The sequence below is a fragment of the Paramormyrops kingsleyae genome, chromosome 19 (genome assembly GCF_048594095.1).
Source record: "Paramormyrops kingsleyae isolate MSU_618 chromosome 19, PKINGS_0.4, whole genome shotgun sequence".
In the NCBI taxonomy this organism is placed as follows: Eukaryota; Metazoa; Chordata; class Actinopteri; order Osteoglossiformes; family Mormyridae; genus Paramormyrops; species Paramormyrops kingsleyae.
In genome coordinates this window covers 25918762-25990343 of record NC_132815.1, presented here as the reverse complement: position 1 = coordinate 25990343, position 71582 = coordinate 25918762, and the positions used below count along the sequence as shown (strand labels likewise).

General features: G+C 41.4%; 8 long non-coding RNA genes across 32 annotated transcripts; 2 read left to right on the top strand and 6 right to left on the bottom strand.

The window, feature by feature from the left end:
* The first annotated feature begins 8859 nt into the window (after positions 1-8859).
* Positions 8860-12691, top strand: LOC111851070 (uncharacterized). 2 transcript variants are annotated; one of them, XR_011984135.1, is made up of 5 exons: positions 8863-9516; positions 9963-10118; positions 10238-10327; positions 10709-10832; positions 11922-12691. It is a non-coding gene; the product is annotated as an uncharacterized lncRNA (long non-coding RNA). The 2 variants fall into 2 exon arrangements; XR_011984134.1 differs by having other exon boundaries at positions 8860-9516; positions 9963-10327.
* A 6875-nt stretch (positions 12692-19566) lies between these two features.
* On the bottom strand, positions 19567-23055 carry LOC140581189 (uncharacterized). 3 transcript variants are annotated; one of them, XR_011984268.1, is made up of 5 exons: positions 21479-23055; positions 21135-21258; positions 20102-20155; positions 19831-19927; positions 19567-19642 (listed from the first exon to the last, which is right to left on the bottom strand). It is a non-coding gene; the product is annotated as an uncharacterized lncRNA (long non-coding RNA). The 3 variants fall into 3 exon arrangements; XR_011984267.1 differs by having other exon boundaries at positions 19578-19927; positions 21479-23054; XR_011984266.1 differs by having other exon boundaries at positions 19578-20155; positions 21479-23049.
* Positions 23056-24578: 1523 nt separating this feature from the next.
* LOC140581185 (uncharacterized) lies at positions 24579-28444 on the bottom strand. Of its 4 annotated transcripts, XR_011984262.1 has the most exons (6): positions 26865-28441; positions 26521-26644; positions 25488-25541; positions 25217-25313; positions 24901-25028; positions 24579-24680 (listed from the first exon to the last, which is right to left on the bottom strand). It is a non-coding gene; the product is annotated as an uncharacterized lncRNA (long non-coding RNA). The 4 variants fall into 4 exon arrangements; XR_011984260.1 differs by having other exon boundaries at positions 24901-25313; positions 26865-28442; XR_011984261.1 differs by having other exon boundaries at positions 24876-25541; positions 26865-28444.
* Positions 28445-29964: 1520 nt separating this feature from the next.
* LOC140581184 (uncharacterized) lies at positions 29965-33830 on the bottom strand. Of its 4 annotated transcripts, XR_011984258.1 has the most exons (6): positions 32251-33827; positions 31907-32030; positions 30874-30927; positions 30603-30699; positions 30287-30414; positions 29965-30066 (listed from the first exon to the last, which is right to left on the bottom strand). It is a non-coding gene; the product is annotated as an uncharacterized lncRNA (long non-coding RNA). The 4 variants fall into 4 exon arrangements; XR_011984256.1 differs by having other exon boundaries at positions 30287-30699; positions 32251-33828; XR_011984257.1 differs by having other exon boundaries at positions 30262-30927; positions 32251-33830.
* Positions 33831-35350: 1520 nt separating this feature from the next.
* LOC140581161 (uncharacterized) lies at positions 35351-40360 on the bottom strand. Of its 7 annotated transcripts, none has more exons than XR_011984224.1 (5): positions 38318-40360; positions 37293-37868; positions 36260-36313; positions 35673-36085; positions 35351-35452 (listed from the first exon to the last, which is right to left on the bottom strand). It is a non-coding gene; the product is annotated as an uncharacterized lncRNA (long non-coding RNA). The 7 variants fall into 7 exon arrangements; XR_011984223.1 differs by having other exon boundaries at positions 37293-37416; positions 37709-40358; XR_011984225.1 differs by having other exon boundaries at positions 37293-37416; positions 37731-40358.
* A 1057-nt stretch (positions 40361-41417) lies between these two features.
* Positions 41418-45283, bottom strand: LOC140581183 (uncharacterized). 4 transcript variants are annotated; one of them, XR_011984254.1, is made up of 6 exons: positions 43704-45280; positions 43360-43483; positions 42327-42380; positions 42056-42152; positions 41740-41867; positions 41418-41519 (listed from the first exon to the last, which is right to left on the bottom strand). It is a non-coding gene; the product is annotated as an uncharacterized lncRNA (long non-coding RNA). The 4 variants fall into 4 exon arrangements; XR_011984252.1 differs by having other exon boundaries at positions 41740-42152; positions 43704-45281; XR_011984253.1 differs by having other exon boundaries at positions 41715-42380; positions 43704-45283.
* A 1520-nt stretch (positions 45284-46803) lies between these two features.
* Positions 46804-51813, bottom strand: LOC140581146 (uncharacterized). Of its 7 annotated transcripts, none has more exons than XR_011984193.1 (5): positions 49771-51813; positions 48746-49321; positions 47713-47766; positions 47126-47538; positions 46804-46905 (listed from the first exon to the last, which is right to left on the bottom strand). It is a non-coding gene; the product is annotated as an uncharacterized lncRNA (long non-coding RNA). The 7 variants fall into 7 exon arrangements; XR_011984192.1 differs by having other exon boundaries at positions 48746-48869; positions 49162-51811; XR_011984194.1 differs by having other exon boundaries at positions 48746-48869; positions 49184-51811.
* A 12593-nt stretch (positions 51814-64406) lies between these two features.
* Positions 64407-68484, top strand: LOC140581159 (uncharacterized). Its single transcript, XR_011984215.1, has 5 exons — positions 64407-65577; positions 67566-67579; positions 67766-67860; positions 68060-68187; positions 68406-68484. It is a non-coding gene; the product is annotated as an uncharacterized lncRNA (long non-coding RNA).
* The last annotated feature ends 3098 nt before the right edge of the window (positions 68485-71582 follow it).

Here is a 71582-nt window from a genome sequence, read left to right as displayed (position 1 = left end):
GCCATGACAAATGGACGCCATAATCAAAGCTAAAGGCCATCCAACAAAAAATTCAAATGGCAATTTTTTTTTTTTGGTCAAGCAGTGTATCTCATGGTAGTTAGTATTTCGCAATTAAGCTGCATGGCACTGGAAAGTATCAGTTTCTGCAATAAGTATAGCAGTATTTATGAAGAAGAAATTGTTCAAAATAGAATAAATTTCCCAGAAACACATCTGTTCATGAGTGATTTAAACCACAAGGATGAAAATGAATAGGAATGACTTGAAGAGCGTATGCCGAGCTGTAGCAAAAGTAGCTGCAGTAAACTTAGTTTACATAGTAAAATAATGTTAAAATTATGCTAGATCATCCTGAAAGAAACAGCCATTAAAATTGCACAGCTTGCAACACAGTTTTGTTTCTTATAGCAATATAAATGTTCTAGAGAAACAAAAACCCCACGCTCTCGGCGAATTTTATCACCAAGATTTATAAATATCGGAACTAGGCTATAATGAAAAATAATGTTCCTAATGAAAGTAGGCAAGTAAGAATTTCAAGTTAGAGTTTCACTGTACTTTGTACACACGACACTGCTTTCTTAGAAACTTAAAATGCCATTTAGTTTTGAAGACTGTGTACACAGAGGGACACAATAACCCTTGGAATATATTCTCTCTTGCCTCTGCAAACATTGCCCTGTAAAGAGGCCCTCCAACTTGCAGGGATATTTGGGGGTTGGTGGCAGGACTGGCACTCCAGTCAATGGAAAAAAACTCACTCTGATCCATTTGGACTAGTGTGGTGCTAAGGTATCACTCGGCTGCACTCAGGTTCTCACCTCTGAGGTGGTTTATCGTGTGGTGGGCGCGGCAACGTGCTGTAATCAGCCCACATCCCCTTACCTACCTTCCTACCTCTGAAAACATACCATTCTTCTGGAAACTCATTTTGAGAAAAAAAAATCAGATGCTAATTTGCCATTAAATTTTGAAGATGCTGTTAGTGCTTGTGGTATTTTCTCTCTCATTCTTAAAAAAATCAAATGTTAATTTAATACTAACTACCGTATATAAACACAGATTTCAATGACAAAATGTGACCATACTGCCACCCCCAATTTTTGGTGGTACAGACGCTCCTCTACTTACAATTGAGTTACGTTTTTTAAGGGTATACGCAAGTACTAAGAATAAAGATAAAATACTTTAAATCACATCCGTGTGAAATGTTCTGCACAAATAACCGTATGTTGTCTTTGCTATTTTAGTAGTAAACTTTCAAAGTAAACAGTGACTAAAAATATAAAGATATCTTCCTGTTCATATTACAGTAAAACTGGTCTAAGTCGCCGTCTTGTACAGTAACTCGTCAATGTGCCTACAGTAAGTCGACGCTCAAGCAAAAGTCCCGATTTTTCCTAATGATGTTTCCTTTAAAATTCCTTGTGTAACTCGCCGCTTGTACTGTAAGTCGTCAAATTCCCTTAGTCGTCACCTAAACCCCGGTCCCGAAGAACACAAATGAATGGATTTTCCTACCTGTAAGTCGACACCCCAATCGCTGCATTCCCGCCGCCTGCTTCAAACCGCCTGCTTGTCACCACGGCGATGTAGAAACGGGGAATCCCCACCTATCGCACTAGTCGCTCCCTGGTCTTAAGTCTCGCGTGTATAGTGCGGTGTAGTAGAGGTATGGTGTTATATTTACTAGTCGGCAAAACGGCGAGATAGACATAAGTCGCCGAAGTGTCGATTTTATAAGTCGGCAAAACGGCGAGTTATATTTACTAGTCGACAAAACGGCGAGATAGACATAAGTCGCCAAAGTGTCGACTTAGGTGTATCTCGTCAATTCTCTAAGTCGTCACTTTTAAGCTGGTCCCGCGAGTGTCGACTTAGACCGGTTTTACTGTATTTTAACAGATTTTTTTCCCAATTACAGTCATTGCATTTCATGTTTCACTTTTGTAATATGCGTACGCTTTTATTTTACAGTAAAATACTGTTATACTTATGGACTTCAAGGGACCTGGCAAAACGGTCCGTTACATCCAGTATCACGCCCCAATCGTGCCACTCCTCCTGTGCCACGCCCCCCCCCGTTAACCTCATGTTGATTCCCAGTGTTTTACAGCTGTTTTCAATTGTTCGTCCTAGTTCGATGTATTTAGTCCACGTCAGAGTCTGTTTCCCTAGTTCAGTCATTGCAGTGTCGTGCCTTGTCGTGTAGTGTCTCCCTTCTTATGCCCCTGCGTTTCCCCATTAAATCCTTTTATTTTACCCCTATTCTGATGTCCTTCGCTTGCTTCCCTGGTTCGTGTTCCGCGAGATGTGACATCCAGAGTTGCTGTATGCTCAGAACACAACTACAGGACACCATTTACTCATGCCACACCTCAGCAGACACACTTGTGGTATAGATTATTATATTGCACATGTAGTAATCCAACTTTACCTGACCAGATGCGTGACTATTAATAATCCCGACTACGTACGTATCTGCGCTGGATATCACCTGCACGCTACACGCCTTGTAGGCGGAACTGCATGTCCGTTATAGCCGAACAGAACTACAGCTAAAATCCAGCCCTGGGGACCAAATTGTTTGTCCATTATAAGTGAAATTCCGTTATATGCGAGTATATCTGATGGTTTTTCTGCATGTTCTTAAAGGTGCACGGCCGGGACCAGCAGGCCTCGTCTGTTATAGACGATATTCCGTTATAAGCGAGTCCACTATAACGGGATTTTACTGTAATTATTTTGGAATTAATTGGAATGCTAAGATGTGATTTTATAGGCTTTATTATATTGATGATTATGTAGCAATCTCAGCTCTGTTCACCATATTATGGAAGTATCATGCAGAGCTTTACTTCAGAAAAGATGGTTTTTATTCTCTGCTTTCTCGTCTTGCTTTTACTCATAGCACTGACTACAGGGTTCCATTTTTTATATACGTATATACAAGACTCATCCTCCCGCTAACTCAAACAAAATCATGTCATTTTGGTACACCTTACAGATTAACAAAGAAATTCAATCAGATAATGTAAAATATAATGTCAGATGAGGACATATAATTCAACAGATTACATGACATGAATAGTAAGGTCGCAGAATTTCGTCCGACGGAACGATCTTTTGGGAATCTGTCCCCACACCTCGGACGTTCTTTGAGACAACGCTAAACTAAGTGAGACAGGCCCCTTTTCCATTCCATTGGTGCCAGTGCTGGCACAGGGGCTGGTGCTCGGCTGGTGCTGAAGTTGGGAACCAGCAAGAGCCTGCCTGCATTTCCACAGACTTGAGAGCCCAGTGGGAACCAGGTGACAACACTGCGCCCACGTCACAAACCACTCCCACTTTCCGACATTATCTTTATTTTGTGTTGCCTCGGTTACCTCTTATGACGACACGGGTGCTTCATCCAAACCAGCAAAGGTTTGGTGCCGGTGTTTTGACGAGTTGAGCTAACTATCGAGACGTGCTATCGAGCCTTTCGGCGCATTTGCAGTTCCACCGTCTTGAAATTAGGGTTAGGTTTTAGGGGTTAGGGTTAGAGTTAAGGGGGGCGGCATGGTGTTGCAGTGGTAAGCACTGTTGCCTCACACCTCTGGGATCTGGGTTCAAGTCTCCGCTTGGGTTTCATGTGTGTGGAGTTTGCATGTTCTCCCCATGTCATAGTGGGGTTTTCTCTGGGTACTTCAGTTTCCCCCCCCACAGTCCAAAGACATGCTGAGGCTAATTGGAGTTGCTAAGTTGTCCTTGGGTGTGCATGTGTGAGTGAATGGTGTGTGAGTATACTCTGTGATAGGCTGGCCCCCCATCCAGGGTTGTTCCTTGCCTCATGCCCATTGCTTCCAGGATAGACTCCAGACCCCCCATGACCCAGTAGGATAAGCAGGTTGGACAATGGATGGATGGTTAGAGTTAAGGTAAGGGTTTTCAGGGGTTTGGGGGGTTAGGGTTAGGGCTATCAATTAGCACTACAGTAGCCTAACTGAACAAAGTAGCTCAACACAACAGAACACCAGTTCAGAGCCAATTTTGTGGCACCGGTGCCTTTTTTTTCTCTGTGGAAAAACGTGGCACTGGTTCCAAATTGGGGATCAGCACCGGAACAGCACCAGCACCTTTGCAGTGGAAAAGGGGTAACAGTTAGCCTGGTCTGGACCAGGCTTGTTCTTGGTATAAATTACCATGGTAATTCAGCTGGGATTCATTTAAGACACGTTGATGGAACGGAACTCTCACTTAAGTAAGACAGACTAGTCGAAATAAGTCAGACTTTCCCTTAATCCTGCTTCATGGAATACCCCCCTGCTTCTGGCTAGCTACCTCAGGCTTTTTGCATAGAAAACATGACAGGAAGAAGAAAGTCATTTTTTCTTAATGACAAATATAGATTCATCAAAGCTTATGACTTCTGTCCTTATCGCTTCTATGATAGACCAAAACAGTTACATGAGGCATGCTCTGCTAATTGATTTTAATAAACATAAGGATATTACAAATTTATACAGATTACTAACCTTTGGGCATCACAATATATCTCTTATTGAAATTTTAGGCTTATAGAATTATAGAAGCGTAAGTAAATTGTGATTATTTGTTTTTGTTTGTCTTTTATGTAAGGTGACCTTGGGTTTTAGAAAGGCTCCCACAAATAAAATGTATTATTATTATTATTATTATTATTATTATTATTATTATTATTATAAACGTCTACATAGCGCCGAACTCCGGTGTCCATTATCTGAAGCCCTACAATGACATACAGTATGCTGTTGTCAAAATAAACTTAACTCAAATGAGACGGTCAGTCTGATTTTCTGGAGGAAAAGTATTCGTATAGATTAATTGAACCATCAGTAAAATAGTTGATATTAGTCGAAATTAATCTATAGAAAAATAGTTGTTAGCGGCAGCCCTAAATGCATCGCGTCTATCATTGATATCGCCATATGACACATTTTTATCACATAAAATGTGATGGGCAGTGGTGGCTTGATGGTTAGGGACACGCACTTGTAATCAAAAGATTGCAGGTTCGAATCCCCGACCAGCAAGGCACCACTGCAGTACCCTGAGCATGGTACTGTCCCCGGGTGCTGAATTACCTGCCCCCTGCTATGTCACGAAAGTCACATATGGGTTAAACGCAGAGGACACATTTTGTTGTTGTGTGCTGTGGTGTGTTAACAATGACCACTGATCACCTAATTCTAAAATGTATACTAGTGTTATCATGGATGGTTTGATATGGCACAGCCTTATTGCTAATATTTAAAGTCAACATATTTTGTTTAATGGTAAAATGGAAATGGAATTCTCACTCCAAGACATTAACATGTCATCAGGAGCCACGCTGGGCCGCACTATAGGTGATTACAGTCAGAGCCACACTGGGCCTTGTGTTATGTGATTAACATCTGATTTCATACAGAGACATGAACTGAAGCAGGTTTATGAGTTTTATTATGAAAAACATTAGGTTGATTTCTAATCAGTTACAGCTGGAAGGCTGATATATGTCTTAGTCATTAACACAGATTATTAATATAGTATCATTACCTCTGAGTTATGATTTCTTTCTGAGGCAGTCAGGCTTGTTCACAATAGTGTTCCATTCTGCACATACTCAAGTGCCAACTACCTTCAATAAATAAATCAATCAATCTTTTAAAATTCTGAGACAGTGAAAAGGGGATAACAATACATTAAATGCATTTAAAATAGATCGCAATAGATCTGAACGATTTGGGGAAAATATCTAATCGTGATTTTTCTGACAGATATTGGGATTTGATTTGGAATGTAATGTTCTAAAAGCCATGCTTCAGTTTTAAATATGATCTCCTTTGCTTCAAGTCAGTGATTTATGTGGTTGATTGTATAACGTACATAGCAAGATCTGATAGGCTTCTGAACGAGTTAATCGAATTTCAATGCTTTCTTATGGGAAAAATTGCCTTGGTTCGTGTACAAATTGGTTCACGACCACTTTCCTGGAACGGATTGTGTTCGGGAACCGCAGGCACCATTCCAGACCGTTTCCAAGGAGATGTTGAAATAGTTACGTCAGTTACATAAGCAGTAGCTTACGTATACAAGTTCTGGAATCATAGGAACGTCATTTGCGTTCCTATATAAATGGCAAATTCACCTTCACATTTCAGTTTGAACAAAGGGCAACATAGATGCATGCATATCAAATTTAAAATGGCAGGCATTTTGTTTCAGAAAGCTATAAACTAGCTAAAATCCAAGGAGTTTTGGAAGTACATGAGGAGGTATGTGCATCCAGAGTTTATGTAAAAATCCAACATGTGAAATTTCCTCGTGGATTGCCATCAGTGTATGTGGAGCTTAAACTTTTTGCTGTGTTATAGATGTTACCATAAAGTCACGGCTTACATTAGGGTCCATAATTGCAGAAGTGGTGCTAGTGATCACAGAATTGCACTTCTAATCTTTTTTTGTTTGTTTGCTTGTTTTCTTTGCCTTTCCGTGATCTAAATGTGCCTGTTAGGAAAACCTTCCAAAAAAAGCACGGTAAGAAAGTCACAAATTGATTTTTTTGTTATTGTAGATATAATTTTATGACTACTGTTTAGTAATCTCATACTAATATGTTGTAAGCATCCTCTGGAATTTCTTTACTGGTACTTTCACCCTGCTTGTTACATGTTAGATCAGCTCTGAGTTTGTGTTTTATTGTTTGATTTCAGCACTTCTGGGTACCAGTAATTAACTGGGGGTCTGCCCATTGCGACCATGATGGATATGAAAAAGAGCCCTGACATCAAAAGTGGCCAAATGACCTTCGGTAAGAGGCAGAGGGCTCACCTCCGTCTGTGTGAGCGTCCACGGGGTCAACTGGGACTCCAGAGGGACTTTTTAAAGGAGGTTTTAAGCTTGTTGCTGTGAGCTGTTCGAGTGTCACCTCCCTAGTCTTGCTGTTATTGCAGTGACTTCCTCTCCTTCTTTCCGGCCTCTGACCCCTGCCTGACCTCTGTCTCTCCAGCTATTACCTGCTACTCAATGGTTTTCATGAGGTTCGCATATCAAGTGCAGCCCCGAAACTGGCTCCTATTGGCATGCCACGCTGCAAATGCGACGGCACAGACCATCCAGGGTGCCCAGCTCATGCGACACATTAAGCCCCCACCAGGCTCCCTCTAGTATATTTTAATCATCACCCCTTATCTGTCGATTAATGCCACATTACTGCTTGACATAGCATTTGCAGCCAGCAGCCAGGCAATCATTCAGCCAGCTTTTCTTCCAGTCAGATCCTTCCTTAACAGTGTCACACAGGTACCTTTTATAGGTCTGTGTTCTTCATGAATGCTTTTTTTCTTCCATTTCAGAATAGAGCAGAAAAACACAAAATGAGCCTGTGGAATGCGTGCTCTCAATGGGATCTCCCCTCCTCCTGTCCTTCTAAATATAATATATATATACTTATATATATGTGTGTTCATGTCTTTCATTCTTCTGTTTTATGAATCCACACGTTACTAAGGCCAATTCATTGCCCATGCAAAGTGCGAGGGGAAAACATATAAGAAATTTACAAACAAGAGGAGGCCATTCGGGCCATCAAGCTCGTTTGGGGAGAACTTAACTAATAGCTCAGAGTTGTTAAAATCTTATCTAGCTCTGATTTAAAGGAAGCCAGGATTTTAGCTTGTGCTACACTAGCAGGAAGACTGGTCCTCAGTCTCTGCAGAGGTACAGTACAGGTCAAGGTCTTTACCTCAGTCTAGCAGGTCTACAGAGATTCTTACTTTAGGTATTTATTGCTGTCTGCTGCATTTTTCAGTCAATGCAAAAAGCAGAAGATCACAAAAGAATGGATCAGTGAGGAGTAGGTTTATCCATTTTCTGAAACTGCCTGCATTATTTTGGGTAGTGGGGGTTGCAGGGCACACTCACACATGCACATCTATGGGAAATTTGGTAAAGCCAATTAACCTCAGCATGTTTTTGGACTGTGGGGAGACACCAGAGTAACTAGAGGAAACCCAATGATGACAGGGGAAGAACATGCAAGCTCCACACACATTAGAGTTGCAGCAGAGACTTGAACCTGTGTCCCAAAGGTATGAGGTAACAGTGCTAACCACTGCACCACCATGGCACCCCGAAGAATAGGTTCTGACCCAAAAATCACTTATTTTACTGATTGCTGTTGGTTATTGTGTCTTACACCATTTCCTCCGGTCTTATCACTGCTCTGGCATGTCAAGTCTACCTCTTAAATTATTATCTTTGTAGCTGATGGTTTAGATCAGCGGTCACTAACAGGCGGACCGCGGACCGGTTCCGGACCCAGAAGCTGTCCCATATGGACCCGGACCGACAGCCAAAACATTAAGTTATTATTTAAAACCTGACGGGGTGCTTTTATTTTAACCGGCGCAGCGTTTGTAGTCTTTTTAGTTAGTGGTTTAGTAGTAGAACCGCCGTTTCCCACGCCAATGAACGTCAAACGCCTTTTACCACCAAGCAAGACGTTTATAGTTCGGCGTATGCAGCCCTTTGTCTGCGCTAATGCGCCTTTCCTGTTAATAGCAGCAGCAAAGCTAACACCCGTAACCAAAAAGCGTAATGTTCCTAACAGCGGGGCTGCGCTCTCCTGAAATCGTAAAGCTGAAAAGTTTTCAAATACAATATGTATTATGTAACACGTTTGATAAATAGACGTAGTTTATTGTTGATTTCATGTTTGTTGAAGTTTCTGCTTTTTAACATATGTATAAAGTAATGTTATCAATAATAACTCATATTTATTTCTGAAGGCTGTTGGAGCTGGGGGGACTGAGAGGGCAGGAATAACACCAGACTGCTGGACCAGACCAGGCTGTTTGTAAATGTATAGGCTTATTACTTTTACTAGTATACTGTACTTCTTCTAGGATAATTCCTGGGAGTTATCAAAACCAAAATCTTTTGGATTGGGATAAGGATAATGAGATCTTCTGTTCGAGTGTCACCTCGACAAAGTGACAAAGTGATTCTCATTTTGTTGCATGTCCAGACCATGACCGTGTGTTGCATACATGTTAGTAAACTCCCCTAGTGAATCTTGCACTCTTAACATTGCTTCTGGTGGCGACTATTCATATTGACGCGGTAGCGGACCATAATGGTCATAGAAGTGTTATGAAGGCAGTACCCCCCAATTATGGAGAGGTAATTCGCACTCTGGCCGCATCTATTGCATATATTTATTCATTTGTTTGTTTGTTTATTCATGGGCTAATGTCTTGGTACATCTGAGCAATTTTAATAAAATATATTTTTTATAAGGCCTACATGCTATATTGCCCGACCAGTTTTCTACTCAGCAAAAGAATCCGTGTATGAGGCTGAGAGAACATAATACAAAAGCGCACGTGCGTATACCGTCGCAGCCATCCACGCCCCCCGCGCGCGCCCGCCAACTCTCATCGGACTTTCCCGCCTCTTTCTCTGGCACTTTCCATCACTCGGAATCTGAGGCGAGCCAGTGTGCAACAGGTATAAACTAAAGTATTTTTGGGTTAAAAGTGAAACATTACTTTTACACATATCTGGGTTGTACTTAAATTAATATTCAGTAATAAAGTTGTGTCTAACGGATCGGCTTCCAGGGATTTTCCAAGTTTTAATAAAATCTGTTTAGTTAGCTTTCTTGTCATATTGGAATTTTGCAGGTAACGGTGTTAGTTTGGTAAATTAGCTATACTTGCTATATTTTTAGCTGTACTTCTTGGAGGGAAATCGCTTAGCACAGGGGTGCCCAATACGTCGATCGCGAACGACCGGTAGATCGCGAAGATAGTGCAGGCAGATAGCGCGACATTCAAAAACATTTGGGCGGCCAGTTTGCTGTTGCTTAATTAAAACTTTATTACAATAGGTTACCATAACATCTACTTAGATCCCTTCTCTTCTAACGTATCTTTGATCACATGGGTCACCAGGGAGAAAACGCAAATGTATTGTGAGCTAATGCAAAGGACCAGAAGATACTTGTTACTGGCCACCAGGAAAAGTCAGTATCAGCAAGGCAGCGAAGGAAGACATTTTTCCGAGTACAGACTGGCCACAGTTTAAAGTGCGTGTCTTGGGAAAAGCAGGTAATACTTTAAGTAGTTATAATGATGTGATTACGATTGCTTCTAAATCAAAAACAAACAGGGAACGATAGCATTCCCCTTTTTTATGTATCATCTACCGGAAACTATGCCCATGCAAGAACAAAACTTTTGAAGTCTGAGGGGAACTCAGACCAGCACACAAAGTCAGAATCTGGAGGAGGAATGGTGAAAGGGAAGCGGAGAAGGAGGTAAGACTATATTGCTCAATCATGACACAAAGTACATTGGCGAAAAGTCCTTTTCAAACAGTTTCCTTAAATTATTTTAAAACCACAGATAACATATGCACTGTTTTATTAGAACAAAATATTCAAGTCTTAATAGTTGAGCATATTTACATATTAACAGTACTAACTTTGTCAGTGAACTATGAGGGGGAAAAAATCATTAATCATAATTGAGGTAAAATGATTTATTTTTAATTAATCATGATATTGATTTAAGGTCATATCGCCTAGCTCTAAGCAGAATCTAAATTTTCAGTCATAAGAAAGTGTTCACTTATACACTTAAAAATACTTTGGCAAAATATTAATAGTAATAACATTTTTTTGCTCTGTTATTCACAGGTGGCTTGTAAAAAATGCTCTTACAAGCAACATTACAAGAAAGAACGGTGTCAAAGTAGCTAATTGTTGCCCAGGACAGGGGAGGGAATCGAATTGCGAGGACCCGAGGTGGTGACCAAGATTGGTAAGTGTCAAGCTGAATTTTAAATGAAAACATAAAGTCAAGTCAAGTTTATTTATAAAGCACTTTAAAAACAACAATAACAGCTGACCAAAGTGCTGGACAAGCATGGAAATACGACCTAGTAGACAAATGGAGAGGACGACACAAAATAAAACATGAAACAAAATACAAAAATAAATAAATAAGTAAATAAATGAAATTACTGGTAATTAAATAACACGTTCATGGTGTATTGAATGCCAGGGCATAAAAATGTGTTTTAAGATGAGATTTAAAAACAGCCAAAGAAGGAGCTAGGCGTATGTGCAATGGCAGCTCATTCCAGAGTTTCGGTGCCATCACTGCAAAGGCCCGATCACCTCGGCTTTTTAGCCTAGATGGAGGAATGAGTAGGTGGAGTTGGTCAGCTGACCTAAGAGCCCTGTATGGTGTATGAACTTTTAAAAGACCTGATATGTAGGAGGGAGCCAGACGATGTAAAGCTTTAAAAACGAATAATAGAATTTTAAAATGAATCCTATAATGGACCGGGAGCCAATGAAGGGCTGCGAGCACAGGTGTAATATGCTCACGCCTACGCGTTCTGGTTAGAAGGTGGGCTGCAGCATTTTGAACTAATTGAAGACGGGATATGGAGGAGCAGCTAATGCCCGCATACAGGGCATTGCAGTAGTCTAGGCGAGATGAAACAAAGGCATGTATAACCCTTTCAAAGTTTTTGAATGATAGAAAGGGTTTTACCTTGGATAAAAGCCATAATTGGAAAAAGCAAGACTTAACAACTGTGTTTATTTGTTTCTCCATTTTAAAATTAGAATCAAGAATTATGCCAAGGTTTTTTGCCGTGTCTTTCACATATGGTTCTAGGGGGCCTAGGTCTACATATGCATCACAGGCAGCACTGGGCCGAAATACTAGAACCTCGGTTTTGTTTTCATTAAAGTTTAAAAAATTGAAAGCCATCTAGGCTTTGATGTCCTCTAGACAATCAAGTAAACGTTTAAAAGAGTGGGAGTCATTACGTATTAATGCCATGTAAATTTGCGTATCATCTGCATAGCAATGAAAAGAGATATTATATTTTTTCAGAATAGATCCCAAGGGGAGCATGTAAAGGGAAAAAAGTATCGGCCCCAGAATGGACCCTTGAGGAACCCCACAGGGGAGAGGTGCAGAGGTAGATACCGATCCATTTAGGCAGACAGAAAGACTTCTGTCTGTCAGGTATGATCTAAACCATTCCAGAGCAGTGCCTCTGATACCAACATAATGCTCCAGACGGGAGATTAATATGTCATGATCTATAGTGTCAAATGCAGCGGTGAGATCAAGAAGGATAGCAGAATCTCCAGAGTCAGTTGCTAGTAATAGATCATTAAAAACCTTAAGTAGTGCTGATTCAGTGCTGTGTAGGGCTTTAAAACCTGATTGGAAGGGTGCATATCTAGAAAAAACTGTAATTGTTGTAGCACGAGTTTCTCAAGAACTTTAGATAAAAATGGTAGTTTAGATATGGGTCTGTAGTTAGAGAGGATTGAAGTGTCTAAGTTAGGTTTTTTAATCAACGGCTGAACTACAGCATGCTTAAATTTCCTTGGCACAACACCTGAGGCAAGGCTACAGTTCATAATCTCTAATATACTGGGACCTGTAGTTTCAATTGTCTGTCTAATAAGAAGAGGAGGAACTGTGTCTGCTGGACCAGATGAAATTTTCAATTGACCAATAATTTTACTTAAATTTGAGAATGATATTGGCTCAAACTGACTGAAAGTCCCAGTACAAGTGACAGAAATAGAAGGGTCAAAAGAAGGTGGGATTATAAGAGCTCTAATGCTAGAAATCTTGGACACAAAGTACTGCAGGAATTTTTCACTATTCACTGTGGAGGTGTCTAACTCCACAGGCTGATGGTTATTGAGAGCAGTGTTGATAGTATTGAAAAGAACATGTGGTTTGTCAGAGTTGTGTTGAATAATATCAGAAAAATATTTAGTTTTTTCTGATTTAATAGTTTTTTGATATTTAAACCAGGTTTCTTTCAAAATGTCGAAAGATACATATAACTTATCTTTTTTCCACCTGCGTTCTGCCCTCCTACACTCTTGTCTGATTGAGCGAGATGTATCAGTCAACCATGGCTCTTTTTTGGTTCTAGGGCGCAGTGTTTTAAAAGGTGCAACACTGTCCAGGATGTTACAGCAGGTAGAATAAAAATAAGTGGTAATTTGTTCAATATCATGATAAAGCGGAGTTTGAGCCTCAGTGAAACGAGTAGCAGTGGTAGGGTTAATAATACGGCACCGGCGTGTAGAAGCGCAAGTTTTAGCGGCATGAGCATAGAAAGGGATCTCAAATAATACAGGCATATGATCAGTAAAGACAGTGTCATGAACCTTAAGGTTTTGCACAGGGAGCCCACAGGAAAGCACCAGATCTAACGTGTGCCCCAATATATGAGTAGAGCCAGTCACAGACTGAACAAGATTAAAAGAGTCAATAAGATTTAAAAAGTCCTTTGACAGAGGTTTGGAGGGGCAACAAACATGAATGTTGAAATCTCCAACAATTAAAACACGATCATATTTGGCCATGATCCCAGACAGAAAGTAAGAAAAATCCTGAATAAAGTCCTTATTATATTTCGGGGGACGGTAAATCACAGCACATAATACCCATTGCGGGGAGTCTAGTTCAAACACATTCAAGTCAAAGCTGGAGTATTGGACATCCAGCAACTGTTTGCACTTAATACAATTTTTAAAAAGACGCTAAACCACCACCTCGTCCAGTTGTCCTCGGTGAGTTCAAGTATGTGCAATCAGGCGGTAAAAGTTCTGCGAAGGGGCTCAACTCACCAGCGCTTAGCCAGGTTTCTGTAAGGCACAAAAGATCCAACTTGTGCATTTTGAAGAAGTCATTCAGGATAAATGTCTTATTCCCAAGCGATCGTGCATTCACTAATGCAATCCTGATAGAAGCCGGTTCACTCTCCTTCCGGGGTGCCCGACCAACTGGCCGGAGACTACTCAGGTTCACCCCTCCTCTGCGAAAGCGAGGTGAGCGAACGCGATCGGTATGGAATTCCACCGGGGGAGCGACAATCGGCCTCAGCCAAGTGTACGCAGGTTCCAGGGAGCGCCAGGACACAAAACGGCTGCGATCAGATGGGCAATGCGATGCCAGAGTCCAATGATTAAAACCAGGAGTCAGTGACAGATGGAGCTTCTTCTTCACCAGCAGACCACTGCGCTTACCCCGGCGTTTGCGCCTCCAGTTTGGCCGCGGGACAGGAACGCGGAATATACAAGCAGGTATATCCGATAGAAGTACAGGGGGAGGAATGTTCTTTCCACCAAAACCACGATACGTCAGGTCTTCGTAAGACGAGCGAATGCTGAGGAGTGACTGCCGATCATAGATCCGTAGACAGTTGACTTTGCTCGAAATAAATGTCAGGATTAAGACAAACACAGACAGAGACACCAGCAGGGCTGACAGCAGCGGACGGCAGGCCACACACACCGGCGCCATCACGTTTAGCGAGAAATCACAGCGCGGTGAAATGCGATAAAGCACAAAGGTTTGATAATAATAAATCCTAGGAGCTTTAAATCCCAGACCTGCCAACATGAGCCAGGCAAGCATTGTGACATCATAGTACTCTAGTATGGAGGACAACAGATGTCACTGATAAAGAAGTAGTTTTTTTTTTTTACTAAATTATAACTAAATGCTCAGTTTTAGATGCATTTATAAATAAATTTACTTAGTAAAGCAATTCATTATATTTTAATGGCAAAAACAGAATTTCCTAAAGGATTCATAAATATTTAAAATATTTTTTAAAAAGTTAATAAATGGATTAACAATTAAATTGCATTTAATGAGGCAGTTCATTAATCAATTAATCAGTGTGCTATTAAATACAATAGGTATTTAGGGGTTTTCTGTGAAATGACAAATAGGATGTATCTACTGTAGCCCAAATGAGCGCTACATAAGACCAAGCTGGGTTACCCATATAGGCCTTATATGGAGCCCATTAAGGGCCCATCATTAGCCCATGTGGGCTAACCCATGTGGGGCCACCATGGAAACTGCGGACAAAATTGACTGGGCCCCACTTGGGTTTCCCATGCGGGCCCCACATGAATGTGCTGGCTGGGGAAGTTTAACAATTTTTACCTGTATATACCTTGTTTATAAGTAATTTCTTAAAATGTGGCGCAATGTCTAACCGAATCATGTATGCAGTCTTATCCTTGCCACATGTGAAACTTTTAGCTATATCGGAGTCAGTGTACATGCTTCTGAATAGTTCCCCAATACATAGGGTGACCAGATAATCCATATCAGGGAGGACACCAGTGAAAACACTTCATATAGGACAGGAATTGTAAATTACCATTTCAATTAAAAGGACCCGGATTTTACTTGAGCACTGAGTTCTTGCTGTGTGCTGATTGGTCGGTCTCCTATAATCATGCATGTGTCACTAATGCTAATGTGAAACAGCTGGATGAGTCTTTCAGTCAAGGAAACAAACCAGTCAAAGCACAAGAAGAGCTGAACTATTTAGCCGAGCACAGGAGCCTTTCAGTTTGAAATTAGTTTGTAAAACCTGATGTAGCTCAAAGTGTCCTCCCTGACATGGATTATCTGGTCACCCTAGTTTTGGGAGTCGATGTTGGTGACAGTAAGGTCTGCTGTAGCCATTGTGGTGCTAGTCGCACTAGTTTGCTGCTGAGGTGGTGTGATGGCAATGTTTGTGCTCGTAGCTGACCTTATGTTTGCATTTGCCCCGTGGCCAGTACTACGAAGCGGGGTTACTGGCTTATTGGAGTAACTTGATGACGTGTGGTGTAACTTCGCGATTAACCCGTAGTACGAAAGGTGGGTAGGTTTTACTTGAGGCATGCTGCTATGCCAATTTACGCTAATTCTCAAACCTGCTCCGAGCAGTTTTTGTTCTTGGTTAAGTCAAGGTTTCTGTGTAAGCCAGCCCTATATGAACACCGCCCCTCCAACTACAATTTCCCCGAAGACAATGCCGGCGTACCTGGATGATCCATACGACATTAGCACAAATCGTGAAGGGCTCTCTCTGTCAATATGTATGAAATGGAGCAATGGAATATAATATGCATACAATGTATTAATTAACTGTTTTATTGCTTTATTCTGAAGGGGGTGTGCATTGTTCCCTGTTGTCCACTGATCAAAGCGCACTCCACTGGATGTGTCTTGTCTAGTTTTAAAGTTTTTAACCCATTCATATATTGTCCCATTGCACATTATACGGATACATTTGAACATTCAAAAATTAAAATTCGTACGTAAAGCAATCTGGGAAACAAAGGGGTGTATAACAATCACCATGAGCCCAAAATGCTAAACCACCATGTCATTACAGGTGACAGCACCTCTAATATTAGCTATTAACATGATTTTGCACAAATCATGAAATGGTTTGAAGCGCAAAAATAATTGGTGTGCATCGATGTCTGTGTACTGGACATCATAATTCTGTCATTACAAACGCCCCCATCTTAATTCCATTAAAGGTTATTAAAGCCAGAAAACTGAATATGGAATATGACGCTAACTTAACCGCGGTCTAGGTTCCTAGTCGTTTTCTCACTACACATATGCTTCTGTTTTGTCCTGTTGTAAATCATTTGTTTGTTAAACAATGGCTCACCTTCTATTAAGTGTCATTTTACACTTTTTCTTATTAGCTGTAAAACATAGAAACACGCTATTAAGTGGAGACTAGACACAACAAATCTTTCATAATGAGTAGAAATATAAATACATAGCCCTACCACTTGACAGGATGTTTTTATACACTCACCTAAAGGATTATTAGGAACACCATACTAATACGGTGTTTGACCCCCTTTCGCCTTCAGAACTGCCTTAATTCTACATGGCATTGATTCAACAAGGTGCTGAAAGCATTCTTTAGAAATGTTGGTCCATATTGATAGGATAGCATCTTGCAGTTGATGGAGATTTGTGGGATGCACATCTAGGGCACAAAGCTCCCGTTCTACCACATCCCAAAGATGCTATTGGGTTGAGATCTGGTGACTGTGGGGGCCATTTTAGTACAGTGAACTCATTGTCATGTTCAAGAAACCAATTTGAAATGATTCGAGCTTTGTGACATGGTGCATTATCCTGCTGGAAGTGGCCATCAGAGGATGGGTACATGGTGGTCATAAAAGGATGGACATGGTCAGAAACAATGCTCAGGTAGGCCGTGGCATTTAAACGATGCCCAATTGGCACTAAGGGGCCTAAAGTGTGCCAAGAAAACATCCCCCACACCATTACAACACCACCACCAGCCTGCACAGTGGTAACAAGGCATGATGGATCCATGTTCTCATTCTGTTTACGCCAAATTCTGACTCGACCATTTGAATGTCTCAAGAGAAATCGAGAGTCATCAGACCAGGCAACATTTTTCCAGTCTTCAACTGTCCAATTTTGGTGAGCTCGTGCAAATTGTAGCCTCTTTTTCCTATTTGTAGTGGAGATGAGTGGTACCCGGTGGGGTCTTCTGCTGTTGTAGCCCATCCGCCTCAAGGTTGTGCGTGTTGTGGCTTCACAAATGCTTTGCTGCATACCTCAGTTGTAACGAGTGGTTATTTCAGTCAAAGTTGCTCTTCTATCAGCTTGAATCAGTCGGCCCATTCTCCTGACCTCTAGCATCAACAAGGCATTTTCGCCCACAGGACTGCCGCATACTGGATGTTTTTCCCTTTGCACACCATTCTTTGTAAACCCTAGAAATGGTTGTGTGTGAAAATCCCAGTAACTGAGCAGATCGTGAAATACTCAGACAGGCCCGTCTGGCACCAACAACCATGCCACGTTTAAAATTGCTTAAATCATCTTTCTTTCCCATTCTGACATTCAGTTTGGAGTTCAGGAGATTGTCTTGACCAGGACCACACCCCTAAATGCATTAAAACAACTGCCATGTGATTGGTTGATTAGATAATTGCATTAATGAGAAATTGAACAGGTGTTCCTAATAATCCTTTAGGTGAGTATTTCATCTTGACTTGCTGCCACGTACACTTTCCACTACAATTGCATTTGAAATCGGATCAGTTAAGTTATTAACATTAGGTTTACATTATGAGTAACATCGCAGTAATGGAACTTTAGGGAGCATTACATTACTTAATAGTGAATAATAGGTGACTTCTGAATTGTGTCGCATCTGTGAGCCTCTGTATTTATTAACTGTACTTCAATTATTTTCAGAAAACACTTCATATAGTCTAATACTCGGTCAAGATATTTTATACCACGTTTTATGACCATGAAGATGTACTTATGGATTTACTTGGTCAGCAATACGTTGCCAACAAGCCTGCCTGCAGTGGTATCAGACTTTCTTTGCAGTGTTGATATAAGCTCCTCGTAATCCTGCATAATTAGCATGCAGTCTTCCTCCGTGAAACATGGAGATCGCGCCATGAGTCAAACGGAGACTTGCGCTTCCGAACGTGCTCCATTTATGTGAACGTGCACAAACTCCAATGCAGAACACCAATGTAACAAATCAACTTCTTAACTGGCGTCGTAGTACTGATTAGCACCGATTGAGACAACCTGATTTTGTCAACCCCGCATTCGCAAATGAAATCCCAATTAAATCTTATTTGGTTAAATCCCCTTTGTAGTACAAGCCACCGGTCCGTGAAATATCAGCGAACAACGAAATAGGGAACTGCTCCTCACACACGCGAATCCGCTGCTGATGACTGGTGGATTCTCGATGAGATTTGGACGTGGAAACACCGCTGCAGGTTAGATTTAGAGTTTTTTTGCATATACTGCAGAATGCTTTCCGGTCATTCCCCATGACCGGCTTAAGCCAGTCTTTAATAAATGACGGGTTATCAAGCCAACTTTTAGAAAACTTACATTTCCCCATTTCACCGCGAAGTGGCTACTAGCTAATTTCAGAGGCTCTCCTGATACCAACACGTTAGATCACCCTGGCGCAATTGAGGTAAAAGGCGGAGAAATGGCGTCAGCGTCACTCTGGTAGGCTATTAATTCCGACTCAGGTCCTGTTCGCACGAATATTATATATTTTTAATTAGATGAAGTTAAAACACGTAGACAGATTTGAAACTCATAATATATTGAGGTGGATGATGAAAAATAGAATTTGACTTGGTAGTAAATTTACTACCTTTTAATACCTTTCAAGGGCCTTAATTTTGTCTGATTTCATTTGCTACCTTTTACTACCGTGCGGAAACCCTGTTATATGTTTTCCCCTGGCCCTTTGCATGGGCAGTAAATTGGCCTTGGTAACGTGTGGATTCATAATAAGAATGAAAGACATGAACACACACATATATAAGTATGTATATATATATATATAATTTTTTTCCATAGACAGGGGAGGGGACATTATTCTGCTCCATTCTGAAATGGAAGAAAAAAAGCATTTATGAAGAACACAAACCTATAAAAGGTACCTTTGAGACACTGTTAAGGAAGGATCTGACTGGGAGAAAAGCTGGCTGAATGATTGCCTGGCTGCCAACTGCAAATGCTATGTCAAGCAGTAATGTGGCATTAATCAACAGATGAGGGGTGATGATTAAAATATACCTGAGGGAGCCTGGTGGGGGCTTACTTATGTCTGATGAGCCGGGCACCCTGGATGGTCTGTGCCGTCGCATTCACAGCATGCCATGCCAAGAGGAGGCAGTTCCTTGGCTGCACTTGATATGCGAACCTCATGAACACCAGAGAGTAGCAGGTAACAGCTGGGGAGACAGAGGTCAGAGGCCGGAAAGAAGGAGAGGAAGTCACTGCAATAACAGCAAGACTAGGGAGGTGACACTCGAACAGCTCACAGCAACAAGCTTAAAACCTCCTTTAAAAAGTCCCTCTGGAGTCCCAGTTGACTCCGTGGACGCTCACACAGACGGAAGGTGAGCCCTCTGCCTCTTACCGAAGGTCATTCGGCCACTCATGACGTCAGGGCACTTTTTCATGTCTACCATGGCTGCGATGGGCAGACCCCAGTTAACTACTGGTCTCCAGAAGTGCTGAACTCAAACAATAAAACACAAACTCAGAGCTGATCTAACATGTAGCAGGGTGAAAGTAGCAGTAAAGAAATTCCAGAGGATGCTTACAACATATTAGTATGAGATTACTAAACAGTAGTCATAAAATTATATTTACAATAACAAAAAAAAATCAATGTGTGACTTTCTTACCGTGCTTTTGTTGGAAGGTTTTCCCCAACAGTCACATTTAGATAGTGAACCAATCTGTACACGAACAAGGCAATATTTCCCATAAGAAAGCATTGAAATTCGATTAACTTGTTCAGAAGCATACCATATCCGAGCTAACGTGGATCCTAACACTATTAAATGAATTAACTGTTTCCTTGTTCATAGTAAATTACTTATTTGTTTAAAAAGACATAAGTAACCGGTTGTTTTTTGTTTATAAACTCTTTCAGTAGCTGCATTTGTACTCTGTGGCTTTAGCAGTTTACATCCCATGCGGTCTTTTGAAATCGGCTGAATCTTTTCATCTAAGTTTACGTAATTTCCCAGCCAGCACATTCATGTGGGGCCCGCATGGGATGCACTTGGGCTGACATGTGGACACCACCTGGGAAACCCAAGTGGGGCCCAGTCAATTTTGTCCGCAGTTTCCATGGTGGCCCCACATGGGTTAGCCCACATGGGCTAATGATGGGCTCCATATAAGGCCTATATGGGTAACCCAACTTGGTCTTATGTAGCGCTCATTTGAGCTACAGTAGGTACAACTTATTTGTCCTTTCACAGAAAACCCCTAAATATCTACCGTATTTAATAGCACACTGATTAATTGATTAATGAATTGCCTCATTAAATGCAATTTTTAAAATTTACTTTGTTAATCCATTTATTTACTTTTAAAAAAATATTTAAAATATTTATGAATCCTTTAGTAAATTCTCTTTCTGGCATTAAAATATAATGAATTGCTTTACTAAATAAGTTTATTAATTTATAGATGAATAAAAATATTTATAAATGCATCTAAAACTGAGCATCAAGTTATAATTTAGTAAAAAAAAAAAAAACTACTTCTTTATCAGTGACATCTGTTGTCCTCCATACTAGAGTACTATGATGTCACAGTGCTTGCCTGGCTCATGTTGGCAATGTCTGGGATTTAAAGCTCCTAGGATTTATTATTATCAAACCTTTGTGCTTTATGTTTTCATTTAAAATTACGCTTGACACTTACCAATCTTGGTCACCACCTCGGGTCCTCGCAATTCGATTCCCTCCCCTGTCCCGGGCACCAATTAGCTACTTTGACACCGTCTTTTCTTGTAATGTTGCTTGTAAGAGCATTTTTTTCAAGCCACCTGTGAATAACAGAGCAAAAAAAATTATTACTATTAATATTTTGCCAAAGTATTTTTAAGTGTATAGGTGAACACTTTCTTATGACTGAAAATTTAGATTCTGCTTAGGGCTAGGCGATATGATCTTAAATCAATATCATTATCAATATCGCCTCAGACTTCAAAATTTTGTTCTTGCATGGGCACAAGCGCAATGTAAAATAAGGCAAACCACACTCACGATATCCCTGGGTGTCGTCCCGTGCAGAGTGGATCCGGCAGTCAGGTGCACCCTTCTGCGCTCGGTCTCTCCCCTGGGCGTTCGATCCAGGAGCTTCCGGTGGATTGGTGGGCTTCTACCCACGGGCAGGCAAGAGTCATTCTCGGAGGCTAGCTCTTAGCTTTCCCGAACTTCGTGTAGAAATTCGCTTTCACCAGAATCCTTACTGTAAGCTTAATACATCGTCTGGTCGACGATATTGCTATTTTCATGAAATGCATTTCAGCCACAGTTCTCCGCCATTACACCACCTTCTTCCCCGCCGCTCTCTTCCCGCGCCTCGCTCAACCTTGACCCTCAGTGTTCATTGGACCACACCTCACCCAAATGAATACATGAATAAATTATAACATGCCCGCTTTACAATAATACAAAATATCAACACAGCACATATACAAACATAATATTTTCCTTTTTTTCTTTACCTCAAAAGTTCAACATTTAATACATGACCATAATGAAGAAATACAAAAAAAAAACTAACATTCTTAACAACTGGGTTACACTCGCAATACATTCGCGTTTTCTCTCTGGTGACCCATGTGATCAAAGATACGTTAGAAGAGAAGGGATCTAAGTAGATGTTATGGTAACCTGTTGTAATAAAGTTTTAATTAAGCAACAGCAAACTGGCCGCCCAAATGTTTTTGAATGTCGCGCTATCTGCCCGCACTACCTTCGCGATCTACCGGTCGTTCGCGATCGACGTATTGGGCACCCCTGTGCTAAGCGATTTCCCTCCAAGAAGTACAGCTAAAAATATAGCAAGTATAGCTAATTTACCAAACTAACACCGTTACCTGCAAAATTCCAATATGACAAGAAGGCTAACTAAACAGATTTTATTTAAACTTGGAAAATCCCTGGAAGCCGATCCGTTAGACACAACTTTATTACTGAATATTAATTTAAGTACAACCCAGATATGTGTAAAAGTAATGTTTCACTTTTAACCCAAAAATACTTTAGTTTATACCTGTTGCACACTGGCTCGCCTCAGATTCCGAGTGATGGAAAGTGCCAGAGAAAGAGGCGGGAAAGTCCGATGAGAGTTGGCGGGGGGCGTGGCTGCGACGGTATACGCACGTGCGCTTTTGTATTATGTTCTCTCAGCCTCATACACGGATTCTTTTGCTGAGTAGAAAACTGGTCGGGCAATATAGCATGTAGGCCTTATAAAAATATATATTTTATTAAAATTGCTCAGATGTACCAAGACATTAGCCCATGAATAAACAAACAAACAAATGAATAAATATATGCAATAGATGCGGCCAGAGTGCGAATTACCTCTCCATAATTGGGGGGTACTGCCTTCATAACACTTCTATGACCATTATGGTCCGCTACCGCGTCAATATGAATAGTCGCCACCAGAAGCAATGTTAAGAGTGCAAGATTCACTAGGGGAGTTTACTAACATGTATGCAACACACGGTCATGGTCTGGACATGCAACAAAATGAGAATCAATACAGAAGATCTCATTATCCTTATCCCAATCCAAAAGATTTTGGTTTTGATAACTCCCAGGAATTATCCTAGAAGAAGTACAGTATACTAGTAAAAGTAATAAGCCTATACATTTACAAACAGCCTGGTCTGGTCCAGCAGTCTGCTGTTATTCCTGCCCTCTCAGTCCCCCCAGCTCCAACAGCCTTCAGAAATAAATATGAGTTATTATTGATAACATTACTTTATACATATGTTAAAAAGCAGAAACTTCAACAAACATGAAATCAACAATAAACTATGTCTATTTATCAAACGTGTTACATAATACATATTGTATTTGAAAACTTTTCAGCTTTACGATTTCAGGAGAGTGCAGCCCCGCTGTTAGGAACATTACGCTTTTTGGTTACGGGTGTTAGCTTTGCTGCTGCTATTAACAGGAAAGGTGCATTAGCGCAGACAAAGGGCTGCATACGCCGAACTATAAACGTCTTACTTGGCGGTCAAAGGTGTTTGACGTTCATTGGCGTGGGAAACGGCGGTTCTACTACTAAACCACTAACTGAAAAGACTACAAACGCTGCGCCTGTTAAAATAAAAGCACCCCGTCAGGTTTTAAATAATAACTTAATGTTTTGGCTGTCGGTCCGGGTCCATATGGGACAGCTTCTGGGTCCGGAACCGGTCTGCGGTCCGCCTGTTAGTGACTGCTGATGTAAACCATCAGCTGCAAAGCTAACAATAATTTAAGAGGTAGACTTGACATGCCAGGGCAGTGATAAGACCGGAGGAAATGGTGTAAGACACAATAACCAACAGCAATCAGTAAAAGAAGTGATTTTTGGGTCAGAACCTATTCTTCGGGGTGCCATGGTGGTGCAGTGGTTAGCACTGTTACCTCATACCTTTGGGATACAGGTTCAAGTCTCTGCTGCAACTCTAATGTGTGTGGAGCTTGCATGTTCTTCCCCTGTCATCATTGGGTTTCCTCTAGGTACTCTGGTGTCTCCCCACAGTCCAAAAACATGCTGAGGTTAATTGGCTTTACCAAATTGCCCATAGGTGTGCATGTGTGAGTGTGCCCTGCAATGGGCTGGTGCCCCATCCTGGGCTGCTCCCTGCCTTATGCGCCCATAGCCTTCAGGATAGGTTCTGAAACCCTCACTACCCAAAAAAGGGCAGGCAGTTTCAGAAAATGGATAAACTCACTCCTCACTGATCTATTCTTTTGTGATCTTCTGCTTTTTGCATTGACTGAAAAATGCAGCAGACAGCAATAAATACCTAGAGTAAGAATCTCTCTAGACCTGCTAGACTGAGGTAAAGACCTTGACCTGTACTGTAGCTCTGCAGAGACTGAGGACCAGTCTTCCTGCTAGTGTATCACAAGCTAAAACCCTGGCTTCCTTTAAATCAGAGCTAGATAAGATTTTAACAACTCTGAGCTACTATTTAAGTTCTCCCCAAACGAGCTTGATGGCCCGAATGGACTCCTCTCGTTTGTAAATTTCTTATACGTTTTCCCCTCGCACTTTGCATGGGCAATGAATTGGCCTTAGTAACGCGTGGATTCATAAAAAGAAGAATGAAAGACATGCACACACACATATATATAAGTATATATATATTTATTTGGAAGGACAGGAGGAGGGGAGATCCCATTGACAGCACGCATTCCACAGGCTCATTTTGTATTTTTCTGCTCCTTTCTGAAATGGAAAAGAAAAAGAAAAAACATTCATGAAGAACACAAACCTATAAAAGGTACCTGTGTGACACTGTTAAGGAAGGATCTGACTGGGAGAAAAGCTGGCTGAATGATTGCCTGGCTGCTGGCTGCAAATGCTATGTCAAGCAGTAATGTGGCATTAATCAACAGATGAGGGGTGATGATTAAAATATACCTGAGGGAGCCTGGTGGGGGCTTACTTGTGTCGCATGAGCCGGGCACCCTGAATTGTCCCCGGCGTCGCATTAGCGGCATGCCAAGAGGAGGCAGTTCCTTGGCTGCACTTGATATGCGAACCTCATGAACACCAGAGAGTAGCAGGTAACAGCTGGGGAGACAGAGGTCAGAGGCCGGAAAGAAGGAGAGGAAGTCACTGCAATAACAGCAAGACTAGGGAGGTGACACTCGAACAGCTCACAGCAACAAGCTTAAAACCTCCTTTAAAAAGTCCCTCTGGAGTCCCAGTTGACTCCGTGGACGCTCACACAGACGGAAGGTGAGCCCTCTGCCTCTTACCGAAGGTCATTCGGCCACTCATGACGTCAGGGCACTTTTTCATGTCTACCATGGCTGCGATGGGCAGACCCCAGTTAACTACTGGTCTCCAGAAGTGCTGAACTCAAACAATAAAACACAAACTCAGAGCTGATCTAACATGTAGCAGGGTGAAAGTAGCAGTAAAGAAATTCCAGAGGATGCTTACAACATATTAGTATGAGATTACTAAACAGTAGTCATAAAATTATATTTACAATAACAAAAAAAAATCAATGTGTGACTTTCTTACCGTGCTTTTGTTGGAAGGTTTTCCCCAACAGTCACATTTAGATAGTGAACCAATCTGTACACGAACAAGGCAATATTTCCCATAAGAAAGCATTGAAATTCGATTAACTTGTTCAGAAGCATACCATATCCGAGCTAACGTGGATCCTAACACTATTAAATGAATTAACTGTTTCCTTGTTCATAGTAAATTACTTATTTGTTTAAAAAGACATAAGTAACCGGTTGTTTTTTGTTTATAAACTCTTTCAGTAGCTGCATTTGTACTCTGTGGCTTTAGCAGTTTACATCCCATGCGGTCTTTTGAAATCGGCTGAATCTTTTCATCTAAGTTTACGTAATTTCCCAGCCAGCACATTCATGTGGGGCCCGCATGGGATGCACTTGGGCTGACATGTGGACACCACCTGGGAAACCCAAGTGGGGCCCAGTCAATTTTGTCCGCAGTTTCCATGGTGGCCCCACATGGGTTAGCCCACATGGGCTAATGATGGGCTCCATATAAGGCCTATATGGGTAACCCAACTTGGTCTTATGTAGCGCTCATTTGAGCTACAGTAGGTACAACTTATTTGTCCTTTCACAGAAAACCCCTAAATATCTACCGTATTTAATAGCACACTGATTAATTGATTAATGAATTGCCTCATTAAATGCAATTTTTAAAATTTACTTTGTTAATCCATTTATTTACTTTTAAAAAAATATTTAAAATATTTATGAATCCTTTAGTAAATTCTCTTTCTGGCATTAAAATATAATGAATTGCTTTACTAAATAAGTTTATTAATTTATAGATGAATAAAAATATTTATAAATGCATCTAAAACTGAGCATCAAGTTATAATTTAGTAAAAAAAAAAAAAACTACTTCTTTATCAGTGACATCTGTTGTCCTCCATACTAGAGTACTATGATGTCACAGTGCTTGCCTGGCTCATGTTGGCAATGTCTGGGATTTAAAGCTCCTAGGATTTATTATTATCAAACCTTTGTGCTTTATGTTTTCATTTAAAATTACGCTTGACACTTACCAATCTTGGTCACCACCTCGGGTCCTCGCAATTCGATTCCCTCCCCTGTCCCGGGCACCAATTAGCTACTTTGACACCGTCTTTTCTTGTAATGTTGCTTGTAAGAGCATTTTTTTCAAGCCACCTGTGAATAACAGAGCAAAAAAAATTATTACTATTAATATTTTGCCAAAGTATTTTTAAGTGTATAGGTGAACACTTTCTTATGACTGAAAATTTAGATTCTGCTTAGGGCTAGGCGATATGATCTTAAATCAATATCATTATCAATATCGCCTCAGACTTCAAAATTTTGTTCTTGCATGGGCACAAGCGCAATGTAAAATAAGGCAAACCACACTCACGATATCCCTGGGTGTCGTCCCGTGCAGAGTGGATCCGGCAGTCAGGTGCACCCTTCTGCGCTCGGTCTCTCCCCTGGGCGTTCGATCCAGGAGCTTCCGGTGGATTGGTGGGCTTCTACCCACGGGCAGGCAAGAGTCATTCTCGGAGGCTAGCTCTTAGCTTTCCCGAACTTCGTGTAGAAATTCGCTTTCACCAGAATCCTTACTGTAAGCTTAATACATCGTCTGGTCGACGATATTGCTATTTTCATGAAATGCATTTCAGCCACAGTTCTCCGCCATTACACCACCTTCTTCCCCGCCGCTCTCTTCCCGCGCCTCGCTCAACCTTGACCCTCAGTGTTCATTGGACCACACCTCACCCAAATGAATACATGAATAAATTATAACATGCCCGCTTTACAATAATACAAAATATCAACACAGCACATATACAAACATAATATTTTCCTTTTTTTCTTTACCTCAAAAGTTCAACATTTAATACATGACCATAATGAAGAAATACAAAAAAAAAACTAACATTCTTAACAACTGGGTTACACTCGCAATACATTCGCGTTTTCTCTCTGGTGACCCATGTGATCAAAGATACGTTAGAAGAGAAGGGATCTAAGTAGATGTTATGGTAACCTGTTGTAATAAAGTTTTAATTAAGCAACAGCAAACTGGCCGCCCAAATGTTTTTGAATGTCGCGCTATCTGCCCGCACTACCTTCGCGATCTACCGGTCGTTCGCGATCGACGTATTGGGCACCCCTGTGCTAAGCGATTTCCCTCCAAGAAGTACAGCTAAAAATATAGCAAGTATAGCTAATTTACCAAACTAACACCGTTACCTGCAAAATTCCAATATGACAAGAAGGCTAACTAAACAGATTTTATTTAAACTTGGAAAATCCCTGGAAGCCGATCCGTTAGACACAACTTTATTACTGAATATTAATTTAAGTACAACCCAGATATGTGTAAAAGTAATGTTTCACTTTTAACCCAAAAATACTTTAGTTTATACCTGTTGCACACTGGCTCGCCTCAGATTCCGAGTGATGGAAAGTGCCAGAGAAAGAGGCGGGAAAGTCCGATGAGAGTTGGCGGGGGGCGTGGCTGCGACGGTATACGCACGTGCGCTTTTGTATTATGTTCTCTCAGCCTCATACACGGATTCTTTTGCTGAGTAGAAAACTGGTCGGGCAATATAGCATGTAGGCCTTATAAAAATATATATTTTATTAAAATTGCTCAGATGTACCAAGACATTAGCCCATGAATAAACAAACAAACAAATGAATAAATATATGCAATAGATGCGGCCAGAGTGCGAATTACCTCTCCATAATTGGGGGGTACTGCCTTCATAACACTTCTATGACCATTATGGTCCGCTACCGCGTCAATATGAATAGTCGCCACCAGAAGCAATGTTAAGAGTGCAAGATTCACTAGGGGAGTTTACTAACATGTATGCAACACACGGTCATGGTCTGGACATGCAACAAAATGAGAATCAATACAGAAGATCTCATTATCCTTATCCCAATCCAAAAGATTTTGGTTTTGATAACTCCCAGGAATTATCCTAGAAGAAGTACAGTATACTAGTAAAAGTAATAAGCCTATACATTTACAAACAGCCTGGTCTGGTCCAGCAGTCTGCTGTTATTCCTGCCCTCTCAGTCCCCCCAGCTCCAACAGCCTTCAGAAATAAATATGAGTTATTATTGATAACATTACTTTATACATATGTTAAAAAGCAGAAACTTCAACAAACATGAAATCAACAATAAACTATGTCTATTTATCAAACGTGTTACATAATACATATTGTATTTGAAAACTTTTCAGCTTTACGATTTCAGGAGAGTGCAGCCCCGCTGTTAGGAACATTACGCTTTTTGGTTACGGGTGTTAGCTTTGCTGCTGCTATTAACAGGAAAGGTGCATTAGCGCAGACAAAGGGCTGCATACGCCGAACTATAAACGTCTTACTTGGCGGTCAAAGGTGTTTGACGTTCATTGGCGTGGGAAACGGCGGTTCTACTACTAAACCACTAACTGAAAAGACTACAAACGCTGCGCCTGTTAAAATAAAAGCACCCCGTCAGGTTTTAAATAATAACTTAATGTTTTGGCTGTCGGTCCGGGTCCATATGGGACAGCTTCTGGGTCCGGAACCGGTCTGCGGTCCGCCTGTTAGTGACTGCTGATGTAAACCATCAGCTGCAAAGCTAACAATAATTTAAGAGGTAGACTTGACATGCCAGGGCAGTGATAAGACCGGAGGAAATGGTGTAAGACACAATAACCAACAGCAATCAGTAAAAGAAGTGATTTTTGGGTCAGAACCTATTCTTCGGGGTGCCATGGTGGTGCAGTGGTTAGCACTGTTACCTCATACCTTTGGGATACAGGTTCAAGTCTCTGCTGCAACTCTAATGTGTGTGGAGCTTGCATGTTCTTCCCCTGTCATCATTGGGTTTCCTCTAGGTACTCTGGTGTCTCCCCACAGTCCAAAAACATGCTGAGGTTAATTGGCTTTACCAAATTGCCCATAGGTGTGCATGTGTGAGTGTGCCCTGCAATGGGCTGGTGCCCCATCCTGGGCTGCTCCCTGCCTTATGCGCCCATAGCCTTCAGGATAGGTTCTGAAACCCTCACTACCCAAAAAAGGGCAGGCAGTTTCAGAAAATGGATAAACTCACTCCTCACTGATCTATTCTTTTGTGATCTTCTGCTTTTTGCATTGACTGAAAAATGCAGCAGACAGCAATAAATACCTAGAGTAAGAATCTCTCTAGACCTGCTAGACTGAGGTAAAGACCTTGACCTGTACTGTAGCTCTGCAGAGACTGAGGACCAGTCTTCCTGCTAGTGTATCACAAGCTAAAACCCTGGCTTCCTTTAAATCAGAGCTAGATAAGATTTTAACAACTCTGAGCTACTATTTAAGTTCTCCCCAAACGAGCTTGATGGCCCGAATGGACTCCTCTCGTTTGTAAATTTCTTATACGTTTTCCCCTCGCACTTTGCATGGGCAATGAATTGGCCTTAGTAACGCGTGGATTCATAAAAAGAAGAATGAAAGACATGCACACACACATATATATAAGTATATATATATTTATTTGGAAGGACAGGAGGAGGGGAGATCCCATTGACAGCACGCATTCCACAGGCTCATTTTGTATTTTTCTGCTCCTTTCTGAAATGGAAAAGAAAAAGAAAAAACATTCATGAAGAACACAAACCTATAAAAGGTACCTGTGTGACACTGTTAAGGAAGGATCTGACTGGGAGAAAAGCTGGCTGAATGATTGCCTGGCTGCTGGCTGCAAATGCTATGTCAAGCAGTAATGTGGCATTAATCAACAGATGAGGGGTGATGATTAAAATATACCTGAGGGAGCCTGGTGGGGGCTTACTTGTGTCGCATGAGCCGGGCACCCTGAATTGTCCCCGGCGTCGCATTAGCGGCATGCCAAGAGGAGGCAGTTCCTTGGCTGCACTTGATATGCGAACCTCATGAACACCAGAGAGTAGCAGGTAACAGCTGGGGAGACAGAGGTCAGAGGCCGGAAAGAAGGAGAGGAAGTCACTGCAATAACAGCAAGACTAGGGAGGTGACACTCGAACAGCTCACAGCAACAAGCTTAAAACCTCCTTTAAAAAGTCCCTCTGGAGTCCCAGTTGACTCCGTGGACGCTCACACAGACGGAAGGTGAGCCCTCTGCCTCTTACCGAAGGTCATTCGGCCACTCATGACGTCAGGGCACTTTTTCATGTCTACCATGGCTGCGATGGGCAGACCCCAGTTAACTACTGGTCTCCAGAAGTGCTGAACTCAAACAATAAAACACAAACTCAGAGCTGATCTAACATGTAGCAGGGTGAAAGTAGCAGTAAAGAAATTCCAGAGGATGCTTACAACATATTAGTATGAGATTACTAAACAGTAGTCATAAAATTATATTTACAATAACAAAAAAAAATCAATGTGTGACTTTCTTACCGTGCTTTTGTTGGAAGGTTTTCCCCAACAGTCACATTTAGATAGTGAACCAATCTGTACACGAACAAGGCAATATTTCCCATAAGAAAGCATTGAAATTCGATTAACTTGTTCAGAAGCATACCATATCCGAGCTAACGTGGATCCTAACACTATTAAATGAATTAACTGTTTCCTTGTTCATAGTAAATTACTTATTTGTTTAAAAAGACATAAGTAACCGGTTGTTTTTTGTTTATAAACTCTTTCAGTAGCTGCATTTGTACTCTGTGGCTTTAGCAGTTTACATCCCATGCGGTCTTTTGAAATCGGCTGAATCTTTTCATCTAAGTTTACGTAATTTCCCAGCCAGCACATTCATGTGGGGCCCGCATGGGATGCACTTGGGCTGACATGTGGACACCACCTGGGAAACCCAAGTGGGGCCCAGTCAATTTTGTCCGCAGTTTCCATGGTGGCCCCACATGGGTTAGCCCACATGGGCTAATGATGGGCTCCATATAAGGCCTATATGGGTAACCCAACTTGGTCTTATGTAGCGCTCATTTGAGCTACAGTAGGTACAACTTATTTGTCCTTTCACAGAAAACCCCTAAATATCTACCGTATTTAATAGCACACTGATTAATTGATTAATGAATTGCCTCATTAAATGCAATTTTTAAAATTTACTTTGTTAATCCATTTATTTACTTTTAAAAAAATATTTAAAATATTTATGAATCCTTTAGTAAATTCTCTTTCTGGCATTAAAATATAATGAATTGCTTTACTAAATAAGTTTATTAATTTATAGATGAATAAAAATATTTATAAATGCATCTAAAACTGAGCATCAAGTTATAATTTAGTAAAAAAAAAAAAAACTACTTCTTTATCAGTGACATCTGTTGTCCTCCATACTAGAGTACTATGATGTCACAGTGCTTGCCTGGCTCATGTTGGCAATGTCTGGGATTTAAAGCTCCTAGGATTTATTATTATCAAACCTTTGTGCTTTATGTTTTCATTTAAAATTACGCTTGACACTTACCAATCTTGGTCACCACCTCGGGTCCTCGCAATTCGATTCCCTCCCCTGTCCCGGGCACCAATTAGCTACTTTGACACCGTCTTTTCTTGTAATGTTGCTTGTAAGAGCATTTTTTTCAAGCCACCTGTGAATAACAGAGCAAAAAAAATTATTACTATTAATATTTTGCCAAAGTATTTTTAAGTGTATAGGTGAACACTTTCTTATGACTGAAAATTTAGATTCTGCTTAGGGCTAGGCGATATGATCTTAAATCAATATCATTATCAATATCGCCTCAGACTTCAAAATTTTGTTCTTGCATGGGCACAAGCGCAATGTAAAATAAGGCAAACCACACTCACGATATCCCTGGGTGTCGTCCCGTGCAGAGTGGATCCGGCAGTCAGGTGCACCCTTCTGCGCTCGGTCTCTCCCCTGGGCGTTCGATCCAGGAGCTTCCGGTGGATTGGTGGGCTTCTACCCACGGGCAGGCAAGAGTCATTCTCGGAGGCTAGCTCTTAGCTTTCCCGAACTTCGTGTAGAAATTCGCTTTCACCAGAATCCTTACTGTAAGCTTAATACATCGTCTGGTCGACGATATTGCTATTTTCATGAAATGCATTTCAGCCACAGTTCTCCGCCATTACACCACCTTCTTCCCCGCCGCTCTCTTCCCGCGCCTCGCTCAACCTTGACCCTCAGTGTTCATTGGACCACACCTCACCCAAATGAATACATGAATAAATTATAACATGCCCGCTTTACAATAATACAAAATATCAACACAGCACATATACAAACATAATATTTTCCTTTTTTTCTTTACCTCAAAAGTTCAACATTTAATACATGACCATAATGAAGAAATACAAAAAAAAAACTAACATTCTTAACAACTGGGTTACACTCGCAATACATTCGCGTTTTCTCTCTGGTGACCCATGTGATCAAAGATACGTTAGAAGAGAAGGGATCTAAGTAGATGTTATGGTAACCTGTTGTAATAAAGTTTTAATTAAGCAACAGCAAACTGGCCGCCCAAATGTTTTTGAATGTCGCGCTATCTGCCCGCACTACCTTCGCGATCTACCGGTCGTTCGCGATCGACGTATTGGGCACCCCTGTGCTAAGCGATTTCCCTCCAAGAAGTACAGCTAAAAATATAGCAAGTATAGCTAATTTACCAAACTAACACCGTTACCTGCAAAATTCCAATATGACAAGAAGGCTAACTAAACAGATTTTATTTAAACTTGGAAAATCCCTGGAAGCCGATCCGTTAGACACAACTTTATTACTGAATATTAATTTAAGTACAACCCAGATATGTGTAAAAGTAATGTTTCACTTTTAACCCAAAAATACTTTAGTTTATACCTGTTGCACACTGGCTCGCCTCAGATTCCGAGTGATGGAAAGTGCCAGAGAAAGAGGCGGGAAAGTCCGATGAGAGTTGGCGGGGGGCGTGGCTGCGACGGTATACGCACGTGCGCTTTTGTATTATGTTCTCTCAGCCTCATACACGGATTCTTTTGCTGAGTAGAAAACTGGTCGGGCAATATAGCATGTAGGCCTTATAAAAATATATATTTTATTAAAATTGCTCAGATGTACCAAGACATTAGCCCATGAATAAACAAACAAACAAATGAATAAATATATGCAATAGATGCGGCCAGAGTGCGAATTACCTCTCCATAATTGGGGGGTACTGCCTTCATAACACTTCTATGACCATTATGGTCCGCTACCGCGTCAATATGAATAGTCGCCACCAGAAGCAATGTTAAGAGTGCAAGATTCACTAGGGGAGTTTACTAACATGTATGCAACACACGGTCATGGTCTGGACATGCAACAAAATGAGAATCAATACAGAAGATCTCATTATCCTTATCCCAATCCAAAAGATTTTGGTTTTGATAACTCCCAGGAATTATCCTAGAAGAAGTACAGTATACTAGTAAAAGTAATAAGCCTATACATTTACAAACAGCCTGGTCTGGTCCAGCAGTCTGCTGTTATTCCTGCCCTCTCAGTCCCCCCAGCTCCAACAGCCTTCAGAAATAAATATGAGTTATTATTGATAACATTACTTTATACATATGTTAAAAAGCAGAAACTTCAACAAACATGAAATCAACAATAAACTATGTCTATTTATCAAACGTGTTACATAATACATATTGTATTTGAAAACTTTTCAGCTTTACGATTTCAGGAGAGTGCAGCCCCGCTGTTAGGAACATTACGCTTTTTGGTTACGGGTGTTAGCTTTGCTGCTGCTATTAACAGGAAAGGTGCATTAGCGCAGACAAAGGGCTGCATACGCCGAACTATAAACGTCTTACTTGGCGGTCAAAGGTGTTTGACGTTCATTGGCGTGGGAAACGGCGGTTCTACTACTAAACCACTAACTGAAAAGACTACAAACGCTGCGCCTGTTAAAATAAAAGCACCCCGTCAGGTTTTAAATAATAACTTAATGTTTTGGCTGTCGGTCCGGGTCCATATGGGACAGCTTCTGGGTCCGGAACCGGTCTGCGGTCCGCCTGTTAGTGACTGCTGATGTAAACCATCAGCTGCAAAGCTAACAATAATTTAAGAGGTAGACTTGACATGCCAGGGCAGTGATAAGACCGGAGGAAATGGTGTAAGACACAATAACCAACAGCAATCAGTAAAAGAAGTGATTTTTGGGTCAGAACCTATTCTTCGGGGTGCCATGGTGGTGCAGTGGTTAGCACTGTTACCTCATACCTTTGGGATACAGGTTCAAGTCTCTGCTGCAACTCTAATGTGTGTGGAGCTTGCATGTTCTTCCCCTGTCATCATTGGGTTTCCTCTAGGTACTCTGGTGTCTCCCCACAGTCCAAAAACATGCTGAGGTTAATTGGCTTTACCAAATTGCCCATAGGTGTGCATGTGTGAGTGTGCCCTGCAATGGGCTGGTGCCCCATCCTGGGCTGCTCCCTGCCTTATGCGCCCATAGCCTTCAGGATAGGTTCTGAAACCCTCACTACCCAAAAAAGGGCAGGCAGTTTCAGAAAATGGATAAACTCACTCCTCACTGATCTATTCTTTTGTGATCTTCTGCTTTTTGCATTGACTGAAAAATGCAGCAGACAGCAATAAATACCTAGAGTAAGAATCTCTCTAGACCTGCTAGACTGAGGTAAAGACCTTGACCTGTACTGTAGCTCTGCAGAGACTGAGGACCAGTCTTCCTGCTAGTGTATCACAAGCTAAAACCCTGGCTTCCTTTAAATCAGAGCTAGATAAGATTTTAACAACTCTGAGCTACTATTTAAGTTCTCCCCAAACGAGCTTGATGGCCCGAATGGACTCCTCTCGTTTGTAAATTTCTTATACGTTTTCCCCTCGCACTTTGCATGGGCAATGAATTGGCCTTAGTAACGCGTGGATTCATAAAAAGAAGAATGAAAGACATGCACACACACATATATATAAGTATATATATATTTATTTGGAAGGACAGGAGGAGGGGAGATCCCATTGACAGCACGCATTCCACAGGCTCATTTTGTATTTTTCTGCTCCTTTCTGAAATGGAAAAGAAAAAGAAAAAACATTCATGAAGAACACAAACCTATAAAAGGTACCTGTGTGACACTGTTAAGGAAGGATCTGACTGGGAGAAAAGCTGGCTGAATGATTGCCTGGCTGCTGGCTGCAAATGCTATGTCAAGCAGTAATGTGGCATTAATCAACAGATGAGGGGTGATGATTAAAATATACCTGAGGGAGCCTGGTGGGGGCTTACTTGTGTCGCATGAGCCGGGCACCCTGAATTGTCCCCGGCGTCGCATTAGCGGCATGCCAAGAGGAGGCAGTTCCTTGGCTGCACTTGATATGCGAACCTCATGAACACCAGAGAGTAGCAGGTAACAGCTGGGGAGACAGAGGTCAGAGGCCGGAAAGAAGGAGAGGAAGTCACTGCAATAACAGCAAGACTAGGGAGGTGACACTCGAACAGCTCACAGCAACAAGCTTAAAACCTCCTTTAAAAAGTCCCTCTGGAGTCCCAGTTGACTCCGTGGACGCTCACACAGACGGAAGGTGAGCCCTCTGCCTCTTACCGAAGGTCATTCGGCCACTCATGACGTCAGGGCACTTTTTCATGTCTACCATGGCTGCGATGGGCAGACCCCAGTTAACTACTGGTCTCCAGAAGTGCTGAACTCAAACAATAAAACACAAACTCAGAGCTGATCTAACATGTAGCAGGGTGAAAGTAGCAGTAAAGAAATTCCAGAGGATGCTTACAACATATTAGTATGAGATTACTAAACAGTAGTCATAAAATTATATTTACAATAACAAAAAAAAATCAATGTGTGACTTTCTTACCGTGCTTTTGTTGGAAGGTTTTCCCCAACAGTCACATTTAGATAGTGAACCAATCTGTACACGAACAAGGCAATATTTCCCATAAGAAAGCATTGAAATTCGATTAACTTGTTCAGAAGCATACCATATCCGAGCTAACGTGGATCCTAACACTATTAAATGAATTAACTGTTTCCTTGTTCATAGTAAATTACTTATTTGTTTAAAAAGACATAAGTAACCGGTTGTTTTTTGTTTATAAACTCTTTCAGTAGCTGCATTTGTACTCTGTGGCTTTAGCAGTTTACATCCCATGCGGTCTTTTGAAATCGGCTGAATCTTTTCATCTAAGTTTACGTAATTTCCCAGCCAGCACATTCATGTGGGGCCCGCATGGGATGCACTTGGGCTGACATGTGGACACCACCTGGGAAACCCAAGTGGGGCCCAGTCAATTTTGTCCGCAGTTTCCATGGTGGCCCCACATGGGTTAGCCCACATGGGCTAATGATGGGCTCCATATAAGGCCTATATGGGTAACCCAACTTGGTCTTATGTAGCGCTCATTTGAGCTACAGTAGGTACAACTTATTTGTCCTTTCACAGAAAACCCCTAAATATCTACCGTATTTAATAGCACACTGATTAATTGATTAATGAATTGCCTCATTAAATGCAATTTTTAAAATTTACTTTGTTAATCCATTTATTTACTTTTAAAAAAATATTTAAAATATTTATGAATCCTTTAGTAAATTCTCTTTCTGGCATTAAAATATAATGAATTGCTTTACTAAATAAGTTTATTAATTTATAGATGAATAAAAATATTTATAAATGCATCTAAAACTGAGCATCAAGTTATAATTTAGTAAAAAAAAAAAAAACTACTTCTTTATCAGTGACATCTGTTGTCCTCCATACTAGAGTACTATGATGTCACAGTGCTTGCCTGGCTCATGTTGGCAATGTCTGGGATTTAAAGCTCCTAGGATTTATTATTATCAAACCTTTGTGCTTTATGTTTTCATTTAAAATTACGCTTGACACTTACCAATCTTGGTCACCACCTCGGGTCCTCGCAATTCGATTCCCTCCCCTGTCCCGGGCACCAATTAGCTACTTTGACACCGTCTTTTCTTGTAATGTTGCTTGTAAGAGCATTTTTTTCAAGCCACCTGTGAATAACAGAGCAAAAAAAATTATTACTATTAATATTTTGCCAAAGTATTTTTAAGTGTATAGGTGAACACTTTCTTATGACTGAAAATTTAGATTCTGCTTAGGGCTAGGCGATATGATCTTAAATCAATATCATTATCAATATCGCCTCAGACTTCAAAATTTTGTTCTTGCATGGGCATAGTTTCCTGTAGATGATGGATAAAAAAAAATGAAATGCTATCGTTCCCCGTTTGTTTTTGATTTAGAGGCAATCGTAATCAGATCATTATAACTACAAAACATTACCTGCTTTTCCCAAGACACGCACTTTAAACTGTGGCCAGTCTGTAATCGGAAAAATTTCTTCCTTCACTGCCTTGCTGATATTGACTTCTCCTGTTGGCCATTAACAACTATCTTCTGGTCCTTTGCTCGCTGGAGTTTTGCATTAGCTCGTGTAGCGCCCCTTTGTGCATTAAAAGTAACACGGGAGCTACCCTGAGTTCTTTTCCCTCAGTCCTTTAGTATTTAGGGTTCCCTATCCATTCTCTTTAAAGCCCAAACATAAATATATACATCACTTTACACAAAAGAACACAATCAACACAGTAATACAATCAAACGTAAATGGTACTATTTACTCATTTATGACAGTTTATAAAAGACATTTCACTCGGGAGCAAATAATACTTTTTCATCCCTTTAAACCGAAACGCAAAAGTCCCAAAAAACCCTAAAAGTTCCAAAGATAAAATAAACGATGGCCGGCAGATTCAAGTAAAGAAAAAACACCACTCCCGTACGGTGCAGGCCTGTTGTGAAGCTCGGGCACGTTGTAGCTAAACAGAAATGAAAAAGGCTGCTTCACGCTTGTGAGCTACAAGCGCAATGTAAAATAAGGCAAACCACACTCACGATATCCCTGGGTGTCGTCCCGTGCAGAGTGGATCCGGCAGTCAGGTGCACCCTTCTGCGCTCGGTCTCTCCCCTGGGCGTTCGATCCAGGAGCTTCCGGTGGATTGGTGGGCTTCTACCCACGGGCAGGCAAGAGTCATTCTCGGAGGCTAGCTCTTAGCTTTCCCGAACTTCGTGTAGAAATTCGCTTTCACCAGAATCCTTACTGTAAGCTTAATACATCGTCTGGTCGACGATATTGCTATTTTCATGAAATGCATTTCAGCCACAGTTCTCCGCCATTACACCACCTTCTTCCCCGCCGCTCTCTTCCCGCGCCTCGCTCAACCTTGACCCTCAGTGTTCATTGGACCACACCTCACCCAAATGAATACATGAATAAATTATAACATGCCCGCTTTACAATAATACAAAATATCAACACAGCACATATACAAACATAATATTTTCCTTTTTTTCTTTACCTCAAAAGTTCAACATTTAATACATGACCATAATGAAGAAATACAAAAAAAAAAACTAACATTCTTAACAACTGGGTTACACTCGCAATACATTCGCGTTTTCTCTCTGGTGACCCATGTGATCAAAGATACGTTAGAAGAGAAGGGATCTAAGTAGATGTTATGGTAACCTGTTGTAATAAAGTTTTAATTAAGCAACAGCAAACTGGCCGCCCAAATGTTTTTGAATGTCGCGCTATCTGCCCGCACTACCTTCGCGATCTACCGGTCGTTCGCGATCGACGTATTGGGCACCCCTGTGCTAAGCGATTTCCCTCCAAGAAGTACAGCTAAAAATATAGCAAGTATAGCTAATTTACCAAACTAACACCGTTACCTGCAAAATTCCAATATGACAAGAAGGCTAACTAAACAGATTTTATTTAAACTTGGAAAATCCCTGGAAGCCGATCCGTTAGACACAACTTTATTACTGAATATTAATTTAAGTACAACCCAGATATGTGTAAAAGTAATGTTTCACTTTTAACCCAAAAATACTTTAGTTTATACCTGTTGCACACTGGCTCGCCTCAGATTCCGAGTGATGGAAAGTGCCAGAGAAAGAGGCGGGAAAGTCCGATGAGAGTTGGCGGGGGGCGTGGCTGCGACGGTATACGCACGTGCGCTTTTGTATTATGTTCTCTCAGCCTCATACACGGATTCTTTTGCTGAGTAGAAAACTGGTCGGGCAATATAGCATGTAGGCCTTATAAAAAATATATTTTATTAAAATTGCTCAGATGTACCAAGACATTAGCCCATGAATAAACAAACAAACAAATGAATAAATATATGCAATAGATGCGGCCAGAGTGCGAATTACCTCTCCATAATTGGGGGGTACTGCCTTCATAACACTTCTATGACCATTATGGTCCGCTACCGCGTCAATATGAATAGTCGCCACCAGAAGCAATGTTAAGAGTGCAAGATTCACTAGGGGAGTTTACTAACATGTATGCAACACACGGTCATGGTCTGGACATGCAACAAAATGAGAATCAATACAGAAGATCTCATTATCCTTATCCCAATCCAAAAGATTTTGGTTTTGATAACTCCCAGGAATTATCCTAGAAGAAGTACAGTATACTAGTAAAAGTAATAAGCCTATACATTTACAAACAGCCTGGTCTGGTCCAGCAGTCTGCTGTTATTCCTGCCCTCTCAGTCCCCCCAGCTCCAACAGCCTTCAGAAATAAATATGAGTTATTATTGATAACATTACTTTATACATATGTTAAAAAGCAGAAACTTCAACAAACATGAAATCAACAATAAACTATGTCTATTTATCAAACGTGTTACATAATACATATTGTATTTGAAAACTTTTCAGCTTTACGATTTCAGGAGAGTGCAGCCCCGCTGTTAGGAACATTACGCTTTTTGGTTACGGGTGTTAGCTTTGCTGCTGCTATTAACAGGAAAGGTGCATTAGCGCAGACAAAGGGCTGCATACGCCGAACTATAAACGTCTTACTTGGCGGTCAAAGGTGTTTGACGTTCATTGGCGTGGGAAACGGCGGTTCTACTACTAAACCACTAACTGAAAAGACTACAAACGCTGCGCCTGTTAAAATAAAAGCACCCCGTCAGGTTTTAAATAATAACTTAATGTTTTGGCTGTCGGTCCGGGTCCATATGGGACAGCTTCTGGGTCCGGAACCGGTCTGCGGTCCGCCTGTTAGTGACTGCTGATGTAAACCATCAGCTGCAAAGCTAACAATAATTTAAGAGGTAGACTTGACATGCCAGGGCAGTGATAAGACCGGAGGAAATGGTGTAAGACACAATAACCAACAGCAATCAGTAAAAGAAGTGATTTTTGGGTCAGAACCTATTCTTCGGGGTGCCATGGTGGTGCAGTGGTTAGCACTGTTACCTCATACCTTTGGGATACAGGTTCAAGTCTCTGCTGCAACTCTAATGTGTGTGGAGCTTGCATGTTCTTCCCCTGTCATCATTGGGTTTCCTCTAGGTACTCTGGTGTCTCCCCACAGTCCAAAAACATGCTGAGGTTAATTGGCTTTACCAAATTGCCCATAGGTGTGCATGTGTGAGTGTGCCCTGCAATGGGCTGGTGCCCCATCCTGGGCTGCTCCCTGCCTTATGCGCCCATAGCCTTCAGGATAGGTTCTGAAACCCTCACTACCCAAAAAAGGGCAGGCAGTTTCAGAAAATGGATAAACTCACTCCTCACTGATCTATTCTTTTGTGATCTTCTGCTTTTTGCATTGACTGAAAAATGCAGCAGACAGCAATAAATACCTAGAGTAAGAATCTCTCTAGACCTGCTAGACTGAGGTAAAGACCTTGACCTGTACTGTAGCTCTGCAGAGACTGAGGACCAGTCTTCCTGCTAGTGTATCACAAGCTAAAACCCTGGCTTCCTTTAAATCAGAGCTAGATAAGATTTTAACAACTCTGAGCTACTATTTAAGTTCTCCCCAAACGAGCTTGATGGCCCGAATAGACTCCTCTCGTTTGTAAATTTCTTATACGTTTTCCCCTCGCACTTTGCATGGGCAATGAATTGGCCTTAGTAACGCGTGGATTCATAAAAAGAAGAATGAAAGACATGCACACACACATATATATAAGTATATATATATTTATTTGGAAGGACAGGAGGAGGGGAGATCCCATTGACAGCACGCATTCCACAGGCTCATTTTGTATTTTTCTGCTCCTTTCTGAAATGGAAAAGAAAAAGAAAAAACATTCATGAAGAACACAAACCTATAAAAGGTACCTGTGTGACACTGTTAAGGAAGGATCTGACTGGGAGAAAAGCTGGCTGAATGATTGCCTGGCTGCTGGCTGCAAATGCTATGTCAAGCAGTAATGTGGCATTAATCAACAGATGAGGGGTGATGATTAAAATATACCTGAGGGAGCCTGGTGGGGGCTTACTTGTGTCGCATGAGCCGGGCACCCTGAATTGTCCCCGGCGTCGCATTAGCGGCATGCCAAGAGGAGGCAGTTCCTTGGCTGCACTTGATATGCGAACCTCATGAACACCAGAGAGTAGCAGGTAACAGCTGGGGAGACAGAGGTCAGAGGCCGGAAAGAAGGAGAGGAAGTCACTGCAATAACAGCAAGACTAGGGAGGTGACACTCGAACAGCTCACAGCAACAAGCTTAAAACCTCCTTTAAAAAGTCCCTCTGGAGTCCCAGTTGACTCCGTGGACGCTCACACAGACGGAAGGTGAGCCCTCTGCCTCTTACCGAAGGTCATTCGGCCACTCATGACGTCAGGGCACTTTTTCATGTCTACCATGGCTGCGATGGGCAGACCCCAGTTAACTACTGGTCTCCAGAAGTGCTGAACTCAAACAATAAAACACAAACTCAGAGCTGATCTAACATGTAGCAGGGTGAAAGTAGCAGTAAAGAAATTCCAGAGGATGCTTACAACATATTAGTATGAGATTACTAAACAGTAGTCATAAAATTATATTTACAATAACAAAAAAAAATCAATGTGTGACTTTCTTACCGTGCTTTTGTTGGAAGGTTTTCCCCAACAGTCACATTTAGATAGTGAACCAATCTGTACACGAACAAGGCAATATTTCCCATAAGAAAGCATTGAAATTCGATTAACTTGTTCAGAAGCATACCATATCCGAGCTAACGTGGATCCTAACACTATTAAATGAATTAACTGTTTCCTTGTTCATAGTAAATTACTTATTTGTTTAAAAAGACATAAGTAACCGGTTGTTTTTTGTTTATAAACTCTTTCAGTAGCTGCATTTGTACTCTGTGGCTTTAGCAGTTTACATCCCATGCGGTCTTTTGAAATCGGCTGAATCTTTTCATCTAAGTTTACGTAATTTCCCAGCCAGCACATTCATGTGGGGCCCGCATGGGATGCACTTGGGCTGACATGTGGACACCACCTGGGAAACCCAAGTGGGGCCCAGTCAATTTTGTCCGCAGTTTCCATGGTGGCCCCACATGGGTTAGCCCACATGGGCTAATGATGGGCTCCATATAAGGCCTATATGGGTAACCCAACTTGGTCTTATGTAGCGCTCATTTGAGCTACAGTAGGTACAACTTATTTGTCCTTTCACAGAAAACCCCTAAATATCTACCGTATTTAATAGCACACTGATTAATTGATTAATGAATTGCCTCATTAAATGCAATTTTTAAAATTTACTTTGTTAATCCATTTATTTACTTTTAAAAAAATATTTAAAATATTTATGAATCCTTTAGTAAATTCTCTTTCTGGCATTAAAATATAATGAATTGCTTTACTAAATAAGTTTATTAATTTATAGATGAATAAAAATATTTATAAATGCATCTAAAACTGAGCATCAAGTTATAATTTAGTAAAAAAAAAAAAAACTACTTCTTTATCAGTGACATCTGTTGTCCTCCATACTAGAGTACTATGATGTCACAGTGCTTGCCTGGCTCATGTTGGCAATGTCTGGGATTTAAAGCTCCTAGGATTTATTATTATCAAACCTTTGTGCTTTATGTTTTCATTTAAAATTACGCTTGACACTTACCAATCTTGGTCACCACCTCGGGTCCTCGCAATTCGATTCCCTCCCCTGTCCCGGGCACCAATTAGCTACTTTGACACCGTCTTTTCTTGTAATGTTGCTTGTAAGAGCATTTTTTTCAAGCCACCTGTGAATAACAGAGCAAAAAAAATTATTACTATTAATATTTTGCCAAAGTATTTTTAAGTGTATAGGTGAACACTTTCTTATGACTGAAAATTTAGATTCTGCTTAGGGCTAGGCGATATGATCTTAAATCAATATCATTATCAATATCGCCTCAGACTTCAAAATTTTGTTCTTGCATGGGCACAAGCGCAATGTAAAATAAGGCAAACCACACTCACGATATCCCTGGGTGTCGTCCCGTGCAGAGTGGATCCGGCAGTCAGGTGCACCCTTCTGCGCTCGGTCTCTCCCCTGGGCGTTCGATCCAGGAGCTTCCGGTGGATTGGTGGGCTTCTACCCACGGGCAGGCAAGAGTCATTCTCGGAGGCTAGCTCTTAGCTTTCCCGAACTTCGTGTAGAAATTCGCTTTCACCAGAATCCTTACTGTAAGCTTAATACATCGTCTGGTCGACGATATTGCTATTTTCATGAAATGCATTTCAGCCACAGTTCTCCGCCATTACACCACCTTCTTCCCCGCCGCTCTCTTCCCGCGCCTCGCTCAACCTTGACCCTCAGTGTTCATTGGACCACACCTCACCCAAATGAATACATGAATAAATTATAACATGCCCGCTTTACAATAATACAAAATATCAACACAGCACATATACAAACATAATATTTTCCTTTTTTTCTTTACCTCAAAAGTTCAACATTTAATACATGACCATAATGAAGAAATACAAAAAAAAAACTAACATTCTTAACAACTGGGTTACACTCGCAATACATTCGCGTTTTCTCTCTGGTGACCCATGTGATCAAAGATACGTTAGAAGAGAAGGGATCTAAGTAGATGTTATGGTAACCTGTTGTAATAAAGTTTTAATTAAGCAACAGCAAACTGGCCGCCCAAATGTTTTTGAATGTCGCGCTATCTGCCCGCACTACCTTCGCGATCTACCGGTCGTTCGCGATCGACGTATTGGGCACCCCTGTGCTAAGCGATTTCCCTCCAAGAAGTACAGCTAAAAATATAGCAAGTATAGCTAATTTACCAAACTAACACCGTTACCTGCAAAATTCCAATATGACAAGAAGGCTAACTAAACAGATTTTATTTAAACTTGGAAAATCCCTGGAAGCCGATCCGTTAGACACAACTTTATTACTGAATATTAATTTAAGTACAACCCAGATATGTGTAAAAGTAATGTTTCACTTTTAACCCAAAAATACTTTAGTTTATACCTGTTGCACACTGGCTCGCCTCAGATTCCGAGTGATGGAAAGTGCCAGAGAAAGAGGCGGGAAAGTCCGATGAGAGTTGGCGGGGGGCGTGGCTGCGACGGTATACGCACGTGCGCTTTTGTATTATGTTCTCTCAGCCTCATACACGGATTCTTTTGCTGAGTAGAAAACTGGTCGGGCAATATAGCATGTAGGCCTTATAAAAATATATATTTTATTAAAATTGCTCAGATGTACCAAGACATTAGCCCATGAATAAACAAACAAACAAATGAATAAATATATGCAATAGATGCGGCCAGAGTGCGAATTACCTCTCCATAATTGGGGGGTACTGCCTTCATAACACTTCTATGACCATTATGGTCCGCTACCGCGTCAATATGAATAGTCGCCACCAGAAGCAATGTTAAGAGTGCAAGATTCACTAGGGGAGTTTACTAACATGTATGCAACACACGGTCATGGTCTGGACATGCAACAAAATGAGAATCAATACAGAAGATCTCATTATCCTTATCCCAATCCAAAAGATTTTGGTTTTGATAACTCCCAGGAATTATCCTAGAAGAAGTACAGTATACTAGTAAAAGTAATAAGCCTATACATTTACAAACAGCCTGGTCTGGTCCAGCAGTCTGCTGTTATTCCTGCCCTCTCAGTCCCCCCAGCTCCAACAGCCTTCAGAAATAAATATGAGTTATTATTGATAACATTACTTTATACATATGTTAAAAAGCAGAAACTTCAACAAACATGAAATCAACAATAAACTATGTCTATTTATCAAACGTGTTACATAATACATATTGTATTTGAAAACTTTTCAGCTTTACGATTTCAGGAGAGTGCAGCCCCGCTGTTAGGAACATTACGCTTTTTGGTTACGGGTGTTAGCTTTGCTGCTGCTATTAACAGGAAAGGTGCATTAGCGCAGACAAAGGGCTGCATACGCCGAACTATAAACGTCTTACTTGGCGGTCAAAGGTGTTTGACGTTCATTGGCGTGGGAAACGGCGGTTCTACTACTAAACCACTAACTGAAAAGACTACAAACGCTGCGCCTGTTAAAATAAAAGCACCCCGTCAGGTTTTAAATAATAACTTAATGTTTTGGCTGTCGGTCCGGGTCCATATGGGACAGCTTCTGGGTCCGGAACCGGTCTGCGGTCCGCCTGTTAGTGACTGCTGATGTAAACCATCAGCTGCAAAGCTAACAATAATTTAAGAGGTAGACTTGACATGCCAGGGCAGTGATAAGACCGGAGGAAATGGTGTAAGACACAATAACCAACAGCAATCAGTAAAAGAAGTGATTTTTGGGTCAGAACCTATTCTTCGGGGTGCCATGGTGGTGCAGTGGTTAGCACTGTTACCTCATACCTTTGGGATACAGGTTCAAGTCTCTGCTGCAACTCTAATGTGTGTGGAGCTTGCATGTTCTTCCCCTGTCATCATTGGGTTTCCTCTAGGTACTCTGGTGTCTCCCCACAGTCCAAAAACATGCTGAGGTTAATTGGCTTTACCAAATTGCCCATAGGTGTGCATGTGTGAGTGTGCCCTGCAATGGGCTGGTGCCCCATCCTGGGCTGCTCCCTGCCTTATGCGCCCATAGCCTTCAGGATAGGTTCTGAAACCCTCACTACCCAAAAAAGGGCAGGCAGTTTCAGAAAATGGATAAACTCACTCCTCACTGATCTATTCTTTTGTGATCTTCTGCTTTTTGCATTGACTGAAAAATGCAGCAGACAGCAATAAATACCTAGAGTAAGAATCTCTCTAGACCTGCTAGACTGAGGTAAAGACCTTGACCTGTACTGTAGCTCTGCAGAGACTGAGGACCAGTCTTCCTGCTAGTGTATCACAAGCTAAAACCCTGGCTTCCTTTAAATCAGAGCTAGATAAGATTTTAACAACTCTGAGCTACTATTTAAGTTCTCCCCAAACGAGCTTGATGGCCCGAATGGACTCCTCTCGTTTGTAAATTTCTTATACGTTTTCCCCTCGCACTTTGCATGGGCAATGAATTGGCCTTAGTAACGCGTGGATTCATAAAAAGAAGAATGAAAGACATGCACACACACATATATATAAGTATATATATATTTATTTGGAAGGACAGGAGGAGGGGAGATCCCATTGACAGCACGCATTCCACAGGCTCATTTTGTATTTTTCTGCTCCTTTCTGAAATGGAAAAGAAAAAGAAAAAACATTCATGAAGAACACAAACCTATAAAAGGTACCTGTGTGACACTGTTAAGGAAGGATCTGACTGGGAGAAAAGCTGGCTGAATGATTGCCTGGCTGCTGGCTGCAAATGCTATGTCAAGCAGTAATGTGGCATTAATCAACAGATGAGGGGTGATGATTAAAATATACCTGAGGGAGCCTGGTGGGGGCTTACTTGTGTCGCATGAGCCGGGCACCCTGAATTGTCCCCGGCGTCGCATTAGCGGCATGCCAAGAGGAGGCAGTTCCTTGGCTGCACTTGATATGCGAACCTCATGAACACCAGAGAGTAGCAGGTAACAGCTGGGGAGACAGAGGTCAGAGGCCGGAAAGAAGGAGAGGAAGTCACTGCAATAACAGCAAGACTAGGGAGGTGACACTCGAACAGCTCACAGCAACAAGCTTAAAACCTCCTTTAAAAAGTCCCTCTGGAGTCCCAGTTGACTCCGTGGACGCTCACACAGACGGAAGGTGAGCCCTCTGCCTCTTACCGAAGGTCATTCGGCCACTCATGACGTCAGGGCACTTTTTCATGTCTACCATGGCTGCGATGGGCAGACCCCAGTTAACTACTGGTCTCCAGAAGTGCTGAACTCAAACAATAAAACACAAACTCAGAGCTGATCTAACATGTAGCAGGGTGAAAGTAGCAGTAAAGAAATTCCAGAGGATGCTTACAACATATTAGTATGAGATTACTAAACAGTAGTCATAAAATTATATTTACAATAACAAAAAAAAATCAATGTGTGACTTTCTTACCGTGCTTTTGTTGGAAGGTTTTCCCCAACAGTCACATTTAGATAGTGAACCAATCTGTACACGAACAAAGCAATATTTCCCATAAGAAAGCATTGAAATTCGATTAACTTGTTCAGAAGCATACCATATCCGAGCTAACGTGGATCCTAACACTATTAAATGAATTAACTGTTTCCTTGTTCATAGTAAATTACTTATTTGTTTAAAAAGACATAAGTAACCGGTTGTTTTTTGTTTATAAACTCTTTCAGTAGCTGCATTTGTACTCTGTGGCTTTAGCAGTTTACATCCCATGCGGTCTTTTGAAATCGGCTGAATCTTTTCATCTAAGTTTACGTAATTTCCCAGCCAGCACATTCATGTGGGGCCCGCATGGGATGCACTTGGGCTGACATGTGGACACCACCTGGGAAACCCAAGTGGGGCCCAGTCAATTTTGTCCGCAGTTTCCATGGTGGCCCCACATGGGTTAGCCCACATGGGCTAATGATGGGCTCCATATAAGGCCTATATGGGTAACCCAACTTGGTCTTATGTAGCGCTCATTTGAGCTACAGTAGGTACAACTTATTTGTCCTTTCACAGAAAACCCCTAAATATCTACCGTATTTAATAGCACACTGATTAATTGATTAATGAATTGCCTCATTAAATGCAATTTTTAAAATTTACTTTGTTAATCCATTTATTTACTTTTAAAAAAATATTTAAAATATTTATGAATCCTTTAGTAAATTCTCTTTCTGGCATTAAAATATAATGAATTGCTTTACTAAATAAGTTTATTAATTTATAGATGAATAAAAATATTTATAAATGCATCTAAAACTGAGCATCAAGTTATAATTTAGTAAAAAAAAAAAAAACTACTTCTTTATCAGTGACATCTGTTGTCCTCCATACTAGAGTACTATGATGTCACAGTGCTTGCCTGGCTCATGTTGGCAATGTCTGGGATTTAAAGCTCCTAGGATTTATTATTATCAAACCTTTGTGCTTTATGTTTTCATTTAAAATTACGCTTGACACTTACCAATCTTGGTCACCACCTCGGGTCCTCGCAATTCGATTCCCTCCCCTGTCCCGGGCACCAATTAGCTACTTTGACACCGTCTTTTCTTGTAATGTTGCTTGTAAGAGCATTTTTTTCAAGCCACCTGTGAATAACAGAGCAAAAAAAATTATTACTATTAATATTTTGCCAAAGTATTTTTAAGTGTATAGGTGAACACTTTCTTATGACTGAAAATTTAGATTCTGCTTAGGGCTAGGCGATATGATCTTAAATCAATATCATTATCAATATCGCCTCAGACTTCAAAATTTTGTTCTTGCATGGGCATAGTTTCCTGTAGATGATGGATAAAAAAAAATGAAATGCTATCGTTCCCCGTTTGTTTTTGATTTAGAGGCAATCGTAATCAGATCATTATAACTACAAAACATTACCTGCTTTTCCCAAGACACGCACTTTAAACTGTGGCCAGTCTGTAATCGGAAAAATTTCTTCCTTCACTGCCTTGCTGATATTGACTTCTCCTGTTGGCCATTAACAACTATCTTCTGGTCCTTTGCTCGCTGGAGTTTTGCATTAGCTCGTGTAGCGCCCCTTTGTGCATTAAAAGTAACACGGGAGCTACCCTGAGTTCTTTTCCCTCAGTCCTTTAGTATTTAGGGTTCCCTATCCATTCTCTTTAAAGCCCAAACATAAATATATACATCACTTTACACAAAAGAACACAATCAACACAGTAATACAATCAAACGTAAATGGTACTATTTACTCATTTATGACAGTTTATAAAAGACATTTCACTCGGGAGCAAATAATACTTTTTCATCCCTTTAAACCGAAACGCAAAAGTCCCAAAAAACCCTAAAAGTTCCAAAGATAAAATAAACGATGGCCGGCAGATTCAAGTAAAGAAAAAACACCACTCCCGTACGGTGCAGGCCTGTTGTGAAGCTCGGGCACGTTGTAGCTAAACAGAAATGAAAAAGGCTGCTTCACGCTTGTGAGCTACAAGCGCAATGTAAAATAAGGCAAACCACACTCACGATATCCCTGGGTGTCGTCCCGTGCAGAGTGGATCCGGCAGTCAGGTGCACCCTTCTGCGCTCGGTCTCTCCCCTGGGCGTTCGATCCAGGAGCTTCCGGTGGATTGGTGGGCTTCTACCCACGGGCAGGCAAGAGTCATTCTCGGAGGCTAGCTCTTAGCTTTCCCGAACTTCGTGTAGAAATTCGCTTTCACCAGAATCCTTACTGTAAGCTTAATACATCGTCTGGTCGACGATATTGCTATTTTCATGAAATGCATTTCAGCCACAGTTCTCCGCCATTACACCACCTTCTTCCCCGCCGCTCTCTTCCCGCGCCTCGCTCAACCTTGACCCTCAGTGTTCATTGGACCACACCTCACCCAAATGAATACATGAATAAATTATAACATGCCCGCTTTACAATAATACAAAATATCAACACAGCACATATACAAACATAATATTTTCCTTTTTTTCTTTACCTCAAAAGTTCAACATTTAATACATGACCATAATGAAGAAATACAAAAAAAAAAACTAACATTCTTAACAACTGGGTTACACTCGCAATACATTCGCGTTTTCTCTCTGGTGACCCATGTGATCAAAGATACGTTAGAAGAGAAGGGATCTAAGTAGATGTTATGGTAACCTGTTGTAATAAAGTTTTAATTAAGCAACAGCAAACTGGCCGCCCAAATGTTTTTGAATGTCGCGCTATCTGCCCGCACTACCTTCGCGATCTACCGGTCGTTCGCGATCGACGTATTGGGCACCCCTGTGCTAAGCGATTTCCCTCCAAGAAGTACAGCTAAAAATATAGCAAGTATAGCTAATTTACCAAACTAACACCGTTACCTGCAAAATTCCAATATGACAAGAAGGCTAACTAAACAGATTTTATTTAAACTTGGAAAATCCCTGGAAGCCGATCCGTTAGACACAACTTTATTACTGAATATTAATTTAAGTACAACCCAGATATGTGTAAAAGTAATGTTTCACTTTTAACCCAAAAATACTTTAGTTTATACCTGTTGCACACTGGCTCGCCTCAGATTCCGAGTGATGGAAAGTGCCAGAGAAAGAGGCGGGAAAGTCCGATGAGAGTTGGCGGGGGGCGTGGCTGCGACGGTATACGCACGTGCGCTTTTGTATTATGTTCTCTCAGCCTCATACACGGATTCTTTTGCTGAGTAGAAAACTGGTCGGGCAATATAGCATGTAGGCCTTATAAAAAATATATTTTATTAAAATTGCTCAGATGTACCAAGACATTAGCCCATGAATAAACAAACAAACAAATGAATAAATATATGCAATAGATGCGGCCAGAGTGCGAATTACCTCTCCATAATTGGGGGGTACTGCCTTCATAACACTTCTATGACCATTATGGTCCGCTACCGCGTCAATATGAATAGTCGCCACCAGAAGCAATGTTAAGAGTGCAAGATTCACTAGGGGAGTTTACTAACATGTATGCAACACACGGTCATGGTCTGGACATGCAACAAAATGAGAATCAATACAGAAGATCTCATTATCCTTATCCCAATCCAAAAGATTTTGGTTTTGATAACTCCCAGGAATTATCCTAGAAGAAGTACAGTATACTAGTAAAAGTAATAAGCCTATACATTTACAAACAGCCTGGTCTGGTCCAGCAGTCTGCTGTTATTCCTGCCCTCTCAGTCCCCCCAGCTCCAACAGCCTTCAGAAATAAATATGAGTTATTATTGATAACATTACTTTATACATATGTTAAAAAGCAGAAACTTCAACAAACATGAAATCAACAATAAACTATGTCTATTTATCAAACGTGTTACATAATACATATTGTATTTGAAAACTTTTCAGCTTTACGATTTCAGGAGAGTGCAGCCCCGCTGTTAGGAACATTACGCTTTTTGGTTACGGGTGTTAGCTTTGCTGCTGCTATTAACAGGAAAGGTGCATTAGCGCAGACAAAGGGCTGCATACGCCGAACTATAAACGTCTTACTTGGCGGTCAAAGGTGTTTGACGTTCATTGGCGTGGGAAACGGCGGTTCTACTACTAAACCACTAACTGAAAAGACTACAAACGCTGCGCCTGTTAAAATAAAAGCACCCCGTCAGGTTTTAAATAATAACTTAATGTTTTGGCTGTCGGTCCGGGTCCATATGGGACAGCTTCTGGGTCCGGAACCGGTCTGCGGTCCGCCTGTTAGTGACTGCTGATGTAAACCATCAGCTGCAAAGCTAACAATAATTTAAGAGGTAGACTTGACATGCCAGGGCAGTGATAAGACCGGAGGAAATGGTGTAAGACACAATAACCAACAGCAATCAGTAAAAGAAGTGATTTTTGGGTCAGAACCTATTCTTCGGGGTGCCATGGTGGTGCAGTGGTTAGCACTGTTACCTCATACCTTTGGGATACAGGTTCAAGTCTCTGCTGCAACTCTAATGTGTGTGGAGCTTGCATGTTCTTCCCCTGTCATCATTGGGTTTCCTCTAGGTACTCTGGTGTCTCCCCACAGTCCAAAAACATGCTGAGGTTAATTGGCTTTACCAAATTGCCCATAGGTGTGCATGTGTGAGTGTGCCCTGCAATGGGCTGGTGCCCCATCCTGGGCTGCTCCCTGCCTTATGCGCCCATAGCCTTCAGGATAGGTTCTGAAACCCTCACTACCCAAAAAAGGGCAGGCAGTTTCAGAAAATGGATAAACTCACTCCTCACTGATCCATTCTTTTGTGATCTTCTGCTTTTTGCATTGACTGAAAAATGCAGCAGACAGCAATAAATACAAATATAAAGTAAGAATCTCTCTAGACCTGCTAGACTGAGGTAAAGACCTTGACCTGTACTGTAGCTCTGCAGAGACTGAGGACCAGTCTTCCTGCTAGTGTATCACAAGCTAAAACCCTGGCTTCCTTTAAATCAGAGCTAGATAAGATTTTAACAACTCTGAGCTACTATTTAAGTTCTCCCCAAACGAGCTTGATGGCCTGAATGGCCTCCTCTCGTTTGTAAATTTCTTATATGTTTTCCCCTCGCACTTTGCATGGGCAATGAATTGGCCTTAGTAACGTGTGGATTCATAAAAAGAAGAACGAAAGACATGAACACACATATATATTTAAGTATATATATATATATATTTATTTGGAAGGGCAGGAGGAGGGGAGATCCCATTGAGAGCACACATTCCACAGGCTCATTTTGTATTTTTCTGCTCCATTCTGAAATGGAAAAAAAATAAAAAAAACATTCATGAAGAACACAAACCTATAAAAGGTACCTGTGTGACACTGTTAAGGAAGGATCTGACTGGGAGAAAAGCTGGCTGAATGATTGCCTGGCTGCTGGCTGCAAATGCTATGTCAAGCAGTAATGTGGCATTAATCAACAGATGAGGGGTGATGATTAAAATATACTAGAGGGAGCCTGGTGGGGGCTTACTTGTGTCGCATGAGCCGGGCACCCTGAATTGTCCCCGGCGTCGCATTAGCGGCATGGCAAGAGTTGCTAGTTCCTCGGCTGAACTCAGTATGTGAACCTCGTAAAAACGACGGAGTAGCAGTTAAATGCTGGGGAGACAGAGGTCAGGCAGGGGTCAGAGGCCGGAAAGAAGGAGAGGAAGTCACCGCAATAACAGCAAGACTAGGGAGGTGACACTCGAACAGCTCACAGCAACAGGCTTAAAACCTCCTTTAAAAAGTCCCTCTGGAGTCCCAGTTGACCCCGTGGACGCTCACACAGACGGAAGGTGAGCCCTCTGCCACTTACCGAAGGTCATTCGCCCACTGATGTCGAGGTTCTTTCTCAAATCGCTCACGGCCACTATGGGCAGACCCCCAGTTAATTACTGGTCCCCAGAAGTGCTGAAATCAAACAATAAAACACTAACTCACAGCTGATCTAACATGTAGCAAGCAGGGTGAAAGTACCAGTAAAGAAATTCCAGAGGATGCTTACAACATATTAGTATGAGATTACTAAACAGTAGTCATAAAATTATACCTACAATAACAAAAAATAAAAAATAAAAAAATTTGTGACTTTCTTACCGTGATGGAAGAAACTAATGGAAGGTTTTCCCAACAGGCACATTTAGATCATGGAAAGGCAAAGAGAACAAACAAAAGATAAGTGCAATTCTGTGATCACCAGCAGCACTTCTGCAATGAGACCCACATGTAAGCAATGACTTTATGGTTACATCTACAAGGCGAAGTTTAACTCATTCCCAGTTGTGACAACAAATCCAAACAACCTGCCGTTACTTGTATACCACGTAGTATAAGGGCAAATTTATACTTGACACATCGTGGCCATCACGCATTTTCATCATTGATTCCATGCATCGCTTGAGCACCTATGTGAGGAATTAACATGTGCGCAAGCTGTAGTACTAACAAAAATTGGGGTGGCAGTATGGTCACCTTTTGTATTAAAGTAGCGTCTGATGTTCTCAGAATGAGTGGCTAGAAGAACAGTATGTTTTCAGAGGTAGGTAGGTAAGGGGGTGTGGGCTGATTACAGCGCATTGCTGCACCCACCACACGATGAACCACCTCAGGGGTGAGAACCTGAGTGCAGCCGTGCAGGGAGTGATACCTCAGCACCACAGTAGTCCGAATGGAGAGCGAGTTCTTTTCCAGTGACCGGAGTACTGATCCTGCCACCAGCCCCCAAATATGCCTGTAAGTTGGAGCACATCTTTACAGGGCAATGTTTTCAGAGGCAAGACAGAAAATATTCTGAGGATTATTAATTGTGTCCCTCTGTGTACACAGTCTTCAAAATTAAATGGCAGTTTAAAGTTCTAAGAAAGCAGTGTCATGTGTACAAAGTACAATGAAATCCTAACTTTAAATTCTCACTTGCCTACTTTCATAATCAATGTTATTTTTCAATATGATTCCAGTATATCTATGTCTTGGTGATAAAATTCGCAGATTGTGCGGTTTACGTTTCACCAGAACATTATATTGTGTTTCCTATGAAAATATAAACAAGCTGTGCAATTTTAATGACCGCTCCTCATAATTATCTAGCATATGTTTAACATTAGTTAAACTATGTAAACCAAGTTTACAGCCTCTACTTTTGCAACAGCTCTGCATGCACTAATGTTTTCCTCCTTACTGTTTAAAGCACTCAAGACATTTGTGAGAAATTAAGAACATAAGAACATAAGAACATAAGAAATTTACAAACGAGAGGAGGCCATTCGGCCCATCAAGCTCGTTTGGGGAGAACTTAGCTAATATCTCAGAGTTGTTAAAATCTTATCTAGCTCTGATTTAAAGGAACCCATGGTTTTAGCTTCCACTACAATAGCAGGAAGACTATTCCATACTCTGACTACACGCTGTGTAAAGAAGTGCTTCCTCAAATTTGTTTTAAAATGTTCTCCCGCTAATTTCCACTTATGGCCACGAGTTCTAGTATTTAGACTAATATTGAAATAGTCATTTGGCTGAACAGCATCCAGACCCGTTAGAATCTTATAGACCTGAATCATATCCCCCCTTAGTCTCCTTTGCTCAAGGCTGAACAGATTCAGTTCCGCTAACCTCTCCTCGTAAGACATTCCTCTAAGACCAGGAATCATTCTCGTAGCTCTTCGTTGCACCTTTTCTAAGGCAGCAATGTCCTTCTTGAGGTATGGTGACCAAACCTGCACACAGTATTCTAGGTGGGGTCTTACCAAGGAATTATATAAGTGTAACATCACCTCCCTTGACTTAAACTCCACACATCTAGAGATATAACCCAACATTCTGTTCGCCTTTTTTATTGCTTCCCCACATTGGCGAGAGTGGGACATGGAAGCATCAACATACATACCGAGATCTTTCTCGTAATCAGCTACCTTTATTTCAGTGGAACCCATAAAATATCTGTACTGTATATTTCTGCTCCCTGCATGGATTACCTTACATTTATCTGTGTTAAATTTCATCTGCCAAGTATCAGCCCATTCGCTAATTAAATCCAGATCCCGTTGAAGCCTCTCTGCTGCTAGATTAGTATCAGCTACCCCGCCCACCTTAGTGTCGTCTGCAAATTTAACCAGTTTACTATATGTATTCGTGTCAATATCATTAATGTAAATTAGGAACAATAGTGGTCCTAAAATTGAACCCTGCGGTACCCCGCTATAAACGGAGGCCCACTGTGACATAGTGCCTCTAATAACTACTCTCTGCTTCCTATCAGTTAGCCAGTTTTTGATCCAAGCTGCCACAGGTCCTAAAATTCCTGCAGCTTTAAGCTTTAACAAGAGCCGTTTGTGGGGGACAACATCAAAGGCTTTCTGGAAATCTAAGTAAATCACATCGTAGGCCTTTTTGTGATCAATTTCACTTGTAGCTTCCTCAAAGAACTCAAGCAGATTCGTTAAGCAGGATCTACCTCTCCTAAATCCATGTTGGCTATCCTTTATAATGTTATTTGCATCTAGGTAATCTACCATTTTCACTTGAATTATAGCTTCCATTATTTTTCCAGTAATGCTAGTTAAACTGATTGGCCTATAGTTTGCTGGATTACTTCTATCCCCTTTTTTGAATATGGGTGTTATATTAGCATGCTTCCAATCTGATGGTACCACACCCGCAGATAACGATTTCTGGAATATTAAAGTCAAAGGTTGGCTAATAATATCCCTCATCTCTTTCAAGACTAAAGGTAAGATGCCATCAGGCCCCTGCGATTTATTTATTTTGAGTTTAGCTAGGCTTAGCATCACATCAACCTCAGTTATACATATATTGGTTATAGACGATGCTGTATTCGTATTAATTGGTGGTAAGTTACTTGTGTTCTCTATTGTGAACACCCTTGAAAAATAATCATTAAACTCGTTTACCATATCAATTTCATTATCAATTATAAGGCCCTTACTATCCTGCAAATTAGTGATTTCAGCTTTTAGTGCTCTCTTAGAGTTAAAATATTGGAAGAAACCTTTACTGTCATGCTTAGCCTCCAATGCAATTTTTCTTTCTACATCCCTCTTTGATAGCCTAATGTCATTTTTTAACTCTGCCTGTAGACTTAGATACTCCTGCTTGATTTTGAAATCATTAGTTATTTTCCAGTTGTGGAACAGAGCCCTATTCCTCCTGACTTTATTCTTAATTTCCTTAGTAAACCACCTTGGTTGTCGTTTCCTAGATTTAGTTTTGCTGGAAACAGGTATGAAGTCCTCTTGCACTTGCAACAATGTGCTTTTGAAAAATTCCCATGCCTCTTCAACTGTTTTGCTATTTAACTCTGTCCAGTTTACAGTTTCTAATTTCCGTCTCATACCATTAAAGTTAGCCTTCCTAACATTGTATACTTTTAATTTAGACTTTGCTCTTCGGACACTAAAATTAACCTCGAATTTAACCATGTTATGATCACTACCGTACAATGGGTCTAAAACCTCTAATTTTCCAATCCTATCCTGGTTATTACAAAAAACGAGATCAAGAAGGGCTTCTCCCCTGGTAGGAGTATTAACAAACTGAGTAAAAAAACAATCCTGTACTAATTCCACCATCTCAAGTTCATTTACAAAGTATTAGTCAATACTTTGCAATGTTAATTGATTTAACATTTTTTTTCTTTATAGATACTGCAAAGCTTACTACAGAAATGGGTTTTTTCCAATATCCTGCCGCCTAATTACAAACTACTACGCGATATCTAACATACAACGCAACATTCAACATGGGGTAGTAAAGTGATGTGTGGCAGAGCTACAGTAAGTACAATGTGGGGCGGTGAAGAACAGGAAATGCGGCAGCAGTATTATACAACACTTCATACCACAACCTCATACAACGTGAGACTGGAAATGAAGGAGCCGACCAAGATGGTTTGCTCGCACTGCCCCGTGGTGGACATGACCCTTAATCCTCCAGATAGATGTGAATATATATATATATATATATTAAATGTAAACACACGAAAATTAAGCCCTTGTCGTCGGAGGCCGTCCGCCGGTGCATAGGAATGTTCAGTTCCTGGAGTTTAATCCAGCAGATATTACAGTGCTTCCACTTTAAAACCCAGATCTATCAATGCCATAGCTATGTGTGTGTGCGTATCAGTATAGGCGTACGTTACTCAAATGGATTCTCTCAGTCCCGGAGTCTGGAGCGGGTGTCCTGCCGCTACCTCCACCGATAGTAGCTTCGGAACAACCTATGGCGAGGTCGGTTACGGCCGACCACTTTGCTCCGTCATCGCGTGTGTGTCATTTCCCCGTCTCAGGTCAAGTGTCTCTGGTGAGTCTATCCTCGGACCACGAGTTTCCCTTAATTTCTTCACCGAGTCTTGGTTCAAAAGGCGCTGGCTCCTGCTGGTCAGCTAGCATTGCCCTCCTGGTAATTTGTAACTTGCCAGCTATACGCAACTCCAACGGCAAACCACGATCACAATACCAAACAAAATAAGGAAAGTCTTTGCCGACAGACTGGATTTTTCTTACCTGTCCAACTACAGCTTCCGACTGACGCATTCCCGCCGCGATTTCGCGGACAAAGTGGATTTCTCCGTTGAAGGTTAATTAAGTGGCTACACCTGGGTTGTTAGGGATGTGGGATTAAAAGAGGGAGAATACAGGGCGAGGAGGAGAGAGTCGCGCGAGAGAGATTGCTTGTTAGGCACAGCACTCGTTGGTTCTGGGAGGGAGGTGCCGCTCGTATGCCGTTTAGGGCTGCAGGGACAGGTTCCGGTGTGGTAGGGGGAGGATAGTGTGGGATTCAATAGAATTATAAAGAACATACAATGAATAGAGGAAAAAGAGAATATAGCTTAAAGCAGGGCATGATGAAAAGGGGGGGGGTTCATTCTAAAAAATGCAGTTAACTGAAACGAGAACTGACTGGCGCGCCGACAAGGCAAGGTTACCTAATCGGAACAGATAGGGGGGGCTACAGAGAACATCAGCAGCCCCTACCTCTCCCCCGTGCCAGCTGTGAATAATCTTCTCATCCACGGACCCGGTGGAGACGGCGTACTCCTACAATTGTTAGGACGGGGGGTAGTTAGGAGTGCATGATACAGTAGCTGCTGAGTCTGGGGTGTTTGATAGAGGTGAATAGCGGCATCCCCATAGTGACGTAGCGGCGGTGGAATTCCCTTTCCGCGTGGTGTCTTATTAGATTGCGGACCTGTGTGAATGTTCTTTCCCCGGGAGGGTATTGAGGGTTTGCTACGGGGAGATAGCGGGGCCGAACCCAGACCCGACCCGACCCGACCCGATAGGTCGCTGTATGAATTGTACTGAATAAAATTATTTTTGTAATTGTAGTAGAAGTCTGGTGGTCTATTCTTCCCTTACAGCCTCCAATGCTATTGTAGGTTTATTACAATAGTTATGTGCATTTAGCATCGTAGCAGACATTGGTTACATGTTTATTCCCTTATGGACATTTTAGTTGTATTAGTTGTAAGAATATTCATATATATTTGTTTTATTTTCTTTGTAGAAAAACCACTCACACCCGATACCTGTATGAATTAAGGATTGTTAGCGCCTTATTAAAACCCAAGTTCAGAGATGATTTCTGGAGCTGGACATTCTCTCATTACATCTCTACTCTCCTGAACATATGTAATTGCTGTTCTGACCCGACACCCTGTAGGGATTTCTACTCCACATACTAACCAATTACGGTCCTCGCTATAACATGTATGCAACAGATTTATTACAGTACCATGTAAATGGTCTGTAGGGTTTGAAAACTATTCCAACGCGGTGATGTACCGAGGTGAAATCAGTTTTAGGTTGGATATTCGACGGATATTTAGATCCACACTCTCTAGACTTAGCGGCGGGGCATCACTCACGCTAGCCGGCATAAGGCGGTCGAAAGATGGCCAGATCAATTCCACAGCCTCGGAGGCGCTCGCGCACTGCTGACTTAGGGATCGTCAACGAATTACTGCTTGTTAGGCACAGCACTCATTGGTTCTGGGAGGGAGGTGCCGCTGGTATGCCGTTTAGGGCTGCAGGGACAGGTTCCGGTGTGGTAGGGGGAGGATAGTGTGGGATTCAATAGAATTATAAAGAACATACTAACATACAATGTTAGTTCACCAACATATGCCCTGCACTTCCTGCTTAATTACCAGAACAGTATAGCTGTATGAAGACATACATACAATGTTCTTGAATGTACCACTTATTCTTAGAGATTTCATTTAGCATTTGGCCTTATTATAATGCCCACTTAATAGTTGATGTGTGTCATTTTTTTGCATGTGCATAGGTCCCTTATTGCTGCACCTACCTACCCTGTAAATTTCTGTGGTGTATGTTGCACCGCTGGGCCACAGAATGGCTTTCAGGAAGAAAAAGGACAAACAAAAAACATGGATTATAACAGCATATAGCACCCCAAACATGGGTGATGTCTCACTATGAGTGTATATACGAGCACATCGTTCTCAGCCACTGCATCTTCCACACATTCTGAAGCAACCAAAGAGAAGCAAAGGCTTCTTATTGATGCTACAATTAAAACACTTAATTTATTATTTAATAATTTCATTTAGCTTTATCATATGTTTTGCATATGTTTATAAACTGAATTCAGTTGTGTGCAGTTATTGACTAAATATAATTGTCATTTGTACAAAAAAATTCTGTTTAGTTTTAATGGGGCAGTTGTATATCATATGTATTTAAGTATATGTATTTATAAGTGTTTTACATACAATAATAATGAAGTTTATTATTATGCTACAAGTAGTGTTTCTTGTGAGGATAGATTTGATGGGTAAGTGAATTAATGGTTACTTAACATTACTATCTACCTTCCAAAAAAAAAAACATAAGCTACATCGCGGCTCGTGATTACAACCAGACAACGGAACTATGCATGGCAGAGTTTGCGTATACGTCATTGGCCTGACTAATTGTGTTGCACACTTTGAGTTCTGGGAGAAAAAAAAAGGTTGAGTTGTAGGCGTAACTTATGTGCATGGACCTGCAGTTTATTAACTGGGAGACGGCGACCAAATTCTAGAAAACATAAGAAATTGAAATATGGGGCGCTTGAAGAAAGGACAACGACAGAAATGTACCGATCTTTGGGAAATAGCTGGAGGAAGAGACCATGTTATTAGTTCGTTCATCAGTAACGGTTTTACTGAAAGAAATGTTAATCCTCAGCAGTGGAATAAAGTTGCATTTCAGTTGTTCAATCAAAGTGGCAGTAAGGTTAAAAAATGGTTGAGAGTCATCTGGCGCGAAGACCGACGAGCACTACGGACAGAAGTCATTAATTCCGATTTTTTTTTTGCTGTGTCCTATAGGCCTCATGTAGTACTACAACTGGTACTAGGTTTTGGGTCGCAGGCTCCTACGGCCTAGGAGCTATTGGAAAAAAAATCATATCAAGTACACAAAGGGTTAAACATGAATGAGAGTTGCTGTGTCCTATAGGCCTAAGGTATTACTACAATTGGTACTAGGTTTTGGGTCGCAGGCTCCTATGGCCTAGAAGCTATTGAAAGAAAAGGTCTAATTTTAGAGGGAAAAAATCACATCAAGTACACAAAGGGTTAAACTTCAATAAGAGTTGCTGTGTCCTATAGGCCTAAGGTAGTACTACAATTGGTACTAGGTTTTGCGAAACAGACTCCTACGGCCTAGAAGCTATTGAAAGAAAAGGCCTAATTTTAGAGGAAAAAAATCATATCAATTAAACAAATGGATAAAATCAAATGAAAGTTGCTGTGTCCTATAGGCCTCATGTAGTACTACAACTGGTACTAGGTTTTGGGTCGCAGACTCCTACGGCCTAGAAGCTATTGAAAGAAAAGGCCTAATTTTAGAGGGAAAAAAATCATATCAAGTACATAAAGAATTAAAATCGAATGAGAGTTGCTGTGTCCTATAGACCTAAGATAGTACTTGGTGTTGGGTCACAGGCTCCTACGGGCTAGGAGCTATTGAGAAAAATGGCTCATTTTAGAGAAAAAAAATCATATCAAGTACACAAAGGGTTAAATTTGAATTAAAGTTGCTGTGTCCTATAGGCCTGAGGTAGTAGTATAATTTGCACCCATTTGGTTGTCATAAGCTCCCATTGCCTAGAAGCTATTGAAAGAAATCTATTTACCCACTTTTTCCTTTTAAAATGACAATTTAAAATGCAATAAAGTGTTAAAAATGAGTAAAGTTCACTGTGTCCTGTGCATGTCAGGTAGTTGCAGAATATGCACTCATTTTGCAGTTACTGGGTTCCATTGCATTGAAGTTATTGCAAGCAATCAGTATTTTATTATTCTGACAGTAATTCGTTGACGATCCCTAAGTCAGCAGTGCGCGAGCGCCTCCGAGGCTGTGGAATTGATCTGGCCGTCTTTCGACCGCCTTATGCCGGCTAGCGTGAGTGATGCCCCGCCGCTAAGTCTAGAGAGTGTGGATCTAAATATCCGTCGAATATCCAACCTAAAACTGATTTCACCTCGGTACATCACCACGTTGGAATAGTTTTCAAACCCTACAGACCATTTACATGGTACTGTAATAAATCTGTTGCATGCATGTTATAGCGAGGACCGTAACTGGTTAGTATGTGGAGTAGAATCCCTACAGGGTGTCGGGTCAGAACAGCAATTACATATGTTCAGGAGAGTAGAGATGTAATGAGAGAATGTCCAGCTCCAGAAATCATCTCTGAACTTGGGTTTTAATAAGGCGCTAACAATCCTTAATTCATACAGGTATCGGGTGTGAGTGGTTTTTCTACAAAGAAAATAAAACAAATATATATGAATATTCTTACAACAAATACAACTAAAATGTCCATAAGGGAATAAACATGTAACCAATGTCTGCTACGATGCTAAATGCACATAACTATTGTAATAAACCTACAATAGCATTGGAGGCTGTAAGGGAAGAATAGACCACTAGACTTCTACTACAATTACAAAAATAATTTTATTCAGTACAATTCATACAGCGACCTATCGGGTCGGGTCGGGTCGGGTCTGGGTTCGGCCCCGCTATCTCCCCGTAGCAAACCCTCAATACCCTCCCGGGGAAGGAACATTCACACAGGTCCGCAATCTAATAAGACACCACGCGGAAAGGGAATTCCACCGCCGCTACGTCACTATGGGGATGCCGCTATTCACCTCTATCAAACACCCCAGACTCAGCAGCTACTGTATCATGCACTCCTAACTACCCCCCGTCCTAACAATTGTAGGAGTACGCCGTCTCCACCGGGTCCGTGGATGAGAAGATTATTCACAGCTGACACGGGGGAGAGGTAGGGGCTGCTGATGTTCTCTGTCGCCCCCCCTATCTGTTCCGATTAGGTAACCTTGCCTTGTCGGCGCGCCAGTCAGTTCTCGTTTCAGTTAACTGCATTTTTTTAGAATGAACCCCCCCTTTTCATCATGCCCTGCTTTAAGCTATATTCTCTTTTTCCTCTATTCATTGTATGTTCTTTATAATTCTATTGAATCCCACACTATCCTCCCCCTACCACACCGTAACCTGTCCCTGCAGCCCTAAACGGCATACGAGCGGCACCTCCCTCCCAGAACCAACGAGTGCTGTGCCTAACAAGCAATCTTTCTCGCGCGACCCTCCTCCTCCTCCTCCTCCTCCTCCTCTTCTTCTTCTTCTTCTTCTCCTCCTCCTCTTCTTCTTCTTCTTCTCCTCCTCCTCTTCTTCTTCTCCTTCTTCTTCTCCTTCTTCTTCTTCTCTTCTTCTTCTTCTTCTTCTTCTTCTTCTCCTCCTCCTCCTCCTCCTCCTCCTCCTCTTCTTCTTCTTCTTCTTCTTCTGCTTGCTGTTTTATGGCGGCTGGCAAACAACTTTGTGGTGCATTACCGCCACCAACCGGTAGGGAGTGTGAATCAGACAGTCAAACTCAAAAAAAAATAAAAAATAAATCTTAAATTCTTTTATCCAACCCAGTTACCCTTAAATACTGAAAAATATACTTAAACCACACATCGGCAGGGCTTTTCCGTAATAAATCCACAAGTGAGTACTGCACTTTTTCCCGTTCAAGACTCCGTATTAATTCCGTCCTTTCGGTATGGTACCTCCTACAATGAATCATTACATGTTCCACTGTTTCACTGTCCCCACAGAATTCACTCTCTCCTCCTCACCCTGTATTCTCCCTCTTTTAATCCCACATCCCTAACAACCCAGGTGTAGCCACTTAATTAACCTTCCACACCAATCCCTCCCCCCTCCACACACACACACACACACAAACATCATTACACTATTATCTACAGCTGCCAAATTCTTCTCCTACTAAATACATAACACACAACCGATAAAATAAGGCATTTCAATTAGAAAAGAAGAGCTAAAAAAATTACTGTCTCAAATGGAGTTAAAAGCGAGCTCCATTGCGCAGCATTAGGCGGCTAGCAATTAGCTCCCCAAATTATACAGAAAACTATCTCAAACAACCATAAAACTCTACCATATCAGTGTAAATACAGCTGTAAGGCATCAAAGAAATAAGGATGAAGCACAAATAGTAATACTCACTTCCAATGGACGCACACTGTTTAAGATATTAATTGAACCGATACCTCCCCGAAACACGTTATGCTCAGAACATGCATTATTACACTCTGGTGTACAAAAACTACATGCAAACACATTAATGAAAGGAAAATAAAGGGCTGAGAACTAGTAGATTAAGTCTTTTTTACACATGTAAATGTGAGTGCAGATTTGTCTCAAATTGAAAATCTCACGCCAGCCAGCTGACCAAGGATGATAGATGGCAACCCTGTTGTCTTATTTACCACAAAAACTGTATTTAATGTGGCACTCAGGCGTAATTCCATAGGTCAATAAAATCCTATGTTTGTAACCCTTGTATATTTAAAAAATAATCTAGTAATGATGCAGTAAAAGCAGAAGTAACCAAGCAATATTTTGCTCTAGTAAAAGTGGCCTTTATACTTAAGTAAAAGTAATTGTTTGTGAATAGATTTAAAGTATTAAAGTAATTGAACTTGTAGTTCTTGATGCTACTATGTAACACAGCACTAAGCATGTCCACTTCAGAAATAACCTATAGAATTTACTCAAATAAAACCGGACTCTCACGTCTCATGCATTAATTGACCGTGAGACACATGAATTACAACCAGCCCTTACGCCATATACTTTGTATTCCACACGCTGAGGCGTAAGGGAAAACGCCCTCCAACGTGTCCCCTTGTATAGAATTATTGGACGATGCGCAGGCATGCGGACTTCAGGAGTGGAGTTCATAACCGTCCTGAGTTATACAGAGTCAATAACCACCTACCAGCAAATCATTTGTTGTTTCCAGGTAAATTACAAAATAAGGTACGTGTGCATTACTACATGGATGCGCATACAGATGGAGTGCAGAAAAGATTAAAGTGTAAGAGCAAGATCCGATGAATGCGGTAGGCAGGGCTCTCAAGTCTCATGCATTAACCGTGAGACATATGTTTTGCCCCTGATGTAATCTCGCTTCAAAGTTTTGATGAAATTTGGGAGCCTTGAATCAAATAAGGTTACGATTTACAGTCACTTTTTGGAGTAAACTTAAACTGTTTTTTGAGTGAAATATACCCAATTTAAGGGAAATAAATATTTTAAATATGCATGGATGTGTAAAATATGGTTCACTTGTATGGTAAAAGAATTTTATACTGTCTTGTTTTTTTCTGTATACTACATTTACCAGCATGTTGTATAGCGAGTACGTGTTTTTTAGATGGACCAATTACAACGGAGAAATCCACTTTGTCCGCGAAATCGCGGCGGGAATGCGTCAGTCGGAAGCTGTAGTTGGACAGGTAAGAAAAATCCAGTCTGTCGGCAAAGACTTTCCTTATTTTGTTTGGTATTGTGATCGTGGTTTGCCGTTGGAGTTGCGTATAGCTGGCAAGTTACAAATTACCAGGAGGGCAATGCTAGCTGACCAGCAGGAGCCAGCGCCTTTTGAACCAAGACTCGGTGAAGAAATTAAGGGAAACTCATGGTCCGAGGATAGACTCACCAGAGACACTTGACCTGAGACGGGGAAATGACACACACGCGATGACGGAGCAAAGTGGTCGGCCGTAACCGACCTCGCCATAGGTTGTTCCGAAGCTACTATCGGTGGAGGTAGCGGCAGGACACCCGCTCCAGACTCCGGGACTGAGAGAATCCATTTGAGTAACGTACGCCTATACTGATACGCACACACACATAGCTATGGCATTGATAGATCTGGGTTTTAAAGTGGAAGCACTGTAATATCTGCTGGATTAAACTCCAGGAACTGAACATTCCTATGCACCGGCGGATGGCCTCCGACGACAAGGGCTTAATTTTCGTGTGTTTACATTTAATATATATATATATATATATATATATTCACATCTATCTGGAGGATTAAGGGTCATGTCCACCACGGGGCAGTGCGAGCAAACCATCTTGGTCGGCTCCTTCATTTCCAGTCTCACGTTGTATGAGGTTGTGGTATGAAGTGTTGTATAATACTGCTGCCGCATTTCCTGTTCTTCACCGCCCCACATTGTACTTACTGTAGCTCTGCCACACATCACTTTACTACCCCATGTTGAATGTTGCGTTGTATGTTAGATATCGCGTAGTAGTTTGTAATTAGGCGGCAGGATATTGGAAAAAACCCATTTCTGTAGTAAGCTTTGCAGTATCTATAAAGAAAAAAAATGTTAAATCAATTTCTCACAAATGTCTTGAGTGCTTTAAACAATAAGGAGGAAAACATTAGTGCATGCAGAGCTGTTGCAAAAGTAGAGGCTGTAAACTTGGTTTAGTTTAACTAATGTTAAACATATGCTAGATAATTATGAGGAGCGGTCATTAAAATTGCACAGCTTGTTTATATTTTCATAGGAAACACAATATAATGTTCTGGTGAAACGTAAACCGCACAATCTGCGAATTTTATCACCAAGACATAGATATACTGGAATCATATTGAAAAATAACATTGATTATGAAAGTAGGCAAGTGAGAATTTAAAGCTAGGATTTCATTGTACTTTGTACACATGACACTGCTTTCTTAGAACTTTAAACTGCCATTTAATTTTGAAGACTGTGTACACAGAGGGACACAATTAATAATCCTCAGAATATTTTCTGTCTTGCCTCTGAAAACATTGCCCTGTAAAGATGTGCTCCAACTTACAGGCATATTTGGGGGCTGGTGGCAGGATCAGTACTCCGGTCACTGGAAAAGAACTCGCTCTCCATTCGGACTACTGTGGTGCTGAGGTATCACTCACTGCACGGCTGCACTCAGGTTCTCACCCCTGAGGTGGTTCATCGTGTGGTGGGTGCAGCAATGCGCTGTAATCAGCCCACACCCCCTTACCTACCTACCTCTGAAAACATACTGTTCTTCTAGCCACTCATTCTGAGAACATCAGACGCTACTTTAATACAAAAGGTGACCATACTGCCACCCCAATTTTTGTTAGTACTACAGCTTGCGCACATGTTAATTCCTCACATAGGTGCTCAAGCGATGCATGGAATCAATGATGAAAATGCGTGATGGCCACGATGTGTCAAGTATAAATTTGCCCTTATACTACGTGGTATACAAGTAACGGCAGGTTGTTTGGATTTGTTGTCACAATTGGGAATGAGTTAAACTTCGCCTTGTAGATGTAACCATAAAGTTATTGCTTACATGTGGGTCTCATTGCAGAAGTGCTGCTGGTGATCACAGAATTGCACTTATCTTTTGTTTGTTCTCTTTGCCTTTCCATGATCTAAATGTGCCTGTTGGGAAAACCTTCCATTAGTTTCTTCCATCACGGTAAGAAAGTCACAAATTTTTTTATTTTTTATTTTTTGTTATTGTAGGTATAATTTTATGACTACTGTTTAGTAATCTCATACTAATATGTTGTAAGCATCCTCTGGAATTTCTTTACTGGTACTTTCACCCTGCTTGCTACATGTTAGATCAGCTGTGAGTTAGTGTTTTATTGTTTGATTTCAGCACTTCTGGGGACCAGTAATTAACTGGGGGTCTGCCCATAGTGGCCGTGAGCGATTTGAGAAAGAACCCTGACATCAGTGGGCGAATGACCTTCGGTAAGAGGCAGAGGGCTCACCTTCCGTCTGTGTGAGCGTCCACGGGGTCAACTGGGACTCCAGAGGGACTTTTTAAAGGAGGTTTTAAGCCTGTTGCTGTGAGCTGTTCGAGTGTCACCTCCCTAGTCTTGCTGTTATTGCGGTGACTTCCTCTCCTTCTTTCCGGCCTCTGACCCCTGCCTGACCTCTGTCTCCCCAGCATTTAACTGCTACTCCGTCGTTTTTACGAGGTTCACATACTGAGTTCAGCCGAGGAACTGGCAACTCTTGCCATGCCGCTAATGCGACGCCGGGGACAATTCAGGGTGCCCGGCTCATGCGACACAAGTAAGCCCCCACCAGGCTCCCTCAGGTATATTTTAATCATCACCCCTCATCTGTTGATTAATGCCACATTACTGCTTGACATAGCATTTGCAGCCAGCAGCCAGGCAATCATTCAGCCAGCTTTTCTCCCAGTCAGATCCTTCCTTAACAGTGTCACACAGGTACCTTTTATAGGTTTGTGTTCTTCATGAATGTTTTTTTTTTTTTTCCCATTTCAGAAAGGAGCAGAAAAATACAAAATGAGCCTGTGAAATGCGTGCTCTCAATAGGATCTCCCCTCCTCCTGTCCTTCCAAATAAATATATATATACTTATATATATGTGTGTTCATGTCTTTCATTCTTCTTTTTATGAATCCACGCGTTACTAAGGCCAATTCATTGCCCATGCAAAGTGCGAGGGGAAAACATACAAGAAATTTACAATCGAGAGGAGGCCATTCGGGCCATCAAGCTCGTTTGGGGAGAACTTAAATAGTAGCTCAGAGTTGTTAAAATCTTATCTAGCTCTGATTTAAAGGAAGCCAGGGTTTTAGCTTGTGATACACTAGCAGGAAGACTGGTCCTCAGTCTCTGCAGAGCTACAGTACAGGTCAAGGTCTTTACCTCAGTCTAGCAGGTCTAGAGAGATTCTTACTTTAGGTATTTATTGCTGTCTGCTGCATTTTTCAGTCAATGCAAAAAGCAGAAGATCACAAAAGAATGGATCAGTGAGGAGTGAGTTTATCCATTTTCTGAAACTGCCTGCCCTATTTTGGGTAGTGAGGGTTTCAGAACCTATCCTGAAGGCTATGGGCGCATAAGGCAGGGAGCAGCCTAGGATGGGGCACCAGCCCATTGCAGGGCACACTCACACATGCACACCTATGGGAAATTTGGTAAAGCCAATTAACCTCAGCATGTTTTTGGACTGTGGGGAGACACCAGAGTACCTAGAGGAAACCCAATGATGACAGGGGAAGAACATGCAAGCTCCACACACATTAGAGTTGCAGCAGAGACTTGAACCTGTGTCCCAAAGGTATGAGGTAACAGTGCTAACCACTGCACCACCATGGCACCCCGAAGAATAGGTTCTGACCCAAATATCACTTCTTTTACTGATTGCTGTTGGTTATTGTGTCTTACACCATTTCCTCCGGTCTTATCACTGCTCTGGCATGTCAAGTCTACCTCTTAAATTATTGTTATCTTTGTAGCTGATGGTTTAGATCAGCGGTCACTAACAGGCGGACCGCGGACCGGTTCCGGACCCAGAAGCTGTCCCATATGGACCCGGACCGACAGCCAAAACATTAAGTTATTATTTAAAACCTGACGGGGTGCTTTTATTTTAACCGGCGCAGCGTTTGTAGTCTTTTCAGTTAGTGGTTTAGTAGTTGAACCGCCGTTTCCCACGCCAATGAACGTCAAACGCCTTTGACCGCCAAGCAAGACGTTTATAGTTCGGCGTATGCAGCCCTTTGTCTGCGCTAATGTGCCATTCGTGTTAATAGCAGCAGCAAAGCTAACACCCGTAACCAAAAAGCGTAATGTTCCTAACAGCGGGGCTGCACTCTCCTGAAATCGTAAAGCTGAAAAGTTTTCAAATACAATATGTATTATGTAACACGTTTGATAAATAGACGTAGTTTATTGTTGATTTCATGTTTGTTGAAGTTTCTGCTTTTTAACATATGTATAAAGTAATGTTATCAATAATAACTCATATTTATTTCTGAAGGCTGTTGGAGCTGGGGGGACTGAGAGGGCAGGAATAACACCAGACTGCTGGACCAGACCAGGCTGTTTGTAAATGTATAGGCTTATTACTTTTACTAGTATACTGTACTTCTTCTAGGATAATTCCTGGGAGTTATCAAAACCAAAATCTTTTGGATTGGGATAAGGATAATGAGATCTTCTGTTCGAGTGTCACCTCGACAAAGTGACAAAGTGATTCTCATTTTGTTGCATGTCCAGACCATGACCGTGTGTTACATACATGTTAGTAAACTCCCCTAGTGAATCTTGCACTCTTAACATTGCTTCTGGTGGCGACTATTCATATTGACGCGATAGCGGACCATAATGGTCATAGAAGTGTTATGAAGGCAGTACCCCCCAATTATGGAGGGTACCTGCTACTCTCTGGTGTTCATGAGGTTCGCATATCAAGTGCAGCCAAGGAACTGCCTCCTCTTGGCATGCCGCTAATGCGACGCCGGGGACAATTCAGGGTGCCCGGCTCATGCGACACAAGTAAGCCCCCACCAGGCTCCCTCAGGTATATTTTAATCATCACCCCTCATGTGTTGATTAATGCCACATTACTGCTTGACATAGCATTTGCAGTTGGCAGCCAGGCAATCATTCAGCCAGCTTTTCTCCCAGTCAGATCCTTCCTTAACAGTGTCTCAAAGGTACCTTTTATAGGTTTGTGTTCTTCATAAATGCTTTTTTTCTTCCATTTCAGAATGGAGCAGAATAATGTCCCCTCCCCTGTCTATGGAAAAAAATAATATATATATATATATATATACATACTTATATATGTGTGTGTTCATGTCTTTCATTCTTCTTATTATGAATCCACACGTTACCAAGGCCAATTTACTGCCCATGCAAAGGGCCAGGGGAAAACATATAACAGGGTTTCCGCACGGTAGTAAAAGGTAGCAAATGAAATCAGACAAAATTAAGGCCCTTGAAAGGTATTAAAAGGTAGTAAATTTACTACCAAGTCAAATTCTATTTTTCATCATCCACCTCAATATATTATGAGTTTCAAATCTGTCTACGTGTTTTAACTTCATCTAATTAAAAATATATAATATACGTGCGAACAGGACCTGAGTCGGAATTAATAGCCTACCAGAGTGACGCTGACGCCATTTCTCCGCCTTTTACCTCAGTTGCGCCAGGTTGATCTAACGTGTTGGTATCAGGAGAGCCTCTGAAATTAGCTAGTAGCCACTTCGCGGTGAAATGGGGAAATGTAAGTTTTCTAAAAGTTGGCTTGATAACCCGTCATTTATTAAAGACTGGCTTAAGCCGGTCATGGGGAATGACCGGAAAGCATTCTGCAGTATATGCAAAAAAAACTCTAAATCTAACCTGCAACGGCGTTTCCGCGTCCAAATCTCATCGAGAATCCACCAGTCATCAGCAGCGGATTCGCGTGTGCGAGGAGCAGTTCCCTATTTCGTTGTTCGGTGATATTTCACGGACCGGTGGCTTGTACTACAAAGGGGATTTAACCAAATAAGATTTAATTGGGATTTCATTTGCGAATGCGGGGTTGACAAAATCAGGTTGTCTCAATCGGTGCTAATCAGTACTACGACGCCAGTTAAGAAGTTGATTTGTTACATTGGTGTTCTGCATTGGAGTTTGTGCGCGTTCACATAAATGGAG